At 31.6% G+C, this 70524-nt stretch overlaps 4 protein-coding genes and 1 pseudogene across 17 annotated transcripts in view; all 5 read left to right on the top strand.

The window, feature by feature from the left end:
- Nucleotides 1-7979: 7979 nt before the first annotated feature.
- Nucleotides 7980-10943, top strand: LOC114945891 (uncharacterized). 5 transcript variants are annotated; one of them, XM_029322236.2, is made up of 7 exons: nt 7980-8120; nt 8202-8319; nt 8760-8866; nt 8983-9066; nt 9166-9363; nt 9591-9762; nt 9862-10943. In XM_029322236.2, exons 2-7 carry the CDS (start codon nt 8249-8251, stop codon nt 10235-10237), a joined length of 1008 nt encoding a protein of 335 aa, XP_029178069.1. In that variant the 5' UTR covers nt 7980-8120; nt 8202-8248; the 3' UTR covers nt 10238-10943. The 5 variants fall into 5 exon arrangements, with proteins under 5 accessions (XP_029178069.1, XP_029178070.1, XP_029178072.1 ...); XM_029322237.2 differs by lacking the exon at nt 8202-8319 and having other exon boundaries at nt 8760-8886; XM_029322239.2 differs by lacking the exons at nt 7980-8120; nt 8202-8319 and adding an exon at nt 8330-8564.
- A 7853-nt stretch (nt 10944-18796) lies between these two features.
- On the top strand, nt 18797-21079 carry LOC146719657 (uncharacterized; annotated as a pseudogene). Its single transcript, XR_014926443.1, has 4 exons — nt 18797-19114; nt 19368-19606; nt 20535-20928; nt 21002-21079. The product of XR_014926443.1 is annotated as an uncharacterized LOC146719657 (transcript).
- A 1-nt stretch (nt 21080) lies between these two features.
- LOC114945911 (uncharacterized) lies at nt 21081-25578 on the top strand. The gene is given in 6 exon segments (XM_085489885.1): nt 21081-21208; nt 21488-21823; nt 23123-23268; nt 23393-23570; nt 23657-23740; nt 23742-25578. Coding segments are annotated over 6 exon segments (1239 nt in total). The 3' UTR covers nt 24109-25578.
- A 575-nt stretch (nt 25579-26153) lies between these two features.
- On the top strand, nt 26154-51100 carry LOC114945887 (uncharacterized). Of its 6 annotated transcripts, none has more exons than XM_029322230.2 (6): nt 26154-26232; nt 49356-49742; nt 49814-49909; nt 49976-50209; nt 50337-50503; nt 50855-51100. In XM_029322230.2, exons 1-6 carry the CDS (start codon nt 26169-26171, stop codon nt 50990-50992), a joined length of 1086 nt encoding a protein of 361 aa, XP_029178063.2. In that variant the 5' UTR covers nt 26154-26168; the 3' UTR covers nt 50993-51100. The 6 variants fall into 6 exon arrangements, with proteins under 6 accessions (XP_029178063.2, XP_085346009.1, XP_085346008.1 ...); XM_085489883.1 differs by lacking the exon at nt 26154-26232 and adding an exon at nt 42954-44213 and having other exon boundaries at nt 49360-49742; XM_085489882.1 differs by lacking the exon at nt 26154-26232 and adding an exon at nt 42954-44213.
- A 16132-nt stretch (nt 51101-67232) lies between these two features.
- LOC114945896 (mitochondrial glycine transporter) overlaps nt 67233-70524 on the top strand; it is a 6817-nt gene continuing 3525 nt past the window's right edge. The window contains exons 1-2 of one of the 4 annotated variants that reach the window (XM_085489897.1): nt 67233-67252; nt 68940-69264. In XM_085489897.1, the coding sequence (XP_085346023.1) occupies nt 69214-69264 (51 nt within the window). In that variant the 5' untranslated portion in view covers nt 67233-67252; nt 68940-69213. The other 3 variants (XM_029322245.2, XM_029322246.2, XM_029322247.2) reach the window with 3 other exon arrangements.

Below are 70524 nucleotides of genomic sequence, written 5' to 3'. Positions count from 1 at the left end.
CACGTACATACACTATTGCATTGCTCACGCGGACGCACCGTAGAGAGACAAGGACCGATAATTACGTGTTCTCCTTGTTCCTCTATCGTGCCGGTATTCGCGAGATACGGCCTGAAAATGCTTTCTGGCCTTCCGTAGCAGAAGGCAGTAGCGTAGCAAGGCTAATAAGTACCTACTTTTTGTAAATTTTATATATGCTTATGCACATATGTGCGTATATATATATATATATATATATATATATATTATATAACGGATATGTTGATTATTCTTGATTTCTTTTTGATTATTGATGCTATTGTATCATTTGCTCCAAATACTTATAACGTGAAAGAACGTTGAGTAATGTATAATCAATGCAAGGATGTTCAGTATATCATCCAGTAAATTAGAGTTCAAATATTTCAATATCAATTTTTTTATAATATATATATATATATATATATATATATATATATATATTAAAATATAGAAAAATGATAAAAACATATATTTCGGCAATTTAAAAATTTTTTAATATATTGAAAATATTTTTACTACATACACTATATATATAAGTGTAAAATAATTCAGAAAATAAATTTAAAAATAAATTTAATAAAAATCTACATACCAGCTGTGTGCATGTGTGCAATTGATTTATTACTTGAAATTTATTTACGGAATTATTTTGCATTTATATATTTATAGTGTGTGTAGTTGTAAAATATGATTAAAATATTTTCAATATCAAATTTTTAAGTTTATCGCCTATATACAAATATATTTCTATGATTTTTCATATTCCAATATATTATAAAAAAATTGATATTGATATATTTGAACTCAAGTTTTTTACGTGATTAAATATTCTTGCATTGAGCCATCATACGTTACTCGTAAGTTCTTTCACGTCATAAGTTATTATGTAGCAGAGAGAAAGAAATGAGAGTTATACAATGTAACATCAATAATCGGAAAAAATCAAGATAACGGTTGTCATATCTGTGTATATATATATATATATATATATATATATATATATAAACTTATATATTATATATATATAATATTTCATTTATTTATAAAATACATTTTCAATTCATATTCAACCTGAATGATATTTTCTATATGCTTATGCTATCCTCCGATCTATCCCTAACAAATTAGGAAGTGTAATTGCATTATTATCATCAATTATTATCTTATACTTTTTACCTCTAATTTTTATAAAATTTAATTCATTATCACATTTTATCCTTTAAATCAATATTTATTTTGAATTTTCATTAATATTTTTATTCTATTAACATGAGCAGGAGCTCAACCTATTGAAATACCTTTTATCATTATTAGACAAATTTTATCATTATGTTACTTTCCTTATTTTATCTTATTACCTTTCCTAATAAAAATTTGAGATTTAATTATTTTTAAATAAATATTAAAAAATTTATCATTATAAATAAATTTAAAATATTAAAAATAATTATTAAGAGTTTAACTAGGCTCTGTAATATATAAATATAAATTTAACATATATAAGATAGGCAATAAGAGCCAAATCGCGGATGACAGTGCGTTATTCTAAACGAAACTAAATTTTTTTTCGTTAGAATTAAATACCTGTGCACAAGGCACCAAATTTTTACTTGGACACGGCCAAGATATAAAATTGGAATAATCTCTACAAGAGATTTTTAATTCCATGTATCCCCTATTCCCCCTAAAGAAATAAAGTGCGAGAGAAAAATATAGATCCGAAAGTCGCAGAATCGGGAATCGAACCCGAGACCTTTCGCTTGCCGGGCGACTGCTCTTCCAACTGAGCTATTCAGATCCTTTCGATTCTATACTTTTCTCTGTTATATATATTAATGTTGGTAAATAAACGCCTTTAAGCCAGCGTGTATAAATTAAGAGTTTAACTAGGCTCTGTAATATATAAATATAAATTTAACATATATAAGATAGGCAATAAGAGCCAAATCGCGGATGACAGTGCGTTATTCTAAACGAAACTAAATTTTTTTTCGTTAGAATTAAATACCTGTGCACAAGGCACCAAATTTTTACTTGGACACGGCCAAGATATAAAATTGGAATAATCTCTACAAGAGATTTTTAATTCCATGTATCCCCTATTCCCCCTAAATATTCTATAATTTTCTTTAGGGAGGATCCTATTTCTTTAGGGGGAATAGGGGATACATGGAATTAAAAATCTCTTGTAGAGATTATTCCAATTTTATATCTTGGCCGTGTCCAAGTAAAAATTTGGTGCCTTGTGCACAGGTATTTAATTCTAACGAAAAAAAATTTAGTTTCGTTTAGAATAACGCACTGTCATCCGCGATTTGGCTCTTATTGCCTATCTTATATATGTTAAATTTATATTTATATATTACAGAGCCTAGTTAAACTCTTAATTTATACACGCTGGCTTAAAGGCGTTTATTTACCAACATTAATATATATAACAGAGAAAAGTATAGAATCGAAAGGATCTGAATAGCTCAGTTGGAAGAGCAGTCGCCCGGCAAGCGAAAGGTCTCGGGTTCGATTCCCGATTCTGCGACTTTCGGATCTATATTTTTCTCTCGCACTTTATTTCTTTAGGGGGAATAGGGGATACATGGAATTAAAAATCTCTTGTAGAGATTATTCCAATTTTATATCTTGGCCGTGTCCAAGTAAAAATTTGGTGCCTTGTGCACAGGTATTTAATTCTAACGAAAAAAAATTTAGTTTCGTTTAGAATAACGCACTGTCATCCGCGATTTGGCTCTTATTGCCTATCTTATATATGTTAAAAATAATTATATTTAATACTTAAATTTTTTATAAATTACTATTAAATTAAGGTAATGATCTTGAATTTAAGTTTATGTTTTGAAAACATATTAAAGAAATTTTAATTTTTTATTAACTTTTAAACATTTAATTTTTTTTACTAAATTATTATTTATAATATAAATTTAAATCCAAAAATTAATAAAATATAAACTAAAATTATTGGTAAAATAATTTTCCAACATAAATATATTAATTCATCATATCGTATTCGAGGAAGTATTCCATGTATAAAAATTACTATTCTACATAAAATATTAATTAAAATAAAAGTTAAAATTATTGAATATTTTAATAAATTTCTAAATATATAAATTTTAATTAATCTAAAAAAAATAATTATTCGATATTCAGATAAAAAAATTAATGTAAACCCACCCCTAAAATATTCAATATTAAACCCTGAAACTAATTCTGACTCACCTTCGATAAAATCTATAGGACTTCGATTTAATTCAGCTAAAATCCTAATAAAAAATATAATAAACAAAGGATATAAAACTACTATATATCATAAATAAAATTGATAATTAATAAAATCAAAAAAAGAATATCTCTCTCTTATTAATATAATAACTAAAACAATTAAAATAAATCTTACTTTAAATGATAATATTTGTGAAACTGATCGTATTGCCCCTATTTTTGAATAAATCGAATTAGCTGATCATCCCATAAAAATTATAACATACCCTCTAATAGTTATAAAACAATTATTAATAAAATAGAATAATTTAAAAAATAAATATTAGTAATGTAAGGAAATACTAATCATATTATTATTAAAACAAATCTAATTATAGGACATAAAAAAAATTATAATTAGATTTATATACATAAAATAATTCTTTATTAAGTAATTTAATAGCATCACTAAAAGATTGAAATAATCTTATAAATTCCACCTTATTAGGTTCTTTACGAATTTGTACATATCTTAAAATTTTTTGTTCCAATAAAGTTAAAAAAGCTACCCCAACTAATATAATTAATAACAAAATTAACAATCTTAATATATTTAACGCACTATAAAAATATAATCTTAAATTTTGACAAATTATTACTTGTATACTTTTTTTCTATTATACATCATTTAAATTCTAAATTTAATACACTTAAATTCTGCCAAAGTAATTTTATTTATTTACATATATTTAATCAATTAAATTTATTCATTAAAAAAAATATAATTTGAAAAAAAGTTCTTTCGTACAAAATTTTCTTAATTTTATTATAGATAGAAACCGATCTGGCTTACACCGATCTGAACTCAAATCATGTAAAATTTTATTAGTCGAACAGACTAAAATATTAAACTTCTTCATTTAATTTTTATTTTAATTCAACATCAAGGTCGCAATCATTTTTATTAATATAATCTTTCTAAAAATATTACGCTGTTATCCCTAAGGTAATTAATTTTTATAATAATTATTATAAAAAAAAAAATTTTCTTAATTTAATAATCAATCCTTTATAAAAATTTCATTAATTAATGTTAAAATTATCTTTAAATTAAAGTTTATTTTATTTAATTATCCTCCCAATAAAATATAATCATTAAAATAAAATTTATTTCCTTAAATAAATTTAAAAATTATATTAAATTCAATAGGGTCTTTTCGTTCCATAATTTCTTTTAAGAATTTTAACTTAAAATTTAAATTTTAAATCTACAAATTGAAACAGCTTTAATTTCATCAATTCCTTCATTCCAGTTTTTATTTAAAAAACAATTGATTATGCTACCTTTGCACAGTCAATATACTGCGGCTATTTAAAAATCACTGAGCAGAAATAATTTTAAATTATTATCAAAAAACCATGTTTGTGTTAAACAAGTAAATTAAAATTTTAATTTAATAAAATAAATTTGCCTAATTCTTTAATTATATATACATATATATTTTAAATTTAAAAATTTCTATATAATTAATATAAATATACTTATACTATCATTATTTATTAAAATACTTAATTTATTTAAAATATTTTTTTATTTAATTAAATCAAATTTTCAAATTATTATTATATTTAAATTAGAATAATCCATTCCATAATAAATTATTAAATTTTTATAAAAAATTTTTAAAAATAAAAAATATTTTTCTATTTAAATCATTTATATTCATAAAATATTTTAATTATAATTTATAGTTAATCCCATAAATTTTTTACATAAATTTACTAATTAAATTTTATTATTAATTTAATTAATTGTAAATAATTTATATATAAATTAAATTTATATAAAAAAAACTAGATATCATAAAAGTGGATTAAAATATCTTTTTCAAATAAATATTTAAAATAATTTTTATACATTAACTTTAATATTTTATTTAACTCATTTTATTCCGAGAAATTTAAATTATTCCAATAAACAACAAAATTTAATAATCCCTGATACAAAAGGTACAATTAATAAAATTTACTTTTATTTAATTAATTAATTTATTTTAAATTTTCATTTACATTACTTATATCTATAATATTTCTTTAATTTTTTTTAATACTTCAACAATTCAAAAACTAACTCTATTTAATTTTTTATTATAATTTTATTTAATTAAAATAATCACACACACAAATCATATTAAATTTTTCATAAATATTTAAATTTAATTTTTTTTAAATTTTAATAAATCATATTAAATCATTAATCTTTTCAATGTAAATAAAATATTTTTAAATAAACTAAAATTTTTTTTTATTTTAAATACATTTTCCAATATATTTACTTTGTTACGACTTTTCTTACAAATCATAATTAATAAGAACGACGGGCAATTTGTACATAATTTAAATATAATTCAACTTATAAATGTTTTAAAAACTTATAAATTTTTATAAATTTACATTTAAATCCTTTTTAAATAATAAATTTAAATATAATTTACAAAAAAAATATTTTTCAATATAACTCATCTAAATCTTAATAATTCTACATTTTGATTTGAATTTAATTTATAATATAAATTTATAATTAAAATCTCTTAATTTAATTTTCAACAATATATAAAATATTTATATTAAGTTAATCCATTTGTGGATTATCAAATTAATCAACAAGTTTTTCTAATATAATAAATTACCGCCAAATTTTTTATTTTTAATGCTTTACACTTAATATTTAATTAATTTTATTTTTATTTAAATAATAGGGTATCTAATCCTAATTTCTTTTTAAACTTAATTAGAAATAAATTTTCCAAAATAAATTTTTTTTATTAACTAAAATTATTACATTTCACTATAAATAAAATTTAAAAAAAAATATTTAAATCTCCTTTTTATATTCTTTAAATTATTAAAATTATTTATTCTTATCATCAGTTTAACCGCAATTGCTGGCACCTAAATTTATTAATAATATAAATAAAATTATCTATTATAATTTTTATTAAAATAATTATTTTAAATATTAATAAATCATTAAAAATTATTTAAATTTTTAAAAATTTTTTTATAAAAATTTATTTATATTCAAATTTTATAATTAATTTATAGAAAAAAAATTATTTCCCTACCTTATTCACTAATTTATCATATTTATCTAATTCATTTATTTTTTAATCAATATATAATTTAAATTAATATTAAATTTAATAAACATTTAATTTATATATTGACTAAAAAATAAATATGACATTTCCTACCACATTCACTAATTTATCATATTTATCTAATTCATTTATTTTTTTATTTATTTATAAAATACATTTTATAAATAAGTAAAATATTATACAGACAATTTATTACATAAATTTTTTTATAAATATAATAAATTATTTATTATATATATTTTTATTTAATTATTTATATAATAATTATATTTTAATATAAATTACGCACACGGATAAGAAATATTTTACATTTGCTCATCCCATATAAAAATATAAAAGTAATGGAAATTAAATTTTACATTAATTTATACTAGTATTATGAGGTAGTTAATACATGAAAATCATATAAGATGAATTCTGTACATCGATTAGCATAATATGATTACAAGTCAATAAATGATTTTGCTAATATATTATTTTGAATAAAAATTAAAAAAATAAAAAACAAAAAGAATGAAATTAATAAATTTTCTTCATTCTTTGTTTTCTTCTTCTATTAATTATTTTTTCTATTATTTGAATAAAAGATGTATCGTGTGTAATAGATTAAATAGATAGATAATTTATATAAATATATAATTATACGTTTTGAAATTTATATATATATATATATATATATATATTAATTTCAATATATACATATATATAAATTATTATTTATCTATTACATACGATACGCCTTTTATTCAAATAATAGAAAAAATAATAGAAAAAATAATAGAAAAAAACAAAGAATGAATAAAATTTATTCATTTTATTTTTATTTGTTTTTATAAAATTTTTATTCAAAATAATATATTAGCAAAATCATTTATTGCGACTTGTAATCATAATATTACGCTAATCGATGTACAGCATTTATCTTATAAGATTTCCATATGTGTTACTACCTCACAATACTATTATAAATAAATGTGAAATTTAATTTGCATTACTTTTATATTTTTATATATAATGAGCAGATGTAAAATATTTCTCATTCGTGTGCGTAATATATTGGTTTTTGTATTTATACTGATTTTACACATATCAAATGCAAGAGAGACAAAGATAGAATGATACTCTCTCCTTGTCAAGCTGTCAGTATGTTACCACGAAAATTTCCCCATGAGTATAGATCTAGTGAGATTTGTTCATCCCAAATATTACATAAAAAGAAGTTACGTAGCTTCGTGAAATATTTTTTAATATATTCTTTATATAATAAAGCAGGGAGACAAAGAGTCAAATTTTGCATTATTGCTCTTAAAAATTTATAATAAATTAAATACGATCTCGTGGCTAACCCAACCTTACCCGCTGCTAGCTGCGCATCTTCCCAAGTTATATTATGAATTTTATATTTATCTTTTTTCCAAAAAATCGATCTTTGTCTCCCTGCGGACAATCCTACTGATTAAGAATATCGTAAATTTAATAAGATTCATTAAGTATTTTGGCTAATATATGGGATGAACGAATCCGTAATTCCCGGCCGGCCGATAGGCGTCTCCACCATGTCGCCTGTCGACCCTTAAGGTACCTTTTCATGCTGTCGCTCGACGCTCGTTTTCTGCGATGTGATGACGTCATGTAAGTCGCTAGCGACGTGAAATGTAGTTCGATTTTTCCAACTACAAGCGATATTAGCGAGCGATAAAGATTTGAATGGATATCGAAATGGTAAGTATAATAATATTGTTTGATGAATATAATAAACATGTACATATATATTATTATAAAAATATTATTATTAATATTAAGGGGATGCTGGAGCTGTGCAGAGACTTTTGTTGTACATAACCTTGAATATGAGCAAATTTGCTTCATGTAAAAATTCTACAGTTTGTTATGCGCAAAATAAGAGCCAGCGTATGCGAAGGTTGTACAAAATTTTAAGTACATTTTTCTTTTTTTCTAGGCTTTTAACCTTAGTTCCAATTGCACGATATTGTTCAGATATGTTGTCTCGCGCATACGCTGACTCTTATTTTGCACATAACACAAACTGTAGAATTTTTACATGAAGCAAATATTGCTCGTGTTCGAGATTATGTACGACAAAAGTCCCTGCACAACTCCAGCGTCCCCTTAATTAAGGACATTATTATGTCTTTAACATTATAAGTAAACATAAATTGAGAAAGGTCAATTTCGAGCAACACTTTAACATATCTTGTTTTACATATAAATATAAATCTGTTATTTTTAATCATATAAGTTATGTCAGTAATAATATTTTATGTAACGTACGCAAAAAAAAAACATTAAAGTAAATAAAATATTTGTTATATAAGATATTTTCTAAAATATTTTTTGTAGTCTCGTGTTCAAACGTGTGGATTATGTGAAACCATATGTAATGAGGACGAAGTACCCAGCCATGAGTGTCTTCAAGGATATTCTAATTTCATTACAGATGATAATTTGTACTTTTACCCTGTATTAGGTATTTTATATATATATATATATATATATATATATTTTACTTAAGTTAATTACAAAAATTATTAAATCTGATGTTTTTTTAATAATGTTTTTTTAGACGATGGAGAAACTATTGTTAGAAGAAGCTTGACACAGGACGCTGAAACAATAGCATCTGTACCTTTTCATGGTGATAATCAAGGTCAAATAAATGTAATAAATTCTTGAAGTTTTAAAACATTATAAATGAGAAGTTATACATATTATGTTTGTATGATATACATTTTATTTTTTGTTTCAGAGAATATTCGATCCATTAATAATAATAGAAATTCCAATCAAAAGAGCGCAAAGGAAAAACTGTCACTTGAGGAGGAGGAGATGCTAATATTAGAAGTCCAATGCAGAGAACCACTATGGAATTTTAGATTACCTCTCATTCAAAGAAATTGCAGAATTACAAGAGCTTTGTGGGAAGAAGTTTCTCAAACTTTTAATGGTTATATAAATGTCTATTATTTATAATATTAAAAAAATATGCTGAGTGTTTCGCGGGTTTTATCTCCGTGTGTAAGTTCATCCTTGGATACTATCCAAGCATCCATAGCATCCAAGGATGAACTTACACATGGAGATAACCCGCGAAACACTCAGCAAACTTGAAGATAGTACCCGTGGAAGCCTCAAGAATTTAAAAAAATATATTAAAACAGAATGTTTTTACAGGGAAATTAAGCGCAGCTGGATGTAAAAGCAAGTTCAAGAATTTTCACGACACTTATAGGAGACTTGTGAACGCTGAGAAACTACCAAGTGGATCTGCTTCCAAAAGCAACATGAGCAAATGGAAACATTATAAAAGTATGGAATTCCTTCGAGATAGTTGCTTACAGAAAAGGTTAATAATGCATTTGTATGATTTCATTATTTTTAATACTAGAAAATTATTTTTGTATTAATTTTTTTATATAAAATAATAAATTTTATTTTTTTACAGTACGATTTCTAATATTAACGATGGAGACAGCAACAGTATTATCGAGAATGATAATGAATTAGATTGCCAAGATGCGAATATGTTAGAAGTTACTAATAATGAAGATAGTCAAGATACGAGTATATCAGACAGAGATCAAGATCATGTAAGAAAGAGAAGGCGAGCAGAGTCACAAAACAGCTACTTAGAACGTATAGCAGACGCTTTATGCCAACCACCTCCTGACATTGTTCTTCCACCACTCCCTCAAGAAGACCATATAGATGCGTTCTTAAAACTGTTTGGTCATAACTTAAGAAAGTTATCGCCAGAAAAACAAAATGAATGGATGCAACGATATTTAAATATGTCTTACGAAATGTTAAAAGAAAACTAAAGATATTAATGAAATATTAACTTAAATATTAAATTAGCTTAACAAAAATTTTGTACTTAAAATTAAACTTAGTTTTTATTTAAATTATGGAGATAATAAAGCGTGAAATTATATTTTGTTTTATGTGTTAAATACAAAATTTATTAAAATGTTGAAATTACATACAAAATACAGTATAAACGTTATAAAATGAAATATTTATTCCTTTGTTTATCAACAGTGTTGAAATTGCCAAGGTATTGCTCCCTCGCTATTAAAGTATTCACAAAAGTCATCCCGAATTCTTGCAGCTTTCCGAGAACTGTTATTTGTACTACACCTTCTTATATCTTGAAAAGCAGAATTAATGTCTATATTTCTCCTCCAGGAACCTTCTATTAAACCATCGCAACCATCTCGATCAACCATGTTTTCAGTGATATATTCATTGACTCCAATATCTTGTATACGAATATAATTATGAAGACACACAATAGCTTGTACTATTTTCATTGCTGTTTCAATTGAACAATTTATTGGTCTTCTTAAAATTCTCCATTGACTTGATAAAATGCCAAAAGCATTTTCAATGGTCCTCCTTGCTCGACTAAGACGATAATTGTAAATAATTTTGTCCTGATTCAAACCTTGTTTTCCTGGGAAAGGCCTCATTAAATACTCAGTAAGTGGAAAAGCTTCGTCTCCAACTAGCACGTAAGGCATAGAGTTTCCTTCGAAATAAAATGGTTTTGGATCAGGTACATTCATTTCATTGGTTCTGAATTTTTGGCCAAGAAAGGAGTCTCTAAATATTCCACCATCACTGCGACGTCCATAGGCTCCAATATCCACAAAAGTAAAAATATAGTTTGCATCACAAACAGCAAGCAAAACAAAACTGTGACTGTTTTTATAATTAAAATATGATGATCCTGCATTTTCAGGACACTAAAAAAAATAATATAGTGATTATTTTAAAAATAAAAGTCCTTTAAAAATAAAAATCTATTTTAAATTTTTTCAGTAACTTACTTGAATAACAACATGTTTACCATCAATAGCTCCTATACAATGATTAAAATTCCATACCTCTTCGAACTCTTTAGAAATATTTAACCATTTCTCTTTTGTTAAAGGATATGGAAGAACATGTTTAGAAAGAACAGACCACAATGCATCACAAGTTTCTGAAATAATATTGCTAACTGTGGTTAGTCCGAGGAGATATTGGTAGCTCATGGAAGTCATTGAATCACCAGAAGCAAGAAACCTATAAGAAATATTTATAATAAATATTTTAAATATAAATAACATATTCTAACTTTATTTTTTATTTATTGTGTTTTCAACTTACCTTAATGTCATGCATAATCTTTCACTGGCAGATATTGGTTCTCGAGTTAATACTTGTTTTGTGATTAAAGGTGCTACTTTGTATAATAACTCTTCAAGTTGAATTGAATTCATACGAAAGTAATTTCTAAATGTACTTATTTGCTGTGAAACTGTGGGTAAAATTGCATTATAAAATCCATGTTCGCGTCTCATTTGAAACAATGGATTAATCCAAAACTCTTTTCTAGTATAAGGTCGTTTCCTTTTTTCTATTAAATCAAAAATAACTGCCGATATCGCTAATCTTTTTCTCCTTTCTCTCATATTATGATTATTTATAATTTTTGCACACTCCGTTATCCAATTATATTTTTCTGATTGTGACATTGTGCGATTATATATATTTTGGAGCACCTGTATAGAATTCTTCAGCTGACGCTACTACATTAAAATCGCGTCGCTGGAAAACCCTTTTCATGTTTGATATTAGTCGCTAGCGACAAATCCAGTCACGTGATTTTTTTATCGCTCAAAACGAGCGATGAGCGACGCATGAAAAGGTACCTTTAACTTCAGTTACATTTTTTCGGTAACTAGTAACTAATTCAATAGTTATATTCATAGTTACATTTATTATATATTTCAAATCTCTATACTTCGCGTTGGGCAGCCTTGCGCTTGCGCAAGTATCTTTATCGGTACTGTACATTTCAATACACATGCTCCCAACTGCTCTCGACCACAGATTAATAGACAGATCGCCAAAGGCCTGCCTAAAGAAGAGACCGCCATCTTCGTGCGATAGACTTTGCCCCTTACCGACACACTTTGCCCCTGGTTCGAGTCCGTGCTAAATTCGTAGACTTGAACCAAAAGACTTTGCCCCTGGTTCGAGTCCGTGCTAAATTTCGTAGACTCGACCAAAAGACTTTGCCCCTGGTGCAAGTCCAGGCTAAATTCGTTTGACATTACCAACAGACTTTGCCCCTGGTGCGAATCCAGGCTAATTGATCATGAGACCAATTTGAGAGATTTGGCCCCCGTTGTGTGTGTGTGTGTGTGTGTGTGTGTGTGTGTGTGTGAGAGAGAGAGAGAGAGAGAGAGAGAGAGAGAATATTTTACATATATGCATATATATATAAAATTTATTAAATATAAAAAATATATTTTTTACACATAAAATGTTTTTTTATTGAAATAATCACGATTTTAAATGTGATATAACACAGTGTTCAAAAATTTTTTAATTAAATTTTTTAATTAAATTTTATTAAAGAAAATTACTTGAAATTTTTTACATTAAGAATTTAAAGGCTCCTTATTCTCTTGTAGAAATTTATCACTACGCCAATTAATCACTTATTTTGAGTATTTAAAATACTATAATATACAGTAATTTAAGTATTCGAAATAAAAGTGATTAATTACTCGAAATAAGTGATAAATTGGCGTTACTAGTAATAAATTTCTATAAGGGTTGAAATAAAGTATAAGAGATAAATAGGCTATATGTGAGCCGTATGCGAAATGTGAGATGTAAGACGCATATTGAAATTTAATTTTTCGATATAACTTTCAAAAATGTACACGAGGTACAAAAAATTAGCTTGGACATTTGTAAGACTTAAAATTGGGATTAATTCTCAATTCTATTAATTAAATTTCGATATAACACACCTTACATCCGCGCACGGCTCACATATATATAGCCCATTTATTAGTGCAATTTTTAAGTTCCTTATTTTTCAAAGTTCACCTTTTTACGTTATCAAATATTTTTACGTTTTCAAGAATTTTATATTTTTACTTACCGCAGTTTCTTATCCAAATGTAAAATCTTTTATCGCAGTCTATAAAAAATTGAAACAATTTACAATTTTATGATATAATATTATTATTATTACAATTTCTATATATATGCACATCTGTCAAATATCGTGATTTATTTCACATTATTATTATCTATTTTAATAAAAAAAAACAAAAACACTTGCAACAATCAAAAATAAACCGCCTGCCGCGAACGGAAAATGCCAAGAAAGCACGCAATTTCCGCGAATCTCGTAATTTTTTTGAAAAATCAACAATTTCAACGAAATTGTAAATTCTTCAAATCACTGCACAAGTATAATTCACAATAATAATTTTCAGTAACTACGATAAAAAATCGTATACTGAAAACCGCAAACGAAAGTGCAATGGGAGTAAGAGTAAAGTCTGTGATAAAATTAATTGGCAATAGAAAATTAATAATTTTCAAATAGAAAAATTTTGAAATTACCGAGGATTTACAAATAATAAAGTAAAAATATTAAATAATTTATGTTTTCGAATTTTGCTCGCGGAGAGGATCTTTAAAACAAGATTTTTAGAAGAGAGGACCTTTAAAATATAAACAGGCAAAAACGTTGGAAAAATTAAAGCGCGCGTTTAAACAGATAAACGCAATGAAATAAATACGCAATTGTTTTTACTTATCGCTGTAAGCTCACAAGCTTCTGACGTGCTATACACTTTTATATAATATATACAAGGTGTCCGGTAACTAACGGACCAATGATTAAGGGCGGATTCTCTGGCCAATTTGGAGACGATTTTTCCTTAGCAAAAATGTTGAGAAGTCAATAATTTTCGAGTTATAAGCGATTGAAAAAAATAGGTTTTTTGAAAACTAAACGTTTTGGAGTTAAAAGTCTAACATAATTACATTCTTCAGTTAATTTCAGGTAGAGTTTACTATAATAAAATTTTAATTTAAGGCTTAGTTATAAAGATACATAATGACAAAGATTGGAAAGTTGTAAAAAATGATGACCTTTTTCGACATTTTTGCTGAGGAAAAATCGTTCCCAAATTGACCAAAGAATCCATTTGTAATCATTGGTCTGTTAGTTACCGGACACCCTGTATATTGGACACGAGTTTCGTTTGTTTCAGATTCTCGAGAGTTGAAGTAGGAACATACGAGTATCATATATCGTTTGTGACTTGCCGAATGAAAGCAAGACAGAGAGCGAACGAGATGATGAGCTTAATAGCTCATAATGTTATAAATAAATAAATAAAAAATTATAACCTGACCTACTAGTTATTGAATCTTTTTTTAATAAAATGTTTCATTATTATTATCATCTAAGTCTAAGTCGTTTAATTACTTTTTAGTTTTTTAATAATTAATTTAATTTATTCTAGTCATTTTTATATGAGAAAAATAATATCACGTATACGTTTTATAATGAATTAATATATTTCGGGAATCGAATTATATATTCTTAATAATATAAAAGTGTTCAAAAATTATATTTGACTTTTAATTTTAATTATTTTATAGCAAAGAGTTCCGAAATCTCTTACACACATAATGGGGATTTTTTTCATCCATATAATTCGCAATTAAGTATATATGTTAATTATTAATTTTAATAAAATAAAAATTAAAATTAAAGGTCAAATATAATTTTTAAACACAAATATATTAAATTAATTATAAAACGTATACCCATGATAGTATTTTTCTCGTACAAAAATAATTAGAGTAAATTAAATTAATCATAAAAGATTAAAAATTAATTAAAGAATTTAAACTTATATTTTATATAATAATAATAAAACATTTTATTACGTCAAACCGTCGTGAAATAATTAAATAAAATTTGCTAGTTACGTCAAAGTCAAGTTTTCTAAGCTTATAAAACATTTTATTAAAAAACAGATTCAATAAATATAAGTACATGTTATATATATACTTATATTTATTGAATCTGTTTTTTTTATAAAATGTTTTATTATTATCATATATAATATAAATTATTTAATTATTTTTTAATTTTTTTATGAGTAATTTAATTTGTTCTAGTTATTTTTGTACGAGAAAAATACTATCACGGGTATACGTTTTATAACGAATTAAATATATTTATTCAGAAATAAATATTTTTATCGGCTCTCAATATAAAGAATATAAGTATGCTGCCTTCTAAGCCGGGCAATAGAGCCAAGGAAACGAAACGAAAAATTAATTAAACGGAACTGTATCTCAATTTGAGATCCCAAAGTTCCACATATAAATTAATTTCGAAACTTACATATGGAGAAATAAGCGAGAAAAATATAGGTCCGAAAAGTCGCTGAAGCGGGAATCGAACCCGCGTCTTTCACTTTCCGGGCGACTGCTCTTACCAACTAAGCTATTCAGACCCTTTCGATCCCATATTTTTCATTTGCCTTTTAAGTAGATGTTAGTAAATACCGCCGTGATTAGCCCAGGCGTGAATAAACTCAGAAATAAATATTTTTATCGGCTCTCAATATAAAGAATATAAGTATGCTGCCTTCTAAGCCGGGCAATAGAGCCAAGGAAACGAAACGAAACGACTGGTAAGAGCAGTCGCCCGGAAAGTGAAAGACGCGGGTTCGATTCCCGCTTCAGCGACTTTTCGGACCTATATTTTTCTCGCTTATTTCTCCATATGTAAGTTTCGAAATTAATTTATATGTGGAACTTTGGGATCTCAAATTGAGATACAGTTCCGTTTAATTAATTTTTCGTTTCGTTTCCTTGGCTCTATTGCCCGGCTTAGAAGGCAGCATACTTATATTCTAAATATATTTATGTTCAAAAATTATATTTGACCTTTAATTTTAATTTTGTATTTTATTAAAATTAATAATTAACATATATACTTAATTGCGAATTATATGGATGAACAAAATCTCTATTATGTGTGTAAGAGATTTCGGAACTCTTTGCTAAAATAATTAAAATTAAAAGTCAAATATAATTTTTGAACACTTTTATATTATTAAAAATATATAATTCGACTCTCGAAATATATTAATTCATTATAAAACGTATACGTATTAGTATTTTTCACATATTAAAATGATTAGAATAAATTAAATTAATTATTAAAAAACTAAAAATTAATTAAACGACTTAGACTTAGATGATAATAATAATGAAACATTTATTAAAAAATAATTATAATAGGTCAGGTTAATATTTTATTTATTTATTTATTTATAACATCATAAAATTCTGTCCTTTCCGAAATACGCGAACGCTACGAAAAGATAAATCTCGTACATGCCGCCGGACGAGTTCATGAGCATGAGACGCTCTTATCTTGGGAACGTATTAATAGTTACTGCATTGACTACTACTACGATATGGCGCTGAAATCAGTGAGAAATGCTGGTCTCTCCTTCATCCAGACCTTTGGCGATCTGTCTATTAATCTGTGTCTCGACTACTGATTTGTTACCAGATTTGGGCCGCAGCCGAAGCGCAGAGAGAAGGATGAGAGTGGTCATCCCCTCGATTTAGCTGCAACCGGAATTCAAAGCGCCTCTATGTGCACAAAACGTGCACATTGAACTACGTAGCCATGTGCACGATGCTCCCGAGTGGTAACAGGCTATGTGCACGGTACGTGGTTCGATTCCGTGCTATGTGTACAGATGAGCGCCAGTAACACGTAGCTGTTAAAGGAGATGAGTTCGAGACCTCGCAGGGCCAATTTTTTTTTTTTTTTTTTTAGTACGACTATATTTGTCAATTTAATGAAATCCTTTTAATTATTGTGGAATAAAGAGATAAAATGCATTTCTCAAGCGTACGCGAGAAAAACGAAATCAAAAATAATGAGTGCCGTATAAATACGTATGGAATAGAGCGTTATATCGAAGAGCGTGTGGCGTAGCGTTAAGGGGCTAGACACGTACCGTCGAGGTTAGAGGTTCGATTCTCAAGGAGTGACTTTTTTTTTAAATATTTTTTTATTTTAAATAAAATTTTTTTTTACCATAAAATGTAATTTTTACACAAAATAAATGTAAATAACACGATTTATTTACTTATAACACGTATATTACAAAAATGCATTTTTCTTTGCCTCAAAAAGCCGTGAAAAGCCGTCTGTAGAATAGCTGTATGCGATAGGAACTTGTATGATTATCTGTTTAATTAAAAATTATCCGATTTATGTCGTGTTTGGTGTCGTTGAAATCGCAAAAATCTCAATAATCCATTAATATTATTTTCGAATAGATAAAATGCAAAATAAAGGTTTTAGTTTTTCACTTATAAGATGTTTATATTTGTGAATTGCCATGGATGGGGAAGCCTATTGTTCGAGAGTTCGGAACGTTCTTTGATCTCGATACTCGGGCGCTCGGGCCCGCTTATCTTTTCGAGCTCATCTCACAACTCGTCGTGTGCGAGAGAGAAAGCGAGACTGCGAGTATAGAGCGAGCGAGAGGACCTATCATCAAAGAAAGTTCCGAACTCTCGAACAATAGGCTTCCCCATCCATGGCAATTCACAAATATAAACATCTTATAAGTGAAAAACTAAAACCTTTATTTTGCATTTTATCTATTCAAAAATAATATTAATGGATTATTGAGATTTTTGCGATTTCAACGACACCAAACACGACATAAATCGGATAATTTTTAATTAAACAGATAATCATACAAGTTCCTATCGCATACAGCTATTCTACAGACGGCTTTTCACGGCTTTTTGAGGCAAAGAAAAATGCATTTTTGTAATATACGTGTTATAAGTAAATAAATCGTGTTATTTACATTTATTTTGTGTAAAAATTACATTTTATGGTAAAAAAAAATTTTATTTAAAATAAAAAAATATTAAAAAAAAAGTCACTCCTTGAGAATCGAACCTCTAATCTCGACGGTACGTGTCTAGCCCCTTAACGCTACGCCACACGCTCTTCGATATAACGCTCTATTCCATACGTATTTATACGGCACTCATTATTTTTGATTTCGATTTTCTCGCGTACGCTTGAGAAATGCATTTTATCTCTTTATTCCACAATAATTAAAAGGATTTCATTAAATTGACAAATATAGTCGTACTAAAAAAAAAAAAAAAAAAAAATTGGCCCTGCAAGGTCTCGAACTCATCTCCTTTAACAGCTACGTGTTACTGGCGCTCATCTGTGCACATAGCACGGAATCGAACCACGTACCGTGCACATAGCCTGTTACCACTCGGGAGCATCGTGCACATGGCTACGTAGTTCAATGTGCACGTTTTGTGCACATAGAGGCGCTTTGAATTCCGGTTGCAGCTAAATCGAGGGGATGACCACTCTCATCCTTCTCTCTGCGAAGCGCCTGCTGTGGGGACACACACGACGAAGGAGCCGTATACGTTAAAGTCACTAGAATATAGTGATTTTTATACGTGTGTCATTGCCGAGCGCCCAAATCTGGTAACAGAATAGTACTCTCGACATATGTTGAAATATCGTAGCTGTGAGCACGTGCTCTCGTACATTCGATTCCGTTCTGTCAGATTGATTGATTGCGAAAGAGATAGAAAAGTAGAGAGAGAGAGAGAGAGAGAGAGAGAGAGAGAGAGAGAGAGAGAGAGAGAGAGAGAGAGAAGTCCTCTTCACCGCATGTAGAGAATTCGTTTTTCCACGGATTAACAAGTTTTGTACGTACTCATGCACGTTTTGTGTTTCGTTTTATGTTTGATACCAAGAATGAGAACATCTCTGGCTGATTCTGAGTAAGCTAAGATACGAGGTAAGTGTTGTATTTCGCCTTTCGTTGGTTTTTTCTCTTTTATTTGTGATTTTCTTTAAGATATTATTATTTGTTATTATTATTACTTCTTCAAAATTTTATTTAATTTTAAATTTTAGTTTATTATAGCATTGATTACACGAGTATCTTGTATAACACTTTATGGATATATGATATATTAATATTAATTACAATATAACTCTGATATATATTAATTATTAATATATATTTATATTTGTCTACGTTTAAAAAGTTCAAGCAATGGAGGTTATGGAGGCATCTCAATCTTCAGAAAATGTTCAAGCAATAGAGGCATCTCAATCTTCAGAAAATGATCATAAAATGCCATGGCCAGCATATGCAGAAGTATTTCAGTTGCAACAAAAACTTGGAAACGAGAAAAACTGGGCATTTTTGTGTAAAATTTGCATTGGAAGTAAAATTATTCATGCTAGCAGAACTTCCACTTCAAATGTAAGAAAATATATAAGTGTAAGTTTTTACATAAATTTTTTATTAAAAAATTATTTTTAGTATGTAAGGTTATTTTTGATTCCTATGGTTTATTGTATTTCTATTAAATTCAATCTTTTATATAATTGTTATTTTAGTAATTTTAAAAAATAAATATGAATTGACAATTGTGATAATGAATAAGCAAATAATAATAATATGTTTAGTGTGGAATGTTGATATTTGTATTCTTACACTCAAATTTTTTTTATTTAAATTAATGAATCGAATCTATGCAAATTATATACAATTTAAGGAATATAATAATCCATAAATCTTTTTATTTAAAAAAAAATTGAAAAAATAATTTATTTCCCTTTTTTACATAAAAATCAATATAAAGTATAATAAAATTAAAATTATATATATAAGTAAGCTATATTTTTAATTTTTTTAATTCAACTTTTAGATTTTCAAATATACAAAACATTCAACCTTGAAGCAAATATAATGTGCATAAAGCATAAAATAGGTATCAAAAGTTACAAGAGTATGATATGTTAAATATATGATTTGAACACAACGTTTTTTTTAATTTAAACAATTAGAATTATTTAAATTACGATTTTAAACATTTTTTTTCAAATTTATAATTGTTTAAATTGAGAAAAGCATGTGTAAAAATTCTTTTAATGTAAATAAATATTAATACAATATTAGTACAAAACTTTTCTAAAAACTAATTTTTAATTTTTCTCATAAGATTTTTGGTAAAAATTTTTTTTACTTTTCAAAAAAATTTTACTATGTGTTATTATTTTTCTTTTTATTGTGAAATTATTTATGTACATATTTAAATTATGAAGACTATTGATATATTTTTATTATAATTATTTCTATCTTCTTTTTCCGTTTCTTACTCTTTCTGGTGTGTGTATGAAATTAATAGACAAAACAAAATTAATAGGCAAAACATCCACACTTGTTGCAAAACATAGATAAGGCAAAACTGAAATTATCAAATAAACATTCAAGTGAGGATCCTCCGAATGTTCCAAATAAATGTCAAAGATTGGAGAGATGGGGCTCTGGGAGCTCAATAGCTACTCAAAAAGCAGTAGATAAAGCGATACTGCGTTTTATTATTGAAGATATTCAACTTCTTTCTACTGTAGATAGTCCAGCATTCATTAATTTACTTAGAATTGGACTTCCTTCACATATCCGTATAATGTGCAGAAAAACATTAAGAAACAAAATTTGTGAAACATCATAAAATGAAGGCTGCTCTTGAAAAAAAATTGACAGAAGTAGAAGTAGTTGCAACTACCGCAGATTTGTGGAGCAAAACAAAAAGACTAGTAATATTACTTTATATTTGTATTTTTTTATTGTAATTTTTCAAATTTTATAAATTAAAATCTAAATTTATAGGAGTTATTTAAGCATAACTATTCATTGGGTGAATCCCGTAACTTTCGAGAGAGAATCAGCTGCATTGGCTTGCCGTAGGATGAAAGGCAGACATACATACGATGTTTTAGCTCGAGCAATTAACTCAGTCTTTCTCGAGTATCATATCCAAAATAAAGTGTGTTATGTAACTACCGATAGTGGATCCAACTTTGTTAAAGCTTTTCGGTAAGAGTTTGTTTCAAAGTATATTGTGTATATTTTTTACATTTTATATTTTAATTTTGGATATTCAAACGAATGTGGCATTCTTCATCTCGCTTACATACTCCTTTTATCTTATTACATATAATACAAAAAATTAACTAAAACAATTAAAATTAAGATATAATAGCATATATATAATTAAAGTATAATAAAAATAAAAAATATAATTAACAAAACATAATTGACATATAAAATATTTTAATATAATTCATGAGAGTAAAATTTTTAAATATTTTTTAGGAATTTTGTAAAAGACGAGGACAAAGATGAAACATCTACTGCTATAGAATTTCACGATTTAAGTGATCTTTTAATTAAAGATGATATAGAAGATATGGATGCAGAAGATTCGCTTATTCTTCCATCACATCATAGATGTGTGAGTCACAGTTTAAATCTTGTCGCTGTAAAAGATTCCGAGAAAGCTCTAGACAATGATGTTTCATATAAAAAACTATACAGATTGACATTTGCTAAATTAACCAAATTATGGAGTAAACAAAATCAATCTACACAAATATCTGACAAAATAAAAGAAATTTTAGGTGTCTATTTAAAAACTCCTGTTATTACCAGGTAAAAAAATTTATTATTGCGTTAGATTGTAAATATGAAACTTATTTGATCTTAGAATGATAATAGATGTATCTAATGATTTTTATCAGTGTTTAAAAATAATAATATAAGTATGCTGTCTTCTAAGCTGGGCAATAGAGCCAAGGAAACAAAACGAAAAATTAATTAAACGGAACTGTATCTCAATTTGAGATCCCAAAGTTCCACATATAAATTAATTTCGAAACTTACATATGGAGAAATAAGCGAGAAAAATATAGGTCCGAAAAGTCGTTGAAGCGGGAATCGAACCCGCGTCTTTCACTTTCCGGGCGACTGCTCTTACCAACTAAGCTATTCAGACCCTTTCGATCCTATATTTTTCATTTTTGCCTTTTTAGTAGATGTTAGTCAATACCGCCGTGATTAGCCCAAGGCGTGAATAAACTCAGAAATAAATATTTTTATCGGCTCTCAATATAAATAATATAAGTATGCTGTCTTCTAAGCTGGGCAATAGAGCCAAGGAAACGAAACGAAAAATTAATTAAACGGAACTGTATCTCAATTTGAGATCCCAAAGTTCCACATATAAATTAATTTCGAAACTTACATATGGAGAAATAAGCGAGAAAAATATAGGTCCGAAAAGTCGCTGAAGCGGGAATCGAACCCGCGTCTTTCACTTTCCGGGCGACTGCTCTTACCAACTAAGCTATTCAGACCCTTTCGATCCCATATTTTTCATTTTTGCCTTTTTAGTAGATGTTAGTAAATACCGCCGTGATTAGCCCAAGGCGTGAATAAACTCAGAAATAAATATTTTTATCGGCTCTCAATATATATTCAGCGACTTTTCGGACCTATATTTTTCTCGCTTATTTCTCCATATGTAAGTTTCGAAATTAATTTATATGTGGAACTTTGGGATCTCAAATTGAGATACAGTTCCGTTTAATTAATTTTTCGTTTCGTTTCCTTGGCTCTATTGCCCAGCTTAGAAGACAGCATACTTATATTATTTATATTGAGAGCCGATAAAAATATTTATTTCTGAGTTTAAAAATAATATTCGCAATGTTTATGTACAAGTCACGCAGTGGCTTATATGTATATCAATATTATTTTTCCATAGATATTCTCTCGACACAATAGTAAAAAACATTACAACTGTCTTCAATTTTATAACTAAATAAATTGCATATTTACTGTTTTTTAATTTTAATCATGTTTTCATTTAATTCTGCATATGAGTATATATAAATATTTTTTTCAAATTATAAGTTTCTAATATGCCTTCATCTTTTTTTATTTTGGTAGATGGAACTCTACTTTTGATTCTGTAATGCAACTAGCAACATTTTTAAAAAATGATCCCGACCAAATCAATCAATGCCTTGATCATTGTAATTTGCAAAGATTGACTGAAAATGAAATGAAATTCATACTCGTAGAAGAATATTGTCAGGTATTTAGATAAATTTATAAGTTGTTAATATGAAACATAAATATATAAATATGTATATATAAAGATTGTAATATGTATTTAATAACTAATAACGTGTATCTTTTTCTCGTTTTATTTCGTTTAAGTAATGAAACCTTTAGCACAATCTTTAGATATATTGCAAAGCGAGAAAGGGATGTATATGGGATACTTATTACCGATCTTAAAAACATTAAAAGAAAAATTAGAGAAACTTAATAAAAATGAAATTACGCATTGCCAATCATTAATCGCAGCTCTTCAACAAGGTTTAAATAAAAGGTAATTTGTTATTTTAATGAACATGTTATTTATTATTTTTAGAAAACAATATTCATTGATTCTGACTTCTGACTGTATAATTTTAGATTTTCCTCATTGTTTGAAAAAAAAGAACTTATTATTGCAAGTTGTTTGCATCCCAAATTTAAATTAAATTGGATACATGGAGAAAAAAAAACTCGCTAAAACTTATTTAGAAGACCTATTAGGAATTTGTTCCACTGAGAGTTCTCCAAACGATGAAAATCTCAACAACGATGACTTTTTTGCTTTTGACCAGCAAACAAAAGAAGTCGAGTCTACACAAGAAGAACTGTACCGATTCTTGAAATCAAGTAATTGCAATGTTAATATATTAAAAGATTACATTACAATTAAAAAACTTTTTATTAAATATAATACGGCACTTCCGAGCAGTGCATCTGTGGAACAAATGTTTAGCGTTGGTGGTTTAGTATTAACGCCTCAAAGAGCACATCTCAACGATGACACAATTGAGTATCAAATCCTCTTAAAAATTAATAAAAATTTTTATTAAAATTTTAAATATTAAATTGTTAATAAATTATAACATATTGGGTCTGTTTTTTGTTTTTTGTTCCTGAACTGCTGCACTAGTTCAGAGGTTGTCCTTTTCTTTCCAATGTCGAGCAAAAAAGATAACCTCTGAACTAGTGCAGCAGTTCAGGAACAAAAAACAGATCCATTGTATCAATTTATATTAACAAGAATTATAATAAAAAAAGTGTCAAGATATAAATTGATACAGGGTGTCCCAAAGCACCCTTAACAACACTCGTGAGGTGATAGAGGAGATCGAGATGAACAAAAAAGTCTTATACCATTTTGCGATATTTGCAATTATAAGCGAAATATTTAATGTTAAAGTCAGGCAAATAAGAGCCCGCTAAGAAAAGCGCTCGAGCCGCTCAAACTATAACACGGCCCAGTGTACCCGTTATAACGAATTAAGTTATTTAAAGTTAAATAAGAGCCCTTAGCGGGCTCTTATTTGCCTGAATTTAACATTAAATATTTCGCTTATAATTGCAAATATCGCAAAATGGTATAAGACTTTTTTGTTCATCTTGATCTCCTCTATCACCTCACGAGCGTTGTTAAGGGTGCTTTGGGACACCCTGTATATATTAAAAAATGATCGTAAAAATTTAAAGTTTGAATGAGTAAATAATTTTCATATAAAATGCTAAAAAAAGCACGTATAAAATTGTATTGCTTTTATATGAGTGGAATTTGTAAAGAAAGCTGTAATTTTTATGAATTAGAAAGAATACATTATAATTTTATTTTAGTTTATTTAGAAAATCTGCAATTCTTTTTACTAAGGCTATCTGATATTAAATGACGTAGGCGTATAAAATTATAAACCATGAGAAAAAAGGAAGTTATTATATTTAAAAGAGAATATAATTAAGAGAGTTAAATTTATTATGAGATTTTGTAGGTAATCTCAATAATCCAAAGCAACGTAAAATATTGTGCGTTTCTGTTTACTTTGACGAGACAATATAAAAGAAGGATACTAAACAAAGAAAGAGCTGTTTTCTAGTGTAGTTACTTAAATATTTCGCCGGGGCTACGATTTTCCGATTTCTCAATATCGATATTATAACGTCTGTAGCTAGATATATCTCTCATATCTGTCGTTCTAGGTCAGCCTAAAAATCTGGGACCACGATAACGATTTCAGTTTTCTTGTGATCTCGTTTTGATGCTTTATAAATCGACTTGCGGCATTTCAATATCGGCAAAATATAAGATTTTCACATAAGAAGTAAATATTCTCGGAATGATGAAAAAATTAATTTGTGAGAAGAAAGAGATCATTATAGCTTCATTATATACTATGTGTATATACAATATAAATAGAAACTCTATAATGCTCTCGAAACGTTAAAGACTTTTATAATTTTAATTCTTATAATAAGTAATAATGTATAATTATAATAAATAACTATATATAATAAAAATGTATTTAGAGAACATATTTATATGTATATGATTTCATTCTTTTAAATTTCTTTTATTCCTTAAATTCCTTTAAATTTCTTTTATTAAGTATAGATCTGATATTTTATTTTCATCGCAAGAAAGTAACTACAAAGTAACGACTCGTTACTTTTTAAGTAACTGTAACTGTAACGCGTTACTTTTCAGGATTGGTAAGTTTTAACTGTAACTAGTTACTTTTTAATGAAAAAAACTGTAACTGTAACTAATTACTTTTATAAAGTAACTTTCCCAACTCTGTGTACATATACATACATATATATATATATATGTATATATATATATATATATATATATATATATATTTTTATCATATATTTTATATATATATATATTTTTATCAAATATTCCGATCTATTATATACGTAAAAATGCGCATCAGATCTTTCGTATTCGCGCGGTATCAGTAGTATGTATGTACCACAGTAATCCGCGCGTATTATACGTTGATATGATCTACTGCGCGACGTCTCACTCACGTCGCGCGGTGCTATACACGTTCATACGCGTAACAACAAAGCAGCGTATACTTGAGTTTGTGTGTTGTCCACACCATGGAACAAAAATATGACGCCAAACATTTGTCTCGTTCGAAACGTAGAGTTTCCTTCAAGAAGGGCTGGATGTACAGGTTAGTTTATTTATAAACATTTTCTATATATGCATACATACACATACATACACACATACATACATACACACATACATACATACATATATATATATATATATATATATATATCTATTTAGGTATTTGTCTATTGAACTATCTATCGATCTCTCTATCGATCTATCTATCTATCTATCTATCTATCTATCTATCTATCTATCTATCTGTCTCTGTTTCTCTGTCTCTTTGTATTCCTCTCTGTCTCTCTGTCTCTTCTCTCTCAACATGCACACGTAAAAATAAAAATTTTGTATAATTATAATTGATTATAAAGTTTTAGTAGATAATTATTTATAATAAATAAAAATTATTTTTATGAAAATATTTTATAATATTATTATAATCGGAACAGAGCAGTAGTTAGATAAGATATTGAAAGGAATAATTTTATTTGATTATATAGATATTGCATATATACAAGATGTTTTCGTAAAAGTAAATAATTTTTCATGGACATATAGAATCCGTTTGTAGACAAATATCGCGATGCGTTATAAAAAAAATTTTATAGGAACTTACAAGATTATTTTTATCTGTTTTATGTCTACTCGAGATAGCCTGCTTTTATAGAAATTATAAATGTTTATTATGCGCATATAGTAGAAAAATATAAATAAATATATAAATTTTATATACAGGGTGTCCCATAATTCGCGAACCACCGCGAATGGGCAGATAGAGCGTATTAAACTGAATAGAAAAGTCCTGTATCATTTTGCGATATTCGCAATAATTATTGAGTTATTTATTAAAATATCTCTATTATATCTATTATTATCTTTATTATAATACACATATATATATTGTGTGTGTGTATGTGTATAAACAGGCCTATCTATAATAATTATAATTGATTATAAAGTAAATAATTCTTTGTAATAAATGATTTATATAAAAGTATTTTAGAGATTGAATACACATAATAATGCTATTATTATCAAAACAGAGCAGTAGTTAGATAAGAATAAATCATATAAATCATTTATTTATTACAAAAAACTATCTACTAAAACTTTGTAATCATTATATTCATAAAAAATTTTTATATATTTTTAGATTATAAATTTAATTATTTTTACTTTTGTAATGTACAATATTTTTAAAAAATTATTATATACGTGTGCATATATAAAAGAATGCAATGTAGAAAAGAGAGAAAAGACAGATAGATCGATAGATAGATAGATAGATAGATTCATCGATTGATGATAGATAGTTCGATAGATAGACAGATTGCTAAATAAATCAATAGGTATGTGTATATATTATATATATATATATATTGTAACCGTTGATTTGATATTAGTCCGTCGGATCGAAAAGGATCCGGGAAATAGGGCCGATGTAAGTGGCCGACGGCACACCTTCGGCGCGGAAAGCGGGAAATTCGCGTGAACACGAAAAATATGTTTATTGGGCGCCAGGCGCGAGATTCGCACCACTCTGAAAATTTACAAATCGACAGATGACCTTTATAATCGGTAAATCATCCCAAGAATTTCCGCGACGGCGATAATCGACTCGCTCAGATCGTCAGGGGGTAGAGGGGGGAGTTCGGACGGGAGAGAGGACGGAATTCGAGAGAGGCTATTTGAAATCGCTCAAATGTAACAAGCATTAAATATATTTGAACAATGATGAACGAAGATAGACAGAAAAATAATTGTATAAAAGCTTGAGTAAAATGTTAGGTCAAGAAAGAAAAATCAATATTCTTTCGATATACCATGGAGTGAACTCCGTTTTAGTAACGCCGAAATACAAATAAGCGAGGCCGAAATTTGATTCGGACAATACAATACGGCGTATTTACGGCCGAGACGCGGCGCGTTGTTATTGTTCTGCGCCTTTGAGACGACCCGCCGCGGTGATATCGGACGACACGCGGGACCCGGAAGTAAATTTGCACACCTACGTGTCGAATAATTATTAACGCGCGAGACTTAATAAGGTCCGTGCGACGTAATTAATTCTGAGGGTTGCAGGCGATACAAAATTTCCGCAAACTGTAGTAGGTCCCGCGCGACTTCCTTTGCGACCGATCACGCCGGTCGTCCCTCGCAATATTTTACAAAGAATCAGAAGACTACGCGGATAAAGATATGCGCGAGAAAGAATACGCTATTTCGGATGCGTGACTCTAGACAATTTTCTATTCTCAGATATAGAAACTCTTACAGACGAGAACGACACAATAATCACGAAACGATACTTTTGTTCTACATTAATGTGACCAAAATCGCGATGACTGTCGGCGTATCCGCGGGAGAGAGCCTCTCTTAATATACGCGCGGGAGAGAGCACGTGGTCGGCCGGGCGCCGGGATAAATTCCACGCGGAACGAAACTCTAAATCAAACCTCTCGAAATATCGCGAAATTACACCGGTGAATCTAATAACCGGCCGCGGCCGTGACACGCTTCTCTCTCGAATACGGTACTCACAAAAAAAAAGAATTTAGCGGCTTTACAATAGTATAGGGCCGTTCGTCTCAACGGTATTGCTGGGTCCTCTTATGCTTCGGCATCCGCGCGCAGGAACCTCTGCTCTCCAGAACGCTCCGCCAGACAGTGACGAGCAAGAGGCCTGCCGGGATCACGCCGATAATGAATTGGGCATTTTCCCGTGGCGCTCCTTTTCCTGGCAGGGCCGCCGGATGCCCCGCGGGGCCCTGCGAATTTGCTTGATGCAAATTTTCTCTCGCCGTTCCTCTTTTCTTCTGCTTTGAGTTCCGCTGTTCCTCTATATAGGTCGTCGGGAAGACTCCTACGAGCGCGCCTCTTTGCGGTTCCTCCCAAAAATCCGCCAGATCGATTGTTTGATCGATGATGAACTTTCGTATATCCGAATAGGCTGAGGCTCGAGGCAGTGTGTCTCCCGTGCCTCTAGTTTCCGGGGCTCTCTCGCTTCTTGCGAGAGAGTGGCCATCCCCGTCTCTGGTCGGAATCTCTGCGAGAGAAGAAACATTTTACGTCGGTATCCAGGTTCTTAACGGGAGGAGCAATCCAGAAAATCTATGTGAAAATAATATTTACCGGGCGTGATCCGGACTTGGTGGGCCCTGCTCAGTCCTAAATCGTCCTCTTCGTCCTCTCCGCCCTCTCACTCTTTCTCTCTTTCTGTTTCTCCGGTTGAGACACGTACCCTATGCAAAATTGCTCGCCGAAAACGCAAAAAAATCGCTTAAACAAAAATCATAAATAAAGTAATTCGCGAAACGGATGCGCGAAGCGCATCTTCCGACGCGGTAGAAAACGCAAAAATGATTTTTCGGGTGCTCTCTCTCTCTCAAAGACTGGCGAGAGAGCAAAGGTTCCCGAATTTTCCGTCTTCCCGGCCGGGCCTTCGGCCCTTGTGACGGACAGTAAAAAATGTCACGTCACTATATATATATATATATATATATATATATATATATATATATATATATATATACAGAATGTCCCAAAAAGGATCGGAACACTGAAAAATCTCGAAAAGTATACGTTTTACTCGGTGTGCATGTCGGATGACTTATTTGTTATATGCCGCTTATAGTATCAAAAGTATCATCTTACTTTTCGGCGCCACTACATTGGTCGCCGCTCGCTGCATGACGCCGCCTCTCGATCAAATAATGCTTTCTACCTGCTTATTCGTTTAGATATTTTAATAAATAACTCAATAATTATTGCAAATATCGCAAAATGATACAGGATTTTTGTATTTAGTTTAACACGCTCTATCTGCCCATTCGCGGTGGTTCGTGAATTATGGGACACTCTGTATATATATATATACACAGGGTATCCCAAAAAGATCGGAACACTGAAAAATTTTGAAAAGTATACGTTTTACAGAAAAAAGTTTTAGACAAAAGTTATAAAAAATCTATTCTAAAATCTAACTTTTGTCTGAAACTTTTTTCTGTAAAACGTATACTTTTCAAAATTTTTCAGTGTTCCGATCTTTTTGGGATACCCTGTGTATATATATATATATACAGAGTGTCCCATAATTCACGAACCACCGCGAATGGGCAGATAGAGCGTGTTAAACTAAATACAAAAATCCTGTATCATTTTGCGATATTTGCAATAATTATTGAGTTATTTATTAAAATATCTAAACGAATAAGCAGGTAGAAAGCATTATTTGATCGAGAGGCGGCGTCATGCAGCGAGCGGCGACCAATGTAGTGGCGCCGAAAAGTAAGATGATACTTTTGATACTATAAGCGGCATATAACAAATAAGTCATCCGACATGCACACCGAGTCCGGCCTACATACATACATACATTCATATATATATATATATATATATATACAAGGTGTTCGGTAACTAACGGACCAATGATTAAGGGCGGATTCTCTGGCCAATTTGGAGACGATTTTTCCTTAGCAAAAATGTTGAGAAGTCAATAATTTTCGAGTTATAAGCGATTGAAAAAAATGGGTTTTTTGAAAACTAAACGTTTTGGAGTTAAAAGTCTAACATAATTACATTCTTCAGTTAATTTCAGGTAGAGTTTACTATAATAAAATTTTAATTTGAGGCTTAGTTATAAAGATACATAATGACAAATATTGGAAAGTTGTAAAATGATGACCTTTTTCGACATTTTCGCTGAGGAAAAATCGTTCCCAAATTGACCAAAGAATCCATTTGTAATCGTTGGTCCGTTAGTTACCGGACACCTTTGTATATATATACCTCCTGCGTATATATACACATACATACATTCATATATACATATATACATATATATATATATATATATATGTATATATGTATATATGAATGTATGTATGTGTATATATACACAGGATGTCTTGCAACGTGATATTCACAGTGAAACTTTGTATTCTTGAGATCATTCGAAAAATATAGATGATTTTAAAATTTGCAAGATTTTCTCCATCTATAAATTTTTTGCGATATTCTAATGACACCTCCTTCATTCTTATTCAATATTTATGGGGTTCAATTGTTATAAATTTTTTTTTACATAATATATGTATACATATTTTCTAAAAGTAACAATTTCTGAAAAATAAAGCAGTCTCTTGCTTATTTTAAAAATAGTTGTTAGTAGTAGAAATATTATAGTAATAATAAATAGTAGTTGCAATAGTACAATAGTAATAATAATAATTATAAAGTTGCAGTAGTAACAAAAAAAGATATTTTATATCAAAGACGATTTATTCGTCTGTTAGTTGCTTCTAAAATATCTTCTCCCAGAACGATTTGCATGTGCGTTCTGGTTATTAAAAAAAGATATTTTATATCAGAGACGATTTATTCGTCTGTTAGTTGCTTCTAAAATATCTTCTCCCAGAACGATTTGCATGTACGTTCTGGTTATTAAAAAAATATATTTTATATCAGAGACGATTTATTCGTCTGTTAGTTGTTTCTAAAATATCTTCTCCCAGAACGATTTGCATGTGCGTTCTAGTTATTAAAAAAAGATATTTTATATTCTCATATAATTGAAGCAAGTTGTAACGACAAAAGCTTACAAATTATTGGAGAAAATTGCAGTAATCACTGGCAATGTATTTCTTTTGACGGCACCAAGCTTCGAGTGTACGACAGTCTATCTGGCTGTACATACAAAACATTGAAGGCTAAAGAAAAAAATTACATTCATCACCGTTATCCACAAATAAATAAAAATAATATAATATTTGAAAACGTTCAAACACAACCTGATGGTATATGTTGTGGAATCTTTGCTGCCACATTTGCTACAACTATAGCTTTAGGAGGAATTCCTTGTAATGAGACATATTCTGCTGATGTTAAACATATGAGACAACATTTCTTAAAAATTATAGCAGAAAATAAACTGTCGCCTTTTCCTAACTAATAAAAGTTTATCATTATATTAGAAATGTGTAATTCTAATAAATATTGTTGCAAAAAAGTGTCTAATACAAATGTCTCATTTGCAAAAATCGGAAAGACGAAAAAAATACATATATTATGGTTGCGTTCTCATGGGAATGGGCGATGAAGGGGCCCATTTCATTCTATATATGCATAAAAATGTTTTGTATATTATATAATATTCTGTTATATTATATAAAAATATACAGCTAATTATTTGAATATATTTGCTATTTTCTCAATTATTGATAAGAGGAGAAAAGCGAATTGTGCGTACTGCATACATTGTAATTTATAGAAAATTACAAGTAATATCAATATACGTACCATACACGTATGCTTATACCATACACGTATGTGTATACATGTATGTGTATATGTATTTGTACATATGTATGCATTTATGCATGCATTTATATATGTAAGAAATATATACATATATATACATGTATATAGATGCATATATCCATGCATAAACATCTATATATAATATGTACATGGTGATTCAAAAGTCTGGGAATGGCCAATTATCTCCGAAAATAGTGGTCTTATGAAAAAAATACTAAAGGTGTTGACTTTTACCTAGGTGTCTTTGAGATCATTTATAAGTCAATTTAATTTTTTTAAATCCTTTATTTTTTATTAGATATTCTTGTAGCTTATCTCGACAGCTTTCCAAAGCATTATAATAAAACATTTTTTCATGAAGTACTTTTTGAATTATAAAGATTCAAAGCAATTGTTTGACATAAAATTATATCTTTGTAAAATATTCAGTTTTACGTTATCATACTTTTTATTTTGATGCACATAATAATGAGACCAATTTGGTGTAAAGAAAATGCACCCAGCAAACACAAAATATAACTGCTATGTTACATGTATATAATACTATACAGGGTAGGCCATTTTAATCTTTCCACTAAAATTTCTCAAAATCCAAAAATTTAAGACAAAAATGTTTCAGATAAAAGTTGTATGGTTTCAAGGGGGACATGAGATGGTGTCATTGATTTGACCTTGAATAGCCATTTGAAGGTTACGTGAAGGTCAACTTCAATTTCTTAAATGGAACACTATATTTTTTCTTGCATACTTTTGTAGCTGACTTCGAGATCTTTCCAAAACACTACAATAAAATATTTTTTCATGAAGTATTTTTCGAGTTATTAAGGCTGCAAATTTGCAGTATTTTGACATAAAATACAAAATATCTTGGGAAATATTCATTTTTCGATTATCATACCTTAATACTTTTATGCACAGAATAATAAGATAAATCAGTTGATGTAAAGAAAACACATAGTTACCTTTAAAAAAAAATATGAAAATTGCAATAAGCAGTTAGATAATTTTTCTTTAAGACAACTATGTGTTTTCTTTACACCAATTGATTCGTCTCATTATTCTGTGCATAAAAGTATTAAGGTATGATAATCGAAAAATGAATATTTCCCAAGATATTTTGTATTTTATGTCAAAATACTGCAAATTTGCAGCCTTAATAACTCGAAAAATACTTCATGAAAAAATATTTTATTGTAGTGTTTTGGAAAGATCTCAAAGTCAGCTACAAAAGTATGCAAGAAAAAATATAGTGTTCCATTTAAGAAATTGAAGTTGACCTTTACGTAACCTTCAAATGGCTATTCAAGGTCAAATCAATGACACCATCTCATGTCCCCCTTGAAACCATACAACTTTTATCTGAAACATTTTTGTCTTAAATTTTTGGATTTTGAGAAATTTTAGTGGAAAGATTAAAATGGCCTACCCTGTATAACGTGCATGTTACATGTAACATATACGGTAATTTCTCACTCATAGATGTAACATTTGTAATATGACATATGTTATTTATATATTGTAATTACATCCCAGATAGCATCGATATTGTAGGATGCCGAAAGATAATCTTTCGCTAAGTCACTATCTTATCTAGGATATAATTACAATAAATAATAGAATCCATAAGTGGTAAATTACAACTAACGTGTATGTTACATGTTACATGCACGTTAATTACGTGTTATATAGCAATTATAATGTTGTTTGCTGGGTAGTTGCTTCTTGAAAATTACATACGTCTTTTGCAACTGTGTTTTCTTTGCACCTATTGATTGGTCTCATTATTCCGTGCATAAAAAGTATAAATATATAACGAAAATTGAATGTTTTACAAGATATTGTCAATTTTATAAAAGAATTGTTCACTTCAAACCTTTATAACTCAATAAGTACATCAAAAAATATTTTATTAGTGTTTTGGAAAATTCTCGAGATAAGCTACAAGAATATCTAATAAAAATAGAGGGTTTTGTTTAATAAAAGTTAATCTTAAAATGACCTCTAAATTTGACCCCTACGTCAAAGTCAAGGTCACCATAAAATATCTTATTTTTCCTAGAAACAATTTTTATATAACAATAGAAAATTATATAGAAATATATAAAATTATACATATGTATAATTGCAAAATTAAATATGAAATATGTCTATATATAATTAGATAAAAGAGCTTTTTATATACTGTGGCGATAAATGCCACAAACATATTAAAATATATATAATATAAAATTTACACGAAATAAAAATATATGACAAGCGACGAGTGTTAAGGATATCGCGACCGGTGACACAAAATAATAAATAAATAAATAAGCGTCTAGCATGACGAAGGTAGATTGTGATTTCCGAACAGAATAAAAAGCGAAAGTTCTTCAAAATAATAGATAGGCTAATCACCTAAAAATAAAAATAAGGTCGTGGAAAAATCGAGAGAAGCAAGACAATACGCGGCCTCGAAGGGCAGATAGATTTTGACTCGCGCTCGCGATACACGGTTTTCCTCGGTGGAGAGTAAAAGTCTGTATTTGATAATCCGAATAAACGCAGTAAAAGACAATATAATTATAACACCTAATAACTATTCCGTCTTAACGATCCTCTCCCGATTCGCGATTTTGGGCCGAACAGTAATTATCGAGCTAAGCCACGCTCACCCAAAATACATATACTTATATAAATTTATATATATATATATATATATATATATACATATATATATAATAAATAAGTATTCACATATATAAATATATATAATTGTTTTGGAAGCGTTTTTGCGACTATCGCTCGCCTCGACTTATTGTCTGCGCGAGCGAGCACACAGCTGATCAACCAAAAAAACTATATACATAAACACGGCTTGTTATTGCCCGCTCTCTGATTTCGTGTTATTTCCCTCTTTTTTCTCCGAAACCGGCGGGTTCCTGCGATCCGACGGTCGATTCCGAGTAAGTCTGCGTTCAGCCGTCTAAGCGATCACAAGTCAGTGATACTCCATCGAAACAGTTTTCGCTCTGTATTCTGCGAAAAGTGCGTTCACCGAATACCTCCGAGTTTGTGGATCTTTGCGCTGTAGCTATTTTAACCCGCTCCCGTTGAAAGAAGGACGAGCGAAAGACTACCAGACCAGAGGAACGACACCATAATTATTATTTAATTAATAAAATTTAAGGGAGCCTTCGAAAACCAACCCGGCTATCGTTAATCGTCCTTAATATTCCTTGCCCACCGATCGTTCAATAAACGATTAAAACCACACATAATTTTGGTCCTTCGAGCCGGATCGGTGGCAAGACGAAACCAAGTATTGACGATCTGACGGCATCATGTCGAACGTGGAGGAGATAATTAGCGATCAGACACAGCTGATGTACTCTGTCGCACGAGTTCTGCCAAATTTCAAGAAACTTGGCCAAGCACGGATGACTCGTGCCGTTACCAAGGAGCGCCTCGCCAACCTGAAGGTCATCTTTTCGAAGTGCCAGGAACTCCATTCGAAAATCACTCGTCTGGCCAGTGATACTCAGAAGCAGCAGCTGCCTTACTTCAAGGAGCAGCAGTTTTTCGCCTGCGAGGACGTCTTCAACGAAACATCCGACTACATGGCAGAAATTCTCGAGGCCTTCGAACCAGGACCGCGGCATCAGTCAACAACCTTGGACGTAAGCAACCCTTCCGAATTCTCTCGCCGGTCGTCACATTTGCCCAAGCTACACTTACCGACGTTCGAGGGAGGCTTTGACAAATGGGAAAATTTCCGCGACCGATTCACCTCGTTAATCGCTAACGATACCTCGCTGTCAAATGTCGATCGTTTGCATTATCTTTGTTCGTGTGTAAAGGGTGAAGCTAGTAAGGCGTTGAGCCACCTCGCGAGTACAGACGCGAATTACGTTGTCGCGTGGAACCTCTTAATTTCACGTTACGAAAATAAGCGACGCTTGATTACCGAACATTTGCAAACATTAGTTGATTTACCCGCGGTTCCGAGTAAAAACTCCAAAGACCTTCGGTACCTTTGTGATCAGACCAACGCTGCGATACATGCGTTAAAGAATCTCGGGCGTCCGGTCGAGCACTGGGATGATCTATTGGTCTTCCTCGTTTCGCAGAAACTCGATAAATCAACTCGGGAGGCGTGGGAGATAAAGCTTGGCGAAACCAGCGAGTATCCTCGCTTTAAAGATCTTACGCAATTTATCGATACTCGAATTCGCGCATTCGACGCGATCGCTCCCGCGAATCCGAAAGAGAAAGCATCCGAGTCGAATAAATCGGCGAAACGCCACGTACTCGCCTCCAATTCCGGCGTTCCCGCGAACGTCACGTGCCCTGTCTGTAAAGCCAAACATTTATTATACCAGTGCTCGACCTTCGCTAGCAAAACACCGTCCGAACGATTCGAGTTAATCCGTCTCAACCGACGGTGTATCAATTGCTTCAGCGCGAAGCACGTTGTGAAGGAATGCACGAGCCCGCGCACATGCAAACAGTGTCAGAAAAAGCACCACTCGCTCTTGCATTTTGACACATCCGCCAATTAAGGAGATACCGTCGAATCCGCGGTCGCGACGACGTCGAGCGACTCGAGTAATAGCGACGTCACAACGCATCTCTCCACAAACATGGTGTCACCGCAGGCCGCGATTCTCCTCGCAACTGCCCGCGTTCGCGTGCATTCGCCACAAGGACGAGTAGTTACTGTTCGCGCATTGATTGATCAAGGTTCCGCAGTCACGCTTATCACCGAATCAATCGCCCAATGCCTACGGTTACCGCGCGTCAAGCAAGCCGTTCGGATTGCCGGCATCGGCGATAAACAATCCGTATCGCATCACGCAGTTACCGTCATCGTAACTCCTGCGTTCGGCGATAAACCTGCGTACTCGACGACCGCTCTTGTTCTCCCCTGCTTAACAAAATATACGCCAAATCGTACAAATTCCGCGTGTCGCTGGTCGCATATATCTGGATTGCGTTTAGCCGACGGAGATCTCATGAGTCGCGATCCGATCGACGTCATTATCGGCGCCGACCTGTATGGCCTGATCCTCCTCGACGGTATTCGAAAAGGATCCGTTAACGAGCCTAAAAAACCACTCTTGGCTGGATCCTCTCCGGACCCGTCACTCCCATCTCCACTGATCCACGCGCATCTGTGCAGGTGCATCATGGAACCGTCCTTGAATCTCTCGATTCCATTCTCCGTAAATTTTGGGAAATTGAGGATATTCCCCTCTCATCTTTTCCAAATCCTGAAGATCTCGAGGAACATTTTTCGTCCACTCACTACCGCACGCCTCAAGGGCGTTACGTCGTTCGGTTACCCTTTAAAGGTCACACCGCAGTCTCGTTAGGCGAATCGCGCGCCGTCGCCTTCGCCAGCCTTCAACGCCTCGAACGGCGTTTCCTTCGTCAGCCGGAAACGGCTTCCGCCTATCGCGAATTCCTTACCGAGTATCGTCAACTCGGTCATATGACCATCGCGCCAGCGGATAATCGCTGTGGGAATGCACTCCACCGCTATTATATCCCGCATCATGCTGTCGTACGAGACAGCAGTGCCACGACGCGCTTACGCGTCGTTTTCAACGCGTCGTGTCGAACCTCGGACGGCACATCCTTAAACGATCACTTGATGGTCGGGCCTAAGCTCCAGCTCGATCTCGCCACGGTGCTAATGCGATGGCGTCAACATCGCTATGTCTACACTGCCGACATCGCAAAGATGTATCGGCAAATTCTAGTTGACCAACGCGATGTTGACTACCAGCGGATTCTGTGGCGAGAGTCTCCGGAACAACCAGTCGATGAGTATCAACTACTCACAGTTACCTACGGCACCGCTTCCGCTCCTTACCTCGCTCTCCGTGTTTTGCGACAGTTAGCGCAAGATGAAGGCGCCTCATTTCCGCTCGCGGTTCCGGTTCTCCTTTCACAACTTTACGTCGACGACAGCGTGTTCGGCGCCGACGATAAAATTCTCGCGCGCCAGACTCGCGACCAACTTGTCGCTTTATTAGAAAAGGGCGGTTTTCGCTTGAGAAAATGGGCGAGCAATTGCGCAGATCTCCTATCGGATATTGATCCGTCCGATCACGGTCTTGCTTGCTCAAAGGAGCTATATGATGATGAGCGATTGAGCGTGCTAGGTCTCACGTGGGACCCGTGTCGCGATGTCTTTCGGGTTAAAGTTTCTCTCCCGACACATATTTCGAAAACGAAACGCGAGATCTTATCGACCATCGCCAAACTATTTGATTCGCTCGGTTGGATCACCCCCGTCGTGATTACCGCAAAAATATTTCTGCAAACATTGTGGCAATTAAAATGCGATTGGGACGACGACATTCCCGGCGATTACGCAAACGACTGGGAACGCTATTATTCGCAATTATCGTGCCTTCATCAACTCGAAATCGCGCGCTGGACGCGATCCGGCTCTCATACCTTGAAAACGGAGTTACACGGTTTCTCAGACGCCTCTACGAAAGCCTATGCGGCGGTAGTCTACCTCCGTAACATTAACATCGACGGATCGGTCGACGTTTTCTTGCTCGCCGCGAAGTCCAAGGTCGCCCCTCTCAAAACATTAAGCGTTCCGCGTCTCGAGTTAGCCGCTGCACATCTTCTTTTGCGCCTCGTGCAGTTCGTTCGAACGACGCTTCAACTGCCGAACATCGAAATACATTGTTGGACGGATTCCACCATAACGCTAGCCTGGCTAAGTAAATCGCCGTCTTGCTGGCGAACGTTCGTAGCAAATCGCGTCGCGGCCATTCAAACGACCTTACCGGACATACCGTGGCGCCATGTTCCGACTTACGATAACGCCGCCGATGCCGCGTCCCGTGGTCTTGCTCCGGAGGAACTAGCTCCACATCCGTTATGGTGGCACGGACCCCCGTGGCTGTCTTTGCCTCCAACCTCTTGGCCGAACGGCAATCTCATACAAGATGAGATCACATCCACCGATCTTTTGGAGAAACGAAACGTACACGTCACGGATTCTCCGGCGCCTCCGGAATTATGGGATCTCGCTTTTCGCTTCTCATCATGGCCGAAATTGCTTCGCGTGACCTCGTATCTAATTCGATTCGGGAATCTCGCGCGACGGCGAAATCAATCACTCGAACGCAGTTCGCGCGTCGACGAAATCGCCGCAGCCAAAGCGTACTGGCTCCGCTGTATACAGGCAGCTATGTTTCCCGCTGAATTAGTCTGTCTCGCTGCGAAGAGATCCGTGTCCAAATCCAGTCCGCTTTCATCTCTCAATCCTTCGCTGAGCGACGACGGACTCATCCGCGTCCGCGGACGTCTACGTCACGCTCGCCTGCCAGATTCGACGAAGTACCCGATCGTCCTTCGGTCGCATCCTCTCCTTTCCCTCATCATCGATCATCACCATCATCGCATGCTACACGGCGGTTCACAACTCACTCTCGCATCCTTACGTTCCGAATTCTGGATTCTTCGCGCTCGCACTTGTACCCGCGCAGTCCTTCACAAATGTGTGCGATGTGTCCGCGAGGCTGCGACCATTCCAAATGAACTCATGGGAGATCTTCCGTCGGTTCGCGTAAATCGCGCGGCGCGACCGTTTTCACACACGGGAGTCGATTATGCTGGTCCTATTTTGTTACGAAGTACACCCGGGCGCGGACATAAGTCTCATAAAGCGTACATCGCCCTGTTTGTATGCCTCACTACTAAGGCTATCCACCTTGAAGTCGTGACCGATTATACTTCCGCAACCTTTATCGCAGCGTATCATCGGTTCGTGTCCAGACGAGGTCTTCCCCAGGGGATGTATTGCGATAATGGCACAACCTTTCAAGGAGCCGATCGCGAATTAGCCGATGCACATCGTCGCGCCCTCCGCGATCCAAATTTTATTGAGGCGACCGCTTGCGAAAAAACATCGTGGCATTTCCTTCCCCCGGCCGCCCCACATTTCGGTGGTCTCTGGGAGGCCGGTGTGCGTAGCGTCAAAACGCACCTCAAACGTTGCATAGGTGCTCACACTCTCACGTACGAAGAAATGAACACCCTTCTCTGTAAAATCGAAGCGTGTTTAAATTCTCGACCGTTATCCGCCGTCTCCGAGAATCTGGAAGACTACCGCGTTTTAACTCCTGGGCATTTTTTAATCGGCGCTCCGTTAGCAGCGGTTCCCGAACCCAGCGTTCTCGACCTGCATGAAAATCGATTGTCACGCTGGCAGATGACGCAGCGCATCACCGAAGGTTTTTGGAGATCTTGGCGCAACGATTACTTGCTCACCCTCCAACAACGCCCAAAATGGCGAATTGTACAAAAATTAGCGCGCGTCGGTCAGTTAGTTCTTCTACGAAATCCGCTAGCTCCCCCGAGTCAATGGGAGCTCGGCCGAATTGTTGCGTGCCATCCCGGAGCCGACGGCTTGACGAGAGTCGTCACCGTCCGAACGAGCCGCGCAGAATATAAGCGCCCTATCACCAAAATTTGTTATCTTCCCGTCGACATCAATCAAGAGATGTCAATGATATCCGGCTCGGCGGGCGGAGATAAAAAGTAAAGCGCGCACTTGCTCATATATATATATCTCGTTTTGTTTGTTTGCGTTTGTTTAATTTGTTTTAAAATTTAATCAACTATATTCTTATGTATACCTTTGTCACTGGTCTCGTAATCACGATAAGACTGTTCAAATCGATAGAGTGGATCTCTCAATCGATTGTAAACGTTATCGTCATTGGTGCAAACCGAAGTGCATCTCTTGTTCGTCACAATGCGCATTTCGAATGTGTTCATTCGAGGCGGGCGGTATGTTTTGGAAGCGTTTTTGCGACTATCGCTCGCCTCGACTTATTGTCTGCGCGAGCGAGCACACAGCTGATCAACCAAAAAAAACTATATACATAAACACGGCTTGTTATTGCCCGCGCTCTGATTTCGTGTTATTTCCCTCTTTTTTCTCCGAAACCGGCGGGTTCCTGCGATCCGACGGTCGATTCCGAGTAAGTCTGCGTTCAGCCGTCTAAGCGATCACAAGTCAGTGATACTCCATCGAAACAGTTTTCGCTCTGTATTCTGCGAAAAGTGCGTTCACCGAATACCTCCGAGTTTGTGGATCTTTGCGCTGTAGCGATTTTAACCCGCTCCCGTTGAAAGAAGGACGAGCGAAAGAATACCAGACCAGAGGAACGACACCATAATTATTATTTAATTAATAAAATTAAAGGGAGCCTTCGAAAACCAACCCGGCTATCGTCAATCGTCCTTAATATTCCTTGCCCACCGATCGTTCAATAAACGATTAAAACCACACAATAATGTTTCATATATAACTTGACATGAGATTATACATGAACTTCATAATTTATATATAAATAAATTTAATTATATATAAAATGAACATATTTCACATATAATTATGTATAATTATATAATTATTTAGATATAATTATATATAAAAAATTTTTCCCGGGTTGAACCCTGCAATTTTTATATTTTATTCATAAGACCACTATTTCTTGGACATAATTGATCGTTGCCGGACTTTTGAACCACCTTGTATATATATATATATATATATATATATATATATATATATGGTAGATGGTATATTTCCTTTGAAAAATACATGAAAATATGCATATATCATCAAAATATATAAAAGAGCAATATTGAAATTGTGTTCAACTATGTCATAAAGAGACACATTTATATATGTATGTTTTACTGTTATTGACACGCTTAGATGCGTGTGCGAGATGATTCGACAGTAAAAATATATTATGTTGTCTGATTTCAATATGTTGAACATACTAAAATGGCTTTTTAACATATATATATTACTGTCAATAATAGCGAAATTAAAATTGTCGGTAATTATCGACATTTTTAGTTCCACTCAAATGAGGGCGCTAACCCGTCGGAGTTCGGCCAACGCTCCGGCATCCCCCTTAATATACCATAAAAATGATAATAACTGTGTATCACTGTTTATAATATTGCGTCTACCATGTCCTTGCATTACATGAAAAATCTCAGAATTTACATACATATCATGTAATTTATCAAATGTACTTCGTTTTAAACGAAAATGTCGCTAAAACTAAAAATAAAAGAGATACTTTAAAATAAATGTTTAAAATATAAATTAAAATTATTATATGTGATAATACCTTTGCATCAGAATATTTATTTATGATATTTATCATATTCCGAACTTTCGGAATTTGTGTTTCATGTCGCATTAATATTGCCATCGTTTCTTCATCGCTAGAACTGCTCGAACTATTTAACATTTTTAATAATAATATTTTAGCTGCCATATTTTTTCATTGGAATACTCCAAACTCCAATTTGCACTGAACTGCACTGATGAAAATCTCGGTGCAATTCAGTGCTTTCTCCACTATAAATAGCACTGAACTGGGGTAATGCAGTTCAGTCGAATACGTTTTCACTAGCACATGTTTCTAGTGAACTATCAACCGAATACACTAACAATAATAGCGTTTTCGATTGGGAAAAAGTTAGTGCGCACCAGTGCGCACTCAGTTCACACGAACACTGGACAAATTCCATGGGTTGCACTGAATAGTGCAGGTGAAAAAGAACACGCCGAAATTGTCAGTGCCACTTGAGTTGACTAGATTCCGGGAAGAACGAAAAAGTAACCTCGACATCTTGTGTTCAGTTAAGTAATGATTTTTATTATATGTAATTAAATATAGAAGATGATCAAGAATATCACGTATTTATCAATAATTGTATGCATTTCATTTTTTGGAAAGAAATCTGATTGCTGAAAACCATCTATTAATTGCTCACATGTTTCTGGACACATTCTGAAGTGCCTACAAAACTATGACATATATAAAAATTATTATTATTCAGTATAAAAATGCTATTACATTAAGTACATTAATTATATTTTAAATAAGGGTATAGGTTCGATGTTTATATAAAAAGATATAACACTTACGGAGTCATTATCCATTTTTTTCACACATTTTACGTAATTTACAGTTTTTGGAATTATTCTTCTAGTTCGAAGAGTTGTAATTATTTCTTCTTGCTCGCTTGAACTAGAAGAAGATTCCAAAAATGTCTCCAAAATAAGCCAAATCCGAATTGCTCATTATGTCGAATTTTCGTTCAAAAGAATGCCCTACTGCTTGCATGCATCCAGTGCACTGAACTGGCACCGTCAAAATATCTCGTGCCACTTAGTGCGCACTATGCGAGTGTTGTGCGTTCAAACGAACACGCAACACTAGTCAAGTGCGCATTGGCACTATCAATCGAACACGCACCTGACATTCAGTGCAGCCAGTGCACCCCAATCGAAAACGCTATAAGATTCTGAACCAGTGAAGGGCAAGCCAACCAAACACAAAATACTGAAAGAATGCGCACTAGTGCGCACTGGTGCATCCAATCGAATTTGCCATAACTCGATCGCGGAGAGTAGCGGACGCACGCGTGAGGTGACACGTTTTCGCGAGAACAAAGGCGTCCAGTATATTTTTACCCGCGATAACGCTTTCAGTTATACTCTTAAGTGCAACGAAACTAGCTTGTATTTTAACCGAAGCAAATAAATATTGTGAAAGAAGAAGAGTCAAAAATCTTTTTGACCACATCGTCGCTGACGCACTCCTTCCAGAGACACGTGGCGGGCACATGCCCTCAGCGTAATCATTACGCAACATATATACATCCTCATAAGTAAAATGTGCTCGAAACTTTTATACATCTTTAATATCATTGAGCTATCTTTTTCAATAAATGTTCTTTTAATTAAATCTTAAGACCTGCTTGCTTATCAAAATATTCAATTTTGACTATTTTTACATATATTAATTTGAATGAAGTAACATGATGCAATTTTAAAATATGATATATTATAATAAGGAAATTAATGATTAGTTCGACCATACTGGCTCTTATTAATAATTCGTCTTTATTAGATATGAAGTACACTACGTTTCGACCTTAAATTTAGGTCCTTTTCAAGTGCTAAAATTATAAAAAATCAATAGTTAGCAACGCAAAACTAAAACTAAATACAAGTCAATTCGTGCAAGGAGAGACAACAATGTACTTACTTAAAACAATTCTAATAAGCCACATTAAGATATAGAGATATAAATTATGATATGTTAAGCGCTGTGAACTTTAACATGTCGCTAAGACATTCTGTCAACTACTGATACAAGACACTAAATTATTCTAATGACCTTATCATAAACAGAGTTGAAATTGTCTGTGTCAGTTTGAAGATTGATTGTGTTTGCTTTTTAATATATAACATTTCAGCAATCTCTCTCTTACGTCTATGTTTTTCAGTATGTAAAATACAAGGGTCAAGCCACTGAAAATCGTGATTGCATTCTATTCTATGTTTGCTAACAACCGACAGATTTGATTCATGCTTTTTAATGTTGTTCTGGTGTTCCTTTATGTGAGTATTTAAATGTCTCTTTGTTTGTCCTATGTAAGAAGCATTGCAATCAATGCATTCCAATCTATAAACATTTAGTAAAATTATCAAGTTATCAATTTAAAATTCTGAGTTTAGAAATTAAATATTTAAACATCAGAATTAAACATTTGCATTGTGATACAAAAGAAATTGAAGAGAAACTCTCAGACTGTTTACCTCACAACCTTCTAAATCAATTTTTCAATATGAACATAAACAATTTAATGACTTTCAATAAAAAAAAAAAGAACATAGAGATTAAAAAATTCAGTTTTTTGGTTAGTAAACACAATGTAACTGTTGATCCTCTAAACAACATAGATAACAAAAAATGGGTTTTGAATATAAGCGACACCTCTATTTCAAAGATTATAATGGATTTTTTGAGTCTAGGCGATAGATTTGCACTTCCTATTAACCAATGTAGTAAAAATGATCAACAAGTAGTATTAGAAACAATTAAGAATGTGGAAAATTGTATCAACAATAGAAAAATAACGGCGAATCAATCGAGATAACAAGAAATATAGTTAGTAATCATTTATCGAATTTTTTAACTAAACAACAAAATTATAGTCTTAGCGAACAACACATTTTAAAAAACTTCTCAGTATGCAAAAAATTTTTAAAGAACAACAGTAACTTATTAGTAACGAAAGCGGACAAGGGCCAAGTCACCGTGATATTAGATAAAAAAGATTACATTTCAAAAATGAATGCAATGTTAGAAGACCACACCACCTATAGGAAATTAAACAGAGATCCCATAAAAAGAATCACTAATAACATTAATGCTGTTATTAAAGTTTGGCGGGATAAGAAAATCATAGATGAATCAATGTTTAAATGGTTGAACTGCACAAATGGGAGTCTCCCACAATGTTACGGACTTCCAAAGATACATAAAACGGGCTTTCCGCTACGAATTATTGTATTCGCGCTGGGCAGTCCGGTATATAATATAGCACAATACATCTATAATATTTTAAATAAATCCATCAATAAACCGAAATCACATATTAAACGGTTGGTCGTTCGCGGAAAAAATTAAGAATATTAGCATTAATTGTGAGGAAGTGTTGGTCTCGTTAGACGTCACATCATTATATACTAACATACCGAAAGACTTAGTAATCGAAGCTATAAAAAAAAGATGGGACACGATTGCACCTAACACCAGTCTCAATCTTGAGCAACTTATACATGCTATTAATGTTGTCTTGGATTCCACTATCTTTAGCTTTAACGGTCTATTTTACGAACAAGTCTTTGGCAGCCCAATGGGGTCCCCTCTGTCGCCCATCCTGGCAGATATAGTGATGGATGATCTAGAGTCTCATTGCTTAAATTCATTGCAGTTCACAGTTCCGGTTTATTTCAGATATGTCAATGACATTTTTACTGTTATACCACGCAATAAATTAGATGAGATGTTATCGGTTTTTAATGCTTACCACCAACGGTTAAAATTCACCTATGAAATAGAATGTAATAATTCCATCAATTTTTTAGACACAACAATTATTAGGTGTAGTGAAGGAAAGTTAATCACTAATTGGTTTAGGAAGCTCACTTTCTCAGGGAGATATACATTAACTTCCTTTCAGCCCATCCGTTTAAAAATAAAATTAACTGCATAAACAATTTAGTGGACAGAACCATCTTATTGTCAAATAAAAAATTTCATAATAATAATATTAATATAGTAAAACAGATTTTAACTAATAATAAATTTCCATTACTTACCATTAATAAATATATCAAAAAAAGACTACAATTTTAAAAAAATAAGAACACCAATAATAATAACAGGAAAAATAGTAATATTAATAACTTAAATGATCGCGTACATACATTGTGTTACCATACATGGGAAATTTCATCGACAACATCTCTAAATCGCTTAGAAAAAAGGACTAAGAGTAGTATATAAATTACAGAAAAAAATAAGTAGCCTTATCAAAAGAGGTAAGGATACCACTCCTAAATTAAATAAAACAAATGTCGTTTATAGATTGCAATGTTTCTTACATAGGACAAACAAAGAGACATTTAAATACTCGCATAGGGGGTTATACCTACCTGCAAACTTCAAAAAAATCGATTTTTGGATTTTGATATTTTCTTAAAGTACATACTTTCAAAAATATTCCCTGCAAATTTCAAGTCGATTCGACAAAAATTAACGAAGTTATGTGAGTTTAAAGGTATACTGGTGTGAACGTATCCTGCTGTTTAGAAGCAGGGTACAGAAACGGGTCTCAGGTATCGAACGGCAGCTGCGACGCGGACAAAAGCGGTCTCTATACAAAGCCAAAATATATATAAATAAATAATATATATAAATATATATAAATATATATATATAAATATATTATTTGGTTGTGAACTTAATTTGAAACTTCAAATGCGTTTTTCTCAAAACAGCATTTTTAAAATCGGTGACCAAAATATCTCGAAAACCGCTGCATCGATTGAAATAAAATTTGGTAGACATCTTTAATACTAAAAAATCTAGTGCCCGATCGTGGCTTTTGTTTTTTCGTTGCGTATTTTTTTTTTAATAATAAAAAAACGAGCGAATTTTTGGTAGCAAAATCATACCTTCAAATTTGAACAGCCGCCATTTTGTCGCAAATTAATTTTTCAAAAAAATGAACGATCGGGCACTAGATAATCTTATATATTAACTAAATTTCTCAAGTTTTTTGATTTCTGGTAAACCAGTTCAAAGTTAGAGTGGTCACCGCAAAACGCTTTTCAAAAAACTGCTTCTGGAAGATTAAGCATATCTTTTTTATTTATCAACATTTTGCAATAAAAAAAATACTAAATAATCTTTGAAATATATATATTTGAAAACATAAATGTTCCTTTCCAAAGCACTTCAAATATTTAAAAAAAAAATTCCCAAAAATACGTGTTTTTCAGACCTTGCAGGTAGGTATAACCCCATAAAGAAACATCAGAACAACATTAAAAAGCATGAATCAAATCTGTCGGTTGTTAGCAAACATAGAATAGAATGCAATCACGATTTCCGGTGGCTTGACCCTTGTATTTTACATACTGAAAAACATAGACGTAAGAGAGAGATTGCTGAAATGTTATATATTAAAAAAACAAATAAATACAATCAATCTTCAAACTGACACAGACAATCTCAACTCTGTTTATTATAAGGTCATTAGAATAATTTAGCGTCTTGTATCAGTAGTTGACAGAATGTCTTAGCGACATGTTAAAGTTCACAGCGCTTAACATATCATAATTTATATCTCTATATCTTAATGTGGCTTAGAATTGTTTTAAGTAAGTTGTTTTAACATCGATTCCTGAGATCCGCACACTTACAATGTCACAGACAAAGTGTGACACTTCGATGTTCCTCCTACACTACTATTTTACGTTGCAATCTAGTCATATGATTCAAATCATTATGTGTCTATCGGGTCTAATAACCGGAGTAGAAACACAATTTACGAATTTTAAACATCACATTATGACTATGTTGGAGGAATATTGCTTTTCATTTTTACATCATGTTCTCTTTTTTTCTTACCATAATATTTGTTAATCATTATATCTATTATTGTATTTTTAATGCGTTACATACTCTATGACGTTTTTGATTAGGCTTGATGTATATGTTACCATTATGACACCGTTCATTTTTTAAATTCAGAATTTAATCAGCGTTGATAATGGTCAAAATATTGACCGAAACGTTCGCTTTGTATTTGTATTTAAAGAGGACTTATGTTTAATTCTTTTGTCATCTTTTATTGTAATTCATTATTAGACATTAGATTAAAGAATATTATCTTTATATATGACTTCACTTTTAAACATAATTTGAATTTTTATATTTACTGCTCTTAACAGCCTTTTATCAAATTTATTATAATTATAAGGTGTTTGATAAATTTCAAAACATTTAAAAATTTTTCCTAAACATGTAAATTATAAATATATAAAATAACGGAAAAAGAATCGAATAACCTCAGAACCTAGGAATATCTATATTTTATTTCTTCTAATTCAAATATTTCTTAAAAATAATATTAAATATCTCCTTTAAAACTTAGAGAATCTTCAAAATTTCAAATCAATCTAATTTAATAAACAAATTTTCTTTTTTAATATCAGATATGTTTGCTCAAATTATAAACAATCTACTTTTTAAAATGCATGTCATAAAATACAATTAAACATAATTTTACATCATATCCTTGAAATTTATGTACATCATTAATAATACTATATTCTCTTTAAAAATAATTCTGATATACTCTGCTACATGTTATGTTCTGTATATAAATTATTGATATAATAATTGTTGCTTTTTTTATAGCAATCTAATAAATCATAACATTTTTACATAGCAAGACATTATCGCGTTAAACTCAAATTGAGCATTATGGATAAGTCGAATAAGCCAAAATGTGTTAAGCGTGAAAAACACATTAAAAATAAAAATGAAATCGAAAATAATCCCAGAGGTAAACTCACAAATGATCCCAGAGAAGAACTAGAAAAGGAGCCTATAAAAGAAATTGAAAATGTCCTACAAGAAGAGCTTGAAAATGACACTGGAGAGGAAGACGAAAATGACTCTATACCAGAGCTCGATAGTAAAGAGTTATCAGAACTAAATCACATCGATACTGATCCCGAAAATGAACCCGGAAATGAGCCTGAAAATAATCTCAGAATTAAGGTCAAAGCCATATCATCATTTAATTCAATTACTCTTGAAGATGTCAGAGATAGTACGTATAAAACATTTATTTCTTAATTTAGTTATTTAATACTTTACATCTGTTATTGCATATTGCCACAGTTCTGTACGAATTACACGAATACTTTGACGAATTTCAAATTGAAATTGTTGCCTGTCCTGATTTAACCAGAGAACCATACAACTTAAAAAAGTCTGGTGAGAAATATAACAAGCATTCTTGAGCTTTCGCATTTGAAGTACATTAGTCTTATATTTTAACAGGAATGTCCGGGGATACAACTATTTTGGAAGTATATACTCCTAATTATTCCGAAAGGATGATGCTAAGCGATATGCATCAAATATTAGACATTAAAGCGGGAAAGAACTATTTTCTCAGTAAGCGAAAACCGGGAATGGTGCTCAAAATACGCGCTAAAGGACGCAAAATTACCAATTACAACATTATAACATTAATACAGAATATTTTGCATAAGCGCCTTTGGTATAAAATCGGTAAAAAATGTTTATACGAAACTATATAATTTGATTAACGAAATAAATAGAATGTAAAAGTTACAATATTAGTTCAGAAAAATGACGTATATATAAATAAATAAATCTTTCATACTTAATACTTTAGGTTTAGGTGGCCTGCTCCTAATACAAGGGGGATTCATAAAACTGGGCAAATTTACAAAGGATGGCATGTTATGGTGCCATGATGTAGACTGTAATTCAAATACAAACGTATGTCACGGCGTAATAGTCAATGATCCAGTCATAATTGAAGGAAAACATAATGGATTTGTAAGTTATTTGTGCACATCCAAAAACTAATTTTTTAAAGATTATATAATTTTAAATTCTCCATTTTCATATAAATCGTATAATTAAATTATAAATTATTTTTGTTTACATTGTTCTATTCTTTATATTTTTATATTTTCTATTTCTTCCTTTGATTAATTTACGAGTTTATACGCGTTTTGTTATATTTATACTATGTTATGGAAATTAACATATATTTATATTTCAAAATTTCATATGATCATAGTAACATGAGAATGATAACGTTGATATTTGATTTTCAAAGCCGACATAATATTAAATAACATTAATTTATAATAGCATTAATTTCATGAACTTTATATTTTGCAGTTTTATACAAATGATCGTTACATGTTTCGCTCAAGCTTTGAGTTTCACTGCGACCGATTTCTCAACGACATCACGCCAGAAGAGACAGAATATGTTGGTTACTTTGATATAGGGAAACGTATGTTTTATATTTACTAAAACGTATCATTTTTTATACATTATTTTATAAACTTAATTTATAATTATTAATATTTTTATAAATTTATAATCTTAATTTATAAAAGTAAAACTCTTCTCTCGACCGTACTGGCAAATATTATTTATTAAATCACGACCCTTCTTTGAGTCCTTATCAAGTGATCTAGATATACATAGAGAAGAAATACAGTACAGAGATTAATACAATAAAAAAAATTACTTCACTTAACAATATTACAAAATAATAAAAAGAAGCGAAACATACTTGTGAAAATAAAAATAAAATTATAATTTTAAGAAGTCAAGAACGAACATAGTGTCGGTTTGACAACACGTCAAGACTCTTAGACGAGTTATGAGAGACTAAACGACCTTTATTATTTTGTCGTAGATATTACTTAGATTGTCGGTATCCTTTTGTAAATTAATAGCGTTATTATTTTTCTTCTAATAAAAAACATTTCAGCGATTTCTCTTTTTCTTACGTGTTTTTCACTATGCAAAATAACCGGCAAAGTCCAGTCAAAATTGTGATCAAATTCAATTTTATGGTTGCTGATAACTGATAAATTACTCGAATGCATTTTGATGTTGCTGAAATGTTCCTTTACACGTGTACATAGATGTCTCTTTGTTTGTCCGATGTATGACACGTTGCAATTATTACAATTAATTTCGTAAACTACTTCAGTCTTTTTATCTGTAGGCAGTCTATCCTTGCCGAGTGTAATTAAATGATTCGGTTTTTTAGGAATATTATGAACAACATTAAATCCGATATTTTTAAAAATTCGATTAATATCGCCTAAACTATTAACATAAGGTAGTGAAATGAAAGGAGATTTATCAACAATATTTCGCTCATTACTCGATTCATTCATGTTTCTGTGTTTTAAAAAATTAATCCTTTTATTAACCCAACGATCAATTACATGTTTAGGAAAGCAGTTATTAAATAAAATCTGTTTCACGATATTAATATTCTCGTCGTGAAACTGGTCATTAGATAAGAGAATCGCGTAATCTACAAGATTAAAAATTGTGTTCATTTTATATCTAAAAGGGTGATTGGAAAAGAAATTCATATATCTGTTCGAACACGCGTTCTTCCTGTACCAATTTGTTACAAGCTTTCCATTTGACCGAGAGATCGTTTTATTCAAAAAATTAATACATCCGTCTGATTCCGTCTCATATGTAAAGGTTAAACGGTGGTGATAATTATTAAAGGTATTAATTATTTCGTGGATTTTGGTCTTTGAAATAATAGCAAAAATATCGTCAACATATCTATAATAAGTCGGAACATTGAAACTAAGTTGACTTAAACAATGTGTTTCGAGATCATCCATCATCATGTCTGCCAAGATGGGTGAGAGAGGAGATTTCATGGGACTACCAAAGATTTGTTCGTAATATTGTTCATTAAAGCTAAAACTAGTAGAATTTAGAATAAATTCGACGGTATATAAGAACTGAGCAAGACTGAAATCCGTATTTTAAGAAATGTCACTCCATCGTTTCTCAATAGCGCGTAAAACCAATTCTTTTGGAATATTAGTGTATAGAACGGTCACATCTAAAGAAATCAAAGTATTATTGTCGTCAATAATTTTATCTTGTAAATTTGCGGGAAACGTCCAGCCATCCTTAACGTAAGATTTCGGTAATAAATTAGAACTATGTAAAATATTATGAATATATTTAGCAACATTATATACTGGACTACCTAATGAAGATACAATGATGCGTAGAGGATTCTCTTATCTAATGACCAGTTTCACGACGAGAATATTAATATCGTGAAACAGATTTTATTTAATAACTGCTTTCCTAAACATGTAATTGATCGTTGGGTTAATAAAAGGATTAATTTTTTAAAACACAGAAACATGAATGAATCGAATAATGAGCGAAATATTGTTGATAAATCTTTCATTTTACTACCTTATGTTAATAGCTTAGACGTTATCGATTTAATTACACTCGGCAAGGATAGACTGCCTACAGATAAAAAGACTGAAGTAGTTTACGAAATTAATTGTAATGATTGCAACGTGTCATACATCGGACAAACAAAGAGACATCTATGTACACGTGTGAAGAAACATTTCAGCAACATCAAAATGCATTCGAGTAATTTATCAGTTATCAGCAAACATAAAATTGAATTCGATCACAATTTTGACTGGACTTCGCCGGTTATTTTGCACAGCGAAAAACACGTAAGAAAAAGAGAAATCGCTGAAATGTTTTTTATTAAGAATAATAATAACGCTATTAACTTACAAAAGGATACCGACAATTTAAGTAATATCTACGACAAAATAATAAAGGTAGTTTAGTTTTTTCTCTCATAACTCGTCTAAGAATCTTGACGTTAAACAGTAATTTTATATCAAAAGAAACAAGTATCTTGGACTGGCTGTCACGGTTGATCTTCGAAATCGAGAGAAATCTGAATATGCGTGCGCATCTGTTGCGATTATTTCGTTATTATAATAGACAAATCTAAAAAGTTTAAGCAGCGGCCAACCTCCTGTTCTACGGTGAATTTTAATCTGTCGTGGTATTTATTAAAACCATCAACAATCCGAGTCATGTTCTCACTAGAAGTGGTTAACAAAATATCATCGATGTATTGGAAATATAATGTGCATTTTATGTTTAACGAATTCAAAACTATGTTTTCTAAATCCTGCATCACCATGTCGGCTATAATCGGAGACAATGGAGAGCTCATGGGAGTCCCATAAGTTTGTTTATAAATCTTATCTTTGAAGGTAAAATAGGTGGATGTTAAAATAAAATCGCATACTAACGATGAAATCTATGGGATCGGCCAAACATCTCAATAGAGCGATCAATCCGTAAGAAATATACTAACGTTTTGTAATTTGATTTAACACGACATGCACTAATTCGGCGATAAAATTGCGACTTACAATCACTTATGATCATCTACTTTTAATTCCTATACTGAAGAAGACCGCGTGCGGTCGAAACGTTTATATTGTATTATAGTAGTGATATAAGGCGGGTTCTAACGCAGGTCCTCTGAGCGGGGTGCGGGGCGAGGGGATATCTTGAGGGCGCGGGGGATGACGTCATGCGGGGCGGGGGTTTATGACTGTCCTAATTTAAAACCGAGCACTCCAAAATCCATAAAACTCTTTTTTTTTTGGCATTTTATTGTTCTGCCATACAGAAGGGAATTGAGATTTTAGCGCCAACGTTGCGACGAACTGTCAAAATGTTATTTATAGGCGATACGAGTGTAACAGCGCTGACGTTCGGCAGTTTTGTATCCTCGCGGAAAATCTCCCATAAACGGGAGAGAAACATCTTCCTTTTTTTTTTTGTTTTTTTTAATTGCAACACATGGGCGCCAACGTTAGGCTGCTCGAATTTGTAAACAATTAAACAGGTAGAGGCCGATTTCATCACTATGATAGTCCTTTGTGGAGATTTTTTGAGAGGCTGAAACTTATGAAGAGCGGGTCCACGATGTCATAAGGTCTACGATATTTGCGAAGTGAAGAAGTGTCTACCTACGATATTTGAGAGAGAACCTGAAATTATTATTGTCCCAGATGAGGAAGAACCTGAAATTATTATTGTCCCAGATGAGAAAGATGTAATTATAATAGATGGCGAGGATATGGAAGTAGACAATGAAGAAGCGATTGAAGAAGTGATGGAAAGTGAAATGAACGAATTATCATCATCAGCATCATCAATTTCGGCAGATTCGGACTTTAACAGTTTAAGTTATTGCCACAGTCGTTATAAGAAGAAAAAGATGCGGATTTTGAGAAAGCAAGAAATTCGTGCAATTGACGATCTCCATGTAATGTACAGTGTTTTTTTTTTATTTTCAAAACAATGTTGGTGAAAAATTTTGCACGGATTGTTTTCTCCGAGTAAACGATCTGTTTTCACGTGCTCGTGCTGTGCGTGATCACATGACAGGACCTTGCGGTTTACTGACAGGGGATAAATGCTACAATTGTGGAGTGTATCTGTATCAAACTGTATTGTGGAGTCTGTGTCCTATTTGTGAACAATAAAATATTAAACTTTTAAAGACTGGAACATTTAAAGCGAGGATGGCGACTCGAGAAAAATCGAAAAACATTTCTGTGACTTCGATCATTCAATATTTAAGAAATCGTGAACTCGGTGTTAAAAAATCACACAAAAGATGTTGCCGATTTCCTGAAAATTCACGAAGACATTTTAAAAATGACTGGTGGTTTATTTAAATGCACCAGATCGTCTAAACGACACAAGCGAGTCGCATGTTTTCAGCGTTGCTACAAAAATTGTGTCGATTATTTTAATGTAGATAACTTTTATTTGGGTAGAATGGATATGCCTTTACCATCGACGTCATGTAAATCGCAATCATCGGAATATGATACAGATTCAGACCAAGAAATTGAAGAGTCTTTGGTTATGCGCGCGTCGAATTACTTAGACGCTTCGATACGAGACGGGAATTAAAATAATTGTGAGAGAGTATTTACAAAGTTAACACCAAATATATTCTGAGAACAATCTTTCCATCTCGGTACAAAAATTGTGTCGATTATTTTAATGTAGATAACTTTTATTTGGGTAGAATGGATATGCCTTTACCATCGACGTCATGTAAATCGCAATCATCGGAATATGATACAGATTCAGACCAAGAAATTGAAGAGTCTTTGGTTATGCGCGCGTCGAATTACTTAGACGCTTCGATACGAGACGGGAATTAAAATAATTGTGAGAGAGTATTTACAAAGTTAACACCAAATATATTCTGAGAACAATCTTTCCATCTCGGTACAGCAATATATAAAAATCGTGCGGATTTATAACGTGCGCGGCGACTGTCGGTAGCGGAATCTCCTAGCATGTAAAACGCTCTTCCTATCGTTCGCCTTAAAAAATTCACCTTCAATAGGCTTCGAAAATGTTCTATTCGTTTATTTCCTTTCTGTTACGTCTCGGTGTTTTTCGTCTTTCGTCTCGTCTGTTATATTTTATTTATGTTTATTTGTGAGTGTTCGTATGTGTGTATGTCCGTATTTATATACGTGTTTTCGCTTTCGATTTTTGGGGAAGCATGTAACGATATAATCGCCACAAGTCAGATACGAGGAAACCGAGATTGTAAGTATTAATTAAAAGAAAAAAATTCATAAAAATTAATATTGTTTTTTCTATGTTATGCAGGAGTCCCATCCGGCTGTCATAATACTCGTTACCACCGTTTACCGCATCAACACCACTCACAAGTGCCGTCACCACCGCACCGCCACCCCCCACTGATTCTTTTTATATATTATTTATTCATATTTATATGGTTGTATCGATTTTATCTTTTTATGTATTCTTATTCATTTATTATATATGTGTAGCTATATATTTTTTATATTTTTTATACTTTACATTTTTATACCTTTATTATATTCTTATATTCTTATATTCATTAAATTTTCAAATTTAAACATACACACACACACACACACTTTTTGTAAGTACATGCACACACATTTTATAAATAAAAAACATTTTTAACATTAACAAATTGTCATTTTTTAAAAAAAAACCTCTCTTCCTTCCCAGTAAGAAAATATTATAATTTAACCACGCCACGCAATCGACACTACGGTGGGAATTATAAGTAGATAATGAATTGTCGTACGAGCAATGTACATAATAAGCTAGACTAAATACTTGATGGTGTTGGTAAGTTTTTTCTTCTTCCATCTTTCTCAAAACGCATTCCAAGTCGGCGTACACCACGAACGGAAACCGCTCCTTTCTGTTGTAGTTGTCGAAGCTGAGCCACTTGTCTTTATCGCTCGGTAATCGGATAGCGCAGTCATTCAATTTTCCACTATCTACAGTATGCGTCTGCAACTTGTCTTCCGAATTGAAATAGTGTAAACATCTGTAAAATAAAAAATTATAATTTTAATTAAAATTATTTTTTAAATTTCAGTTTAATAAATATATACGTACCGATCACAGATATATATCTTCTACTTTTCTTTTTACTCAGTTGCGCACTGACAAGTCGAGATAAATTCTTTATCCAAGCGAAATGTCCAACGCTGTTTTCGTCTTGCACGTACAGCAAATTGACGTGTCTGTCTTTTTTTTCTCTGAAAAACGTAGCGGGACAATGTTGTTTTCGATGCTGTACACATTTACGGAGATGTCGTTTGCAAGTTCAAACTTTTTAATTTGATTCACAGTCACTGGAAACTCAATGTTCTGGAGATTCAGCACTGTTGTGCAATGCGGATAGGAGGATTCTCGACCCGTGTCTCTTTCAGCAGGGTAAAGAGCGGCCACCACTGACCATGCGAAACACGCATTGTCCGCACATTAACCACCGCTCTCTTTGTCACAATTTCTCGCGGTAATTTGATATGACATCCCGCGCGCATTGGATTGTACTTATTTATATTCACAGTTAAATCAATTATTCGCGACAATGCCCAACCGCTATCGCGTTCCTAAAACTCTTCTAGCGATGCTAGCGTGGGCTCGATAACGCGGCGCTCGTACCACTCGCGTAAATCAGACGTGCGAAAGAGTTCAAAGTTTCTCGTATTGACACTTTTATTGGCACGGTTATCACCAGATACAAACTCGCCGTTGAATACAGTGTTCACCTTCATACTGATGTGTCTCTGCAACACATTTTGCACGTTCTCAATTACAATGTCTTTAGCATTTTCCAAAAATTGTCGCGGTTCGATATAGTCTGCATTAATTACCGCACCAATCAGTATACGACTCTCGAACGCCGTATCGATTTCGCGCCAAACGAGTCTTTGCGCGTTATTGTTGCCGTCGATATTGCCACCGTCACTGTATTCACCACCAATACACATATATCGTCTCTGCAAGCGTACCTTTACACCCTCGAGTCGCACTATTGTAGCCACCATAGATTGTCTATGTCCAATCGACAGTCGCGGACGCTTGACACGATTGCATTCTTCAAGCTGTGCGATAAATTCGTCGCACTGTTGCAACCATTCAAAAAATTCGCCCAAGATGGCGACTTGGCGGGACCGCTCCAATAAATTGCGCTCAATATGCTCTGCGTTTTCCATGTTTTTTTCTTTTTTTAATCATTATTATGCCACTGACGCAAGAAAGTAATCACTGTAGGGTTTTGCCAGGATATTGTCAGGATAGATTAACACCCTCACTTTACACGCACAACTTAAGTCTTTATTTAATGAAAGATGAACAAGATGGGACTATTTACACTCGGAAAGATGACTCTCCTTATAATGTTACTGATTATCGAACGTATGCTTCGGGGAGAGCGGCAACCACGAGCTTAACCATTGCCGGAGGAACACGTGTTTCTTTATATTGTCTCTTTCTCTAACTCCTTACTTCCAATACGGTTGCTATCCACTCTTTTGTAGCTGAACAACGGCTTATTACTACTACAGCCAGTTACTCCAGAGCCTTCTTACACCTTCTCTACTATTTTATGATCACTCTTCCTATTTCCTTATTTCAACTATAACTCTCTTTAACTCTAACTTTAAGACACGTATTCTCCTCTTCGTAGCTCAGCTCGCTCTCTCCGTAGCCCTAACGTTCTCGCTCCTCGCTCCGGCGCTTGACGCGCTTATCCCCTTCCACTATTTTCTTACATCACTAAACTTTTTCACCACTGCATCTATGCATTCTCAAATCGTACTATGGCTTGACGCGCTCTCATCCTCCTTATATGTATTTCACCTAATTCTGTATCCTTTTTTAGTATTTGGTGTATCCCAAAAAATAGTTTCCCATGTCGCGTTGCCGTTTTATGTGTGGAGGAGTAAGGCAGCCGAACGTTGGCGCCGATGTGTTGTAAAAAAAAAAAAAAAGGAAGATGTTTCTCTCCCGTTTATGGGAGATTTTCCGCGAGGATACAAAGCTGCCGAACGTCAGCGCTGTTACACTCGTATCGCCTATAAATAACATTTTGACAGTTCGTCGCAACGTTGGCGCTAAAATCTCAATTCCCTTCCGTATGTCAGAACAATAAAATGCCCAAAAAAATGAGTTTTATGGATTTTAGAGTGCTCGGTTTTAAATTCGGACAGTCATAAATCACACAGATAAATACCTGCGAACATGCTTGGAACCTCCCCCCCCCCCCCCCCCCTCATAAAGATAAACATCTATCAAACATGCGTGACGCGCCCTCAAGATATCCCCTCGCCCCGCACCCCGTTCAGAGGACCTGTGTTAGAACCCGCCTTATATCACTACTTATTATCTTATATAGAATAAATACTTAGTTTATATCATCTAATAATGCTCGATTAGTTGGCCTTTTTATATACTAAATTTTGTATGCATTATATTTATACATATTTAATGTGGATATAAGTATGTCTATAATAAGGAATATGTATGTGTATATCTGTCATAAATGTTAATCATTGAATTACTCTTTTCGGGTTATGGAAAAAAATTTCAAAGTCAAAATATAATATTTTTTCGAAATTTAAAAGTAAATATATTGTAAAATATATATTAAAATGTTATTTGTGTGTGTGTGTGCGTGTGCGTGTGCGTGTGCGTGTGCGTGTGCGTGTGCGTGTGCGTGTGCGTGTGCGTGTGCGTGTGCGTGTGCGTGTGCGTGCGCGTGTGCGCGACAACATTAACTGTGTGCTATTGCAAATAATGTAAGAGAAAGAAAGTTAAATGTATTTTTCTTTTTTAAATATGTGATATAATAAGTATGCGCTATTTTATTTTAAATTTGCTACAAATTTATAACGCAATTAATAGAATTATACTATATATCTTTCATAATATATTATATGTATTATATTATATTTTATTATAGCGACATTCTTCTCCTTGTAATGGTCCAACATTATTTAGAATTAATAAATTTTTTATTTCTCCTTTATTTGACATACCTTATGTATGTAGATGCTACCTTTTTCTTTAAATATTCAAAATTGTATAATATTACGATGTTTTATGAGATCACAAATACTTAAATATTATAATTATAAATAAATAAATTTTTGACATTAATATCTAATAATATGTTTCAATGTTTCTTTTTTGCGTACCTATCTGCGAGTGAGTATGTATTCGTACGTATATGTTATAATATTCTGAATAGTCAAAATCTGTTCGATTTTACGCATAAATCCAATGACAATTTACGTGTGCGCCGAATAATACAAATATATAAAAGCAGCGTCTACATATCGAGACAGAGACAGACGAAGTTCGCGAAGATTTTGCTACAGTATAGCTTAAAATAGAGCAGCAAAACGAGGAACTTACAATTGGTAAGACAAGAAACCTTTTAGAAAATTAAACAATTTTAATATTCCGCTTCACAAACAGATAATTAATAGATACAGCGTTAATGCTCCTTTCGTTTTATTATTATTTTTAAAAAAGTATTCTTATGTGATTTAGTATATTTCGATGTAATAGCGACTATTATATATGACAATATGTCTCGCGGTTCTTTAGATTCTAATGAGTTACGTTTTATATTTCAAAGTCTGTCCGTATTAACAATGTCTCCACTAGAGATAAGATAACCCGACAATATTGCCTGGTATATATAGGGAATAATTAATATTAATTTCAATAAACATGTCGCAAGAAACATGGATTCAAAAGATGATGATGTAAGTAGTAGCAGGCATAAATACGCAGACTTGTCATCGCGAACATGAAAAGCGTCTCCGAAAGATCGGTTTATTTTATCTCTTGTGGTGACACTAAAAAGCGTTTAAAAAAAAATCCTTTATTTACCGAACATTTCGAAGGATGAGTTGATAAATAATATAAATTTCAATAAATATGTCGCAAGAAACATAGATGTAAAAGAAGATGGGTAAAGGTACCGATTATGAGATACCATTTACATTTTCTTAATTATTTCCAAAATATATGCAATTAGGAAAGTATCTATATATACTGTTTTTAATCGTCATTTCATGTAGTTTTAGAAATCCTACCTCAATAAGTTATATCTCGTTCCAGTTTTAATATACATAGATTTGATTAAAGTAAGTCAGTTTTTGTATCAAAACCAAAAGGTCTCCTAATATGAGATACTAGCTGATCTTAATATGAGATACCGCCTTTTATTAGATAAACTTAATTTCATTTTTATTAACACCAAAAATAAAAGACATATAGATAAAAATAAATGGTTTTATTATTACCTGTCTTAATTTGAAACTTTTTACAGTATTATATCTTCAGAACCAACAATAAAATTTAAAAATATAGCTTTAATTATATTATTTATTAGATTTATTTCTTAAACTCTTATATCAAAATGTCAAAAATATGAAGGTAGGCACTTATACTTTAAATCAAACGAAAAACTATCCTTAGAATAGAAAAATAAAATAAAAAACAAAACCAAAAAAAATTTAATTTTTAAATTTTTTAAAAATTTTAAATAAATTTTAAAATTAATTTAAAAATTTTAATTAATTAATTAATTAATAATTAATTATAATTAATTTTAAAATTTAAAAAAATTTTTTTTAATTTCTTAATTTTTTAAATTTTTTGACGCTTTAAAATACCTCATCTGCTTGGATCGGACAGCATCAATAGCCTTAATCATGGCGCTAAGATTCCAGCTTTTTACTTTTTAATGGCAGTCTAAAAAGGCATAAATTATTCTTAAAATAATCAATTATCTACGTTACAAAAAAATAGTTCCTAATATGAGATATCTCATATTACGAGACCTTCGGTATCTCTTATTAAGAATTTACTATTTGACCGAGATTCAACAAAAAACATTTTGTTTCACTTATAAAACACTATAATGTGCACTAGTATCATAAAATAGACTATATTAGCGACGAATTTATTAATATTTTACAACATTAAAAACAAATTTTATAAAATTTAACGTTCTTTGAATCTAGTGCGGAAAAATTTGTGATTTTGCTTCCGTGACAAATCAGCGTGTCCTCGTCTGTTCGCTGTCGCTGACCGGCACACATTGATACACAATTGGATCTGTTTATCCGACGAAGTAAATGACGCAAACGTCACACATTTCAGATGTACGGTGTCGTTACTAAGACGCTATCTCATATTTAGAACCTATCTCATAATCGGTACCTTTACCCTATAAGTAATTTTATTGCATTTTTATATAAAACAGTGGAAATAGTAATGAAAGGAGGTTCAATACTTTCATTCCACATTATATAAAATGATATGTAAATGTATGTAACAAATATAAACTTTGCAAATGTGAAAATAGTATAATATACTTAAAAGCCATAGGTATAACAATAAAAAAACCGTATACATATGTTTTCATAAACAAAATATCCTTTTAGAACTTTGATTAATAAAGCAGTAATTATAATATTTTATATTTAAATATATATTATTGTTTAAAAATTGCTCAATGACAAAATTAAATTCAAAATTAAATTTTTATTTTTTGATTTCCTATTTCTCTTAAAAATGCATTCGTAATTTTTATCCGCTTGATAATTTATTTAACTAATTATTAAAATTATTAAAATTTTTGTTTAGTCTTAATCGATTACGTAATTTTATACAAAGTGATCTGAGAAACTAAAAAAAAGCAAGAATTACCTGAATTTCATTGCGTTATAATATCATATAAATATTTTAATATTTATTAATCACACATGTAATAATAGGTCGAATTACATATGTTGTGCAATAATGTTCATACAATAACTGTTAAATTTCTGCAATTCTGAAATAAGTCGTCGATAAAAATTTTTAGGAATTCATTAACTATAAATAAAGCACATATATTTTTACCACATCGTCCTTTTTTCCTCCTCCCTTATCTTGTATCTTTTCTCCACTACTCTGTCTAATGCCGAGAATTTTGTTCCAAGATGTATCGGTAATTGGAAGACACTTTTCAATTGTTCTTTAGTCTCATCGCTGGATGCACGAAACCATCATAAGTCCCTATACAGGTATAAGCTAGTCGAACTGAAGACAAAATCTTTCCGTGGCATTATGCGAATAATTTTCTGCAAACATTTAAAGGTGAAGTCGAAACGTTCAGCTGTTGATAAACATGGAAGACGAAAATGTGATGATTAAGCTGAACTGACAAAGGCATTGAATAGAGATATTACATGTAGAAAGTTATAATTTATTTTACAATATCTCATCAAAATCAAATGAAATTCTACTTAATTGACATTAAATTTATTTGACAAATAATTTGCAAGTCAATAATTTATTTTCTAACAATTCTTAATTTAATTTTAAATTTGTTCAATATATACGATAAAAGATTAGCAACAATGTATTTGAAGGATTATTAAATTTTTTTTAAGGAAATATAAATAAATTGCTACATTACTGGAAAAAATATGCGATAGAAAGTATTTTATAATTTTTTTCTCGCTTTAGTCTTTATAAATATTCTTTATAATGTAAACTTTATTATGAAATTGAAAATCTTTAATCTGAAAGTAGATAGAAGAAAGGGAAATAATTAAAATTCTTTCAGATATCAGTTAGTTGACGTCTGAGAATCGATTGTTAATTTATTTGATACATATATAAATATATAGAAATTAATAATAATTAAAAGACAATCGAAAAAGAAATAAAAAAATGGACAAAATTTTAAATAACAATATCCGAAAGATATTGTTATATCTGCCCATGTTTACTAATATATCTATATAAGAATTTCGAATTATTGTGTGTATTAAAAAAGTATAATCAACACTAACTGTCTCGAATTAAAGCACATAATTTTAGAATAATTAAATTTAACGGATCGAAAAACTTGTTAAATAACTATCATTAAGCTCAATTATCCAAAAACTTTATATAAAATAATATAAAAAGTAGATATTTGTGCGTAATAACAAATTTTTTTTATTTAAATTATTTTATTATTATTATTTATTAAATTGTTATATGCGAAGTAAATTGGCGACAGACTTGTGTTATTTTATATAATATTTTTGAATTTACAATTATATAGAATACTTTCCGTAGCCATCGTGGTTTACAAAATGACGAAATTACTGCTTGGGTTGTAACACGTGGACTGAGAGAAATGTTGATATTAGACCAACTTTATCAAATTGATGGAATTATGATAGAAAATTTAATTTAGTGAGAAAAGGACAAGTTTCGTTTAGAATCAGGTGTTCTTGTTTTGATTACTGATTGATTAACGTCGATTCTGCGTAAAAAGCCAACCATATGTATATATTTCTTTTTAACACAAATCGCGAAAATTTCCAAAATAATTTAATTTTGATTTTAATTTCGAAAATTTTCGCGATTTGTGTTCAAAATAAAAAGAATATATACATATATTAAAAATTAATATATTGAACATTTTTACGTATATTCTTGTGATAAAGCGTTTTTTTTTACGGTGTACACCGTAAAATTTGATTTGGTTGGCTTAAAGTTTTCTACTTTATGTGTAAAAATTAAGATGCCGTTGAGATGTCCCACCTTTACCGACCTTTTACCTAATTTTTGCTAGGACTTTCACGATAAAAATTATTGTAAAATTCTTTTAGTGTAGAATTTATAGAAATCTTGTAACAGATGATTTCGAAAAATCGAAACGTTTTGGACTATATATATATATATATCGAGAATAATCAAGAGACACGTTAGTGTCTTGTGCTAAATCCAAAAAAGAAAGAAAAAGACACGCCGTGTCTTTTTACGCGAATCAGGCAGTTGAGAGTACTCGATATTTTCAGTTCTCATATAATTGCTGAACGGATCGAGTTGTAAATAGTCTTAATCGAAAGATTGGGTCTCAAATATAATGAAAGTGTTTTTATTTTTACGCTAATACGTGCTACATAAACAGAGAAATCATGTGCAAAGTCTCTATCGTGAAAATTTCAAGTAAGAAATGTCTCCGTCGTTATCATCGTCAACCACTTTTGATATTGGATTATTGGAAATGTGAAAAAACACATGATCCGACTGAATGTTCTGTACTTAATATTTTTTGCGTAAATTTTATTTTCATAATATTTTTGAAATGTTGCTGCAACGTTATTTAAACTATATTGCAAATTAATGTCTATATAATATTTCTGCAATATTATTATGCAATATATAATATTGCAATGTTGCTGCAATATTGCTGCAAACTGTGTGCTGTATGGGCAATAATTATACATTTATATACCCAAAAATAAATATATATGCAGTATTGCAAATTCATTACATTGCAATATTTGCTATAATATTTTATTGTAAAAGGGGGTTGACAACCGATTGAATTTTTTAGACGTCACCATTATTGTGAACAATGGGAGCATTGAGTTTGATTTGTTTCATAAGCAGACGTATTCAGGGAGATATTTAAACTTCAAGTTGCAGCACGCTCTCTGCCATAAAAAAGGCACCATTATCAGCCTCATAGACAGAGTTTTTTGGCTCTCTCATCCGAAATTCGATAAAAGTAACTTTGTGTCTATGATTGAAGTTCTTTTGTCTAATAATTATCCTCTCAATTTGATATTTCAAACATTACAAACACGGTTAAAAAAGTTGTTCTTCCGCTACAATAATAAGTTTTATAACAATAGAGCAAATATAAGCAACGATAAGATCTAACGCAGAAAAAAGTTTCGGAATTTTAATATTCCGTATATTAATAATGTATCAGAGAAATTCAAAGATATAACACGTGATTTGGATGTCATTCCATCTTATACAGGAATTAATATTCTCCGTAAATTCATTAAGGTACACAAAAATAAGTTACCAAAGGAACTCCATAACAATGTAGTTTATAAAATTGATTGTATGGATTGTGATGCGTCGTACGTAGGGCAGACGGGTAGACTGTTAAAAACTAGGACGAAAGAACATCGCAACAACATAAAAAGAAACGCGTCACAATTATCAGTCATATCGGAGCATAGATTACTGAATCATGATTTTAATTGGGAGGATGTAAAAGTCTTAGACGAGGAGCCTTTTTTAGGTAAACGTTTGATATCGGAAATGATCCACATAAAACGTCAGAGGAATAGTTTACATTTACACAGCGACACTAATAAATTAAATGATATATTTGATCTTTTAATAGAAAAATTTACCAAAATCTAGCTCTGTGATCATACATATCCGTAGTTTTGTTAGACCTTTAATTGATATGAGCGCCGATAAGTTTTAGTTGTTTTTATTTTATATTTTATTTTTATTTTTATTTTTGTTTTTTTGCGTATATATGTATCGACTGTGCCGAGGTAGAATACCGCACAGTCGTTAGAGTGATGTGTCACGTGTAGCATCGTCTTCTCTTTGTTTTTACTGTCAAGGTGAGTGCTCTCTCCAATTTTTAATTTTTAATTTTTGTGGATTTTTCTACGTTTAATTTATATAATGTTGTTGTAACTTTGATTAGTGTTGGTAAGGGAGTCACTTATGTGCTCTGCTTCCTTCCTGACGATGGTCACCGTTGGGGAGACACTCCGACGGCCGGACAGTTTGAATAGGGAAAAGAATAACATTTAATTTGTTTTGCGGATTGTATGTATACGAGTTTTATATTTTTATAATTGTAACGACTATCTTTGATTTTTTGAATTTTTTTGTATGTTGTAGCTACTGAAGAAGACCCGAAGTGGGTCGAAACGTTTAGATTTTAATAAATGAGTTGTACTTGAGATCTCATTTTAATTTTTTAATTTTGTGCATGACATCCGCACAGGCTCCGATTGCCGTCGATATTTTATTTTTATTGTAACACAATAATTCGAGCCGAGTAGAAAAGTTTTTATTTTATTGTAATCTTCCTAAAAGCGGACATTTTATCATTGCTGCAATCCCACAGCAATGGTAGTGTAGCAACATTTTGCAATGAATTTCCTTATAGAAATTTATCACTATAGTAACGCCAATTAATCACTTTTATTTCGAGTACTTAAAATACTAATATACAATAATTTAAGTACTCAAAATAAGTGATAAATTAACGTTACTATAGTGATAAATTTTCTATAAGGGTTTGCAATGTTGCAGTGAAAGATTGCTACAATGTGTATGCAATCTTTGTGTGCTGTATGGGATAAAGTATAAAACGGTAAAAAAATGGTATTTTGAATGTTTCTCAAAGCTGTAGCTTGGGGCTTAAATCACTTATTGTAAACCCGGCTTAAAACTCAGGACTAAAATCACTTATTGTGAACTCGGCTGCAGACTTAGGGCTGTATCTTCAAAATAAGTTCCAAAGTGCGTATATAGAGTTCAATGAATAGCATAAAAAAATCTCATAATCATCCATATCGCTCTTATATCGGAAACGATTAAATTTTTATATATATGCAAGTCACATCGAATTAATATTCGGAGTAAACACCTGATTTCAACAAAATCGCTCTTTCAATAGATAAAAATAATCCGGAGTAATCGCACCCGGGACGAAAAACGACAACGTAAAAACGAATGATGTCGCGAAAGTTATTACTACCTGATAACTCCTATCAGTCGACGGTGATTTATTTTTCGTCACGCGACCTCCATCTCGTCACGTTCATCTCTATCTTCGTCGACTCGGTACGAAAAAAATATATATATATATTATATATAATATTGAATTCTTTTCTCTGGTAAAGATAGGAATCATGAATTATCCTTCAGAAAAAAATGACAATCGTCATTTCTGATATCTGGTGAATTTTAAATTTCGTGAAATATATGAATTTTGATTTCTTTGCTTAATTTTGTATCTTTTTCTACATTTGCTTATTTGTGTATTTTTTTTTTATTTATATTTTTTATATTTTTATATTTATATGTATATATCAGAAATTTTTTCATTTTAAATATAAATAAGCACCTAAAAACGGATATATTATCTGGCAATTGAAAAGTTATTTTTAGATTCCTTGATTGATTATTTAAAAATAATATAACTATATATTTTTATAATGAAAGAAATATATAATAAAGAGAAAGAATGTGGTGGAAACACAACATATATCTAAATATTGCAATGAGAGGGAGACTTGAAATAAACACAGTAATGAAATGATTATGCAATTCTTTCATTGTCGTCATTCGATCAACTTTCGACATATTCGGGATATATTTTGAAAGTTCGCTGCTCTTGTTATTTTCTGATATCACTATCTATAATTACTCTGTTGATCTGTCCTCTATAATGGGAACATAATTGTAATTATAATTTTATCCTTTTCCATGTCGCTATACAAAGTGCATTCATTTTCTCATATACATGTTTTGCACATTTAATTTGTTCCGATAACATAAAACATTTTTGCAAGAAAGGGCCTGAGCAGAATGGCTAACTTATAATCTTAAGACACTATTTTATGCCCCATAAGTCTTTGTCTTGGGTAACACACAATACTGTCTTATGTCATAAGTCAGCCATTCTGCTCAGGCCCTAAATTGTATGAGAAATTGAAACTATATATATATATATATATAACTGAAGATAATGTTTGGATCTGCATATTCTGATTTTTTCTCTTTTATTCATTCCTAATACATTTTTGTGAGAATATATGTCCCAAATAGTAAGCATACACCATTTTGACTTTGATTGCCATTGTTAGACGTCAAAATGATGTCATTTGATGTTTAATAATATCATTTTGACATTTAATGATGTTAGTTTACTACTTGAGATATTGCATGACAAAATATGCACTTGAAATCCTCATTGCATCTCACAATTTGACATTATCATCCTAAAATGACATCATTTTGACATTTAATTGTGTTAGTTTACTACTTAAAATATTTCATAAAAAAATATGCACTTGACGTCTTCATCGCACCTCACAATTTAACAATATCATTCTACGTCATACTAGATATAATTTATTTTCTTCTTGGTTTTGCTCCAGAGTTTCACAAAACAAGAGTTTAATTCTCTATTTTATGAATACAGGTGAAGCCAGTGGAGAAAGACTACATCCTGCGAACATCCCAGTGCGATCATCCCAGATCTCTACACAAGAGCTGCAAGAATTTCACGAGGAATGATTCAGCCTCCTATCTCAGTGTGAAGAAGAAGCGGAAGGGTCGTTGAATGTGGACAATAATACCGGTTGACCTATGCCAGCGTCAAAGTGCATCACGTTTTCTTACAAAGTCACGTTTAAATCACGTTTCAACTTGCTGATAAGTCTCCGGCCTTCTTACTCGCACGAGCATGTCCCGATATGACACACCCGATTGACCTCGAGAATGTCGAAATGAAGATAAACAGGGATGTAAGTAAAGCCTGGGACGCCTTCAAACGTGACTCAGTATCTAGCCAGCATCAAAGACAACCGTACCGAGGACAAAAAATTCCTCCTCTCTTTGTTTATGTAAAAAAAGCTTGCTTTGTTTGTCGATTATTAACAGTGAAATTAGGAACCAATATAGGATAGGAAGTGAAGAATCGACAGATCCATTTCGCTGGAAAAGTTCTGAGACATAGTGTTTTAACTTGATTGCTACATTTTTGAAAAATTGTACTTGAATGTAATTTTTTTTCCTTGGGACATGTAATAGCGTATATTTCTAAATTGTCGAGGTCTATTATGGAAGCTCTGGGATCTGTAAGTATTTTGAATTGTGCGTAGTTTAACTCTAAATTAATGTAGAGTACAACACGAGGCAGTCTAGATAGCGCAGAATGATATTAAAGTTTTTTGTCGTATATGCATTGGCAACTATAGAAAGGCAGTTACATTAATAAAAAAACTGTCAAATAAGAGCCAATAATTAAGAGCATGAAATCTTATATTTTACATAAATTCTTATGATGCTTCCAATTCAGGTTTTCTTCAGTGAAGAAATAGCATATCTGAAAACAAATATTGATCATTAAGAATCAATCAAAATTATAAAAACAAAAAAGAACATATTGATGATAAATATGCAATGTAATAATAGCTATTGTTTTACAATTAGTATGATGTATTGATATAACTAATTAATTTTAAATATTTATGTGTATTATGGCAGTATAGAATTTTTAAAAAATTAAAAATTAATATAAATCTAGTCAGACAACCTCGTCATATTTTATTTAGTTTATATATATATGTAAAATATAATTTAAAAAAATCTATTCTTTTTGAAACAATTTAGAGAGAAGAGAAAAAATATATTACTTCCAAATGTTGTATTCAATATGTGAATACAAATGAAAATATTATATTCTACATATATTAGAAGCATTTTATAAATAACACACATTTTTTTTTTATTCATAATTATTCCAAAAGGTAATAAGATATACAAATATATTTTTTATTTATTAAATTTCTTTGAAAATAGAAAATATACTTTATTTTTAATATTGCATTAACAGAACAAAATAAGTTGTATTGTTGTATAATCAAAAGTATATTTCTCTAAAATTATTTTTTCTTTTCTCTCTCTATGCAGAGTTGAAATTTTGTAATATATAATTATGTAAGTTAACTTATTTATATAAATTAACGCCAATATTGAGTAAGATATTATCTAACACAATATAG

This window comes from Nylanderia fulva, unplaced genomic scaffold (assembly GCF_048542155.1).
Source record: "Nylanderia fulva isolate GAGA-0341 unplaced genomic scaffold, ASM4854215v1 Scaffold90, whole genome shotgun sequence".
Classification (NCBI taxonomy): domain Eukaryota; kingdom Metazoa; phylum Arthropoda; class Insecta; order Hymenoptera; family Formicidae; genus Nylanderia; species Nylanderia fulva.
This window is presented reverse-complemented; position numbering and strand designations above follow the sequence as displayed.

Bases quoted from the DNA above. Each gene is read 5' to 3' on its own strand.
- LOC114945891 (XM_029322236.2), top strand. From the start codon at position 8,249: ATGAGCAAATTTGCTTCATGTAAAAATTCTACAGTTTGTTATGCGCAA. The intron at 8,867-8,982 runs GTACTTTTACCC...ATGTTTTTTTAG, and splicing joins TTCATTACAGATGATAATTT to ACGATGGAGAAACTATTGTT. The intron at 9,763-9,861 runs GTTAATAATGCA...ATTTTTTTACAG, and splicing joins GATAGTTGCTTACAGAAAAG to TACGATTTCTAATATTAACG.
- LOC114945887 (XM_029322230.2), top strand. From the start codon at position 26,169: ATGACGCCAAACATTTGTCTCGTTCGAAACGTAGAGTTTCCTTCAAGA. The intron at 26,233-49,355 runs GTTAGTTTATTT...ATTTTTACATAG, and splicing joins AAGAAGGGCTGGATGTACAG to CAAGACATTATCGCGTTAAA. The intron at 50,504-50,854 runs GTAAGTTATTTG...TATATTTTGCAG, and splicing joins AAGGAAAACATAATGGATTT to TTTTATACAAATGATCGTTA.